A 72,089-nucleotide genomic window follows, 5' to 3' on the forward strand; every position below is an offset into this window, starting at 1 on the left:
CTGTCGTTTCTATAGAAACGTTACTCGATTTAGATGGAGAAACCATAGAGCCAATAGTATCTCGTAGCAACGATATTACTGTGTTAATTCGACAATGTGAGGGAGCGAGGGATGCAGTAAAGAAGGAATAGTGCATCTGAAAGGATATACCTGTATCCCAAAAGAAAATCCTGTCGATTCCATAGAAACGTTACTCGATTTAGAAGGAGAAGTCATAGAACCCGTAGTATTTCATATCGACGCCATTTCTGTTTTTATTCGTCAATATGTGGGAGCGAGAGATGCAGTTCAGAAGGAAAAGTGCATCTGAAAGAAATACCCGTATCCCAAAAGAAAAAACTGTCGTTTCCATAGCAACGTTACTCGATTTAGAGGGAGAAGTCATAGAACCCATAGTATTTCATAGCGACACAGTTTCTGTGTTAATTCGTCATTGTGAGGAACAAGGGATGCAGTAAAGAAGGAATAGTGCATCGGAAAAGAGATACTCGTATCCCAAAAGAAAATCCTGTCGTTTCCATAGAAACGTTACTCGATTTAGATGGAGAAGCCATAGAGCCCATAGTATTTCGTAGCGACGCAATTTCTGTGTTAATACGACAATGTGAAGGAGCGAGGGATGCAGTAAAGAAGGAATAGTGCATCTGAAAGGATATACCCGTATCCCAAAAGAAAATCCTGTCGTTTCCATGGAAACGTTACTCGATTTAGAAGGAGAAGTCATAGAACCCATAGTATTTCATAGCGACGCCATTTCTGTGTTTATTCGTCATTATGAGGGAGCGAGAGATGCAGTTAAGAAGGAAAAGTGCATCTGAAAGAATATACCCGTATCCCAAAAGAAAAACCTGTCGTTTCCATAGCAACGTTACTCGATTTAGAGGGAGAAGTCATAGAACCCATAGTATTTCATAGCGACACAGTTTCTGTGTTAATTCGTCAATGTGAGGAACGAGGGATGCAGTAAAGAAGGAATAGTGCATCTGAAAGGATATACCCGTATCCCAAAAGAAAAACCTGTCGTTTCCATAGCAACGTTACTCGATTTAGAGGGAGAGGTCATAGAACCCATAGTATTTCATAGCGACACAGTTTCTGTGTCAATTCGTCAATGTGAGGAACGAGGGATGCAGTAAAGAAGGAATAGTGCATCGGAAAAGGGATACTCGTATCAAAAAAGAAAATCCTGTCGTTTCCATAGAAACGTTACTCGATTTAGATGGAGAAGCCATAGAGCCCATAGTATTTCGTTCGACGGAATTTCTGTGTTAATACGACAATGTGAGGGAGCGAGGGATGCAGTAAAGAAGGAATAGTGCATCTGATAGGATATACCCGTATCCCAAAAGAAAATCCTGTCGTTTCCATAGAAACGTTACTCGATTTAGAAGGAGAAGTCATAGAACACATAGTATTTCATAGCGACGCCATTTCTATGTTTATTCGTCATTATGAGGCAGCGAGAGATGCAGTTAAGAAGGAATAGTGCATCTGAAAGGATATACCCGTATCCCAAAAGAAAAACCTGTCGATTCCTTAGCAACGTTACTCTGTTTAGAGGGAGAAGTCATAGAACCCATAGTATTTCATGGCGTTACAGTTTCTGTGTTAATTCGTCAATGTGAGGAACGAGGGATGCAGTAAAGAAGGAATAGTGCAACGGAAAAGAGATACTCGTATCCCAAAAGAAAATCCTATCGTTTCCATAGAAACGTTACTCGATTTAGATGGAGAAGCCATAGAGCCCATAGTATTTCGTAGCGACGCAATTTCTGTGTTAATACGACAATGTGAGGGAGCGAGGGATGCGGTAAAGAAGGAATAGTGCATCTGAAAGGATATACCCGTATCCCAAAATAAAATCCTGTCGTTTCCATAGGAACGTTACTCGATTTCGAAGGAGAAGTCATAGAAGCCATAGTATTTCATAGCGACGCCATTTCTGTGTTTATTCGTCATTATGAGGGAGCGAAAGATGCAGTTAAGAAGGAATAGTGCATCTGAAAGGATATACCCGTATCCCAAAAAAAAAAAACCTGTCGTTTCCATAGCAACGTTACTCGATTTAGAGGGAGAAGTCATAGAACCCATAGTATTTCATAGCGACACAGTTTCTGTGTTAATTCGTCAATGTGAGGAACGAGGGATGCAGTAAAGAAGGAATAGTGCATCGGAAAAGAGATACTCGTATCCCAAAAGAAAATACTGTCGTTTCCATAGAAACGTTACTCGATTTAGATGGAGAAGCCATAGAGCCCATAGTATTTCGCAGCGACGCAATTTCTGTGTTAATACGACAATGTGAGGGAGCGAGGGATGCAGTAAAGAAGGAATAGTGCATCTGAAAGGATATACCCGTATCCCAAAAGAAAATCCTCTCGTTTCCATTGAAACGTTACTCGATTTAGAAGGAGAAGTCATAGAACCCATAGTATTTCATAGCGACGCCATTTCTGTGTTTATTCGTCATTATGAGGGAGCGATAGATGCAGTTAAGAAGCAATAGTGCATCTGAAAGGATATACCGGTATCTGAAAAGAAAAACCTGTCGTATCCATAGCAACGTTACTCGATTTAGAGGGAGAAGTCATAGAACCCATAGTATTTCATAGCAACACAGTTTCTGTGTTAATTCGTCAATGTGAGGAACGAAGGATGCAGTAAAGAAGGAATAGTGCATCGGAAAAGAGATACTCGTATCCCTAAAGAAAATCCTATCGTTTCTATAGAAACGTTACTTGATTTAGATGGAGAAACCATAGAGCCAATAGTATACTGTAGCGACGCAATTACTGTGTTAATACGACAATGTGAGGGAGCGAGGGATGCAGTAAAGAAGGAATAGTGCATCTGAAAGGATATACCCGTATCCCAAAAGAAAATCCTGTCGTTTCCATGGAAACGTTACTCGATTTAGAAGGAGAAGTCATAGAACCCATAGTATTTCATAGCGACGCCATTTCTGTGTTTATTCGTCATTATGAGGGAGCGAGAGATGCAGTTAAGAAGGAATAGTGCATCTGAAAGGATATACCCGTATCCCAAAAGAAAAACCTGTCGTTTCCATAGCAACGTTACTCGATTTAGAGGGAGAAGTCATAGAACCCATAGTATTTCATAGCGACACAGTTTCTGTGTTAATTCGTCAATGTGAGGAACAAGGGATGCAGTAAAGAAGGAATAGTGCATCTGAAAGGATATACCCGTATCCCAAAAGAAAAACCAGTCGTTTCCGAAGCAACGTTACTCGATTTAGAGGGAGAGGTCAAAGAACCCATAGTATTTCATAGCGAGACAGTTTCTGTGTTAATTCGTCAATGTGAGGAACGAGGGATGCAGTAAAGAAGGAATAGTGCATCGGAAAAGAGATACTCGTATCCCAAAAGAAAATCCTGTCGTTTCCATAGAAACGTTACTCGATTTAGATGGAGAATCCATAGAGCCCATAGTATTTCGTAGCGACGCAATTTCTGTGTTAAAACGACAATGTGAGGGAGCGAGGGATGCAGTAAAGAAGGAATAGTGCATCTGAAAGTATATACCCGTATCCCAAAAGAAAATCCTGTCGTTTCTATAGAAACGTTACTCGATTTAGAAGGAGAAGTCATAGAACCCATAGTATTTCATAGCGACGGCATTTCTGTGTTTATTCGTCATTATGAGAGAGCGAGAGATGCAGTAAAGAAGGAATAGTCCATCTGAAAGGATATACCCGTATCCCAAAAGAAAATCGTATCGTTTCCATAGAAACGTTACTCGATTTAGAGGGAGAAGTCATAGACCCCATAGTATTTCATAGCGACGCAATTTCTGTGTTAATACGACAATGTGAGGGAGCGAGGGATGCAGTAAAGAAGGAATAGTGCATCTGAAACGATATACCCGTATCCCAAAAGAAAAACCTCTCGTTTCCATAGCAACGTTACTCGATTTAGAGGGAGAAGTCATAGAACCCATGGTATTACATAGCGACACAGTTTCTGTGTCAATTCGTCATTATGAGGGAGCGATAGATGCAGTTAAGAAGGAATAGTGCATCTGAATGGATATACCCGTATCCCAAAAGAAGAACCTGTCGTTTCCATAGCAAAGCTACTCGATTTAGAGGGAGAAGTCATAGAACCCATAGTACTTCATAGTGACACAGTTTATGTGTTAATTCGTCAATGTGAGGAACGAGGGATGCAGTAAAGAAGGAATAGTGCATCGGAAAAGAGATACTCGTATCCCAAAAGAAAATCCTGTCGTTTCCAGAGAAACGTTACTCGATTTCGATGGAGAAGCCATAGAGCCCATTGTATTTCGTAGCGACGCAATTTCTGAGTTAATACGACAATGTGAGGGAGCGAGGGATGCAGTAAAGAAGGAATAGTGCATCTGAAAGGATATACCCGTATCCCAAAAGAAAATCCTGTCGTTTCCATAGAAACGTTATACGATTTTGAAGGAGAAGTCATAGAACCCATAGTATTTCATAGCGACGCCATTTCTGTGTTTATTCTTCATTATGAGGGAGCGAGAGATGCAGTTAAGAAGGAATAGTGCACCTGAAAGGATATACCCGTATCCCAAAAGAAAATCCTGTCGTTTCTATAGCAACGTTACTCGATTTAGAGGGAGAAGTCATAGAACCCATAGTATTTCATAGCGACACAGTTTCTGTGTTAATTCGTCAATGTGAGGAACGAGGGATGCAGTAAGGAAGGAATAGTGCATCGGAAAAGAGATACTCGTATCCCAAAAGAAAATCCTGTCGTTTCCATAGAAACGTTACTCGATTTCGATGGAGAAGCCATAGTGCCCATAGTATATCGTAGCGACGCAATTTCTGTGTTAATACGACAATGTGAGGGAGCGAGGGATGCAGTAAAGAAGGTATAGTGCATCTGAAAGGATATACCCGTATCCCAAAAGAAAATCCTGTCGTTTCCATAGAAACGTTACTCGATTTAGAAGGAGAAGTCATAGAACCCATAGTATTTCATAGCGACGCCATTTCTGTGTTTATTCGTCATTATGAGGGAGCGATAGATGCAGTTAAGAAGGAATAGTGCATCTGAATGGATATACCCGTATCCCAAAAGAAGAACCTGTCGTTTCCATAGCAAAGCTACTCGATTTAGAGGGAGAAGTCATAGAACCCATAGTACTTCATAGTGACACAGTTTATGTGTTAATTCGTCAATGTGAGGAACGAGGGATGCAGTAAAGAAGGAATAGTGCATCGGAAAAGAGATACTCGTATCCCAAAAGAAAATCCTGTCGTTTCCATAGAAACGTTACTCGATTTAGATGGAGAAGCCATAGAGCCCATTGTATTTCGTAGCGACGCAATTTCTGAGTTAATACGACAATGTGAGGGAGCGAGGGATGCAGTAAAGAAGGAATAGTGCATCTGAAAGGATATACCCGTATCCCAAAAGAAAATCCTGTCGTTTCCATAGAAACGTTATACGATTTTGAAGGAGAAGTCATAGAACCCATAGTATTTCATAGCGACGCCATTTCTGTGTTTATTCTTCATTATGAGGGAGCGAGAGATGCAGTTAAGAAGGAATAGTGCATCTGAAAGGATATACCCGTATCCCAAAAGAAAATCCTGTCGTTTCTATAGCAACGTTACTCGATTTAGAGGGAGAAGTCATAGAACCCATAGTATTTCATTGCGACACAGTTTCTGTGTTAATTCGTCAATGTGAGGAACGAGGGATGCAGTAAAGAAGGAATAGTGCATCGGAAAAGAGATACTCGTATCCCAAAAGAAAATCCGGTCGTTTCCATAGAAACGTTACTCGATTTCGATGGAGAAGCCATAGTGCCCATAGTATATCGTAGCGACGCAATTTCTGTGTTAATACGACAATGTGAGGGAGCGAGGGATGCAGTAAAGAAGGTATAGTGCATCTGAAAGGATATACCCGTATCCCAAAAGAAAATCCTGTCGTTTCCATAGAAACGTTACTCGATTTAGAAGGAGAAGTCATAGAACCCATAGTATTTCATAGCGACGCCATTTCTGTGTTTATTCTTCATTATGAGGGAGCGAGAGATGCAGTTAAGGAGGAATAGTGCATCTGAAAGGATATACCCGTATCCCAAAAGAAAAACCTGTCGTTTCCATAGCAACGTTACTCGATTTAGAGGGAGAACTCATAGAATCCATAGTATTTCATAGCGACACAGTTTCTGTGTTAATTCGTCAGTGTGAGGAACGAACGATGCAGTAAAGAAGGAATAGTGCATCTGAAAGGATATACACGTATCCCAAAAGAAAATCCTGTAGTTTCCATAGAAACGTTACTCGATTTAGAAAGAGAAGTCATAGAACCCATAGTAGTTCATAGCGACGCCATTTCTGTGTCTACTCGACATTATGAGGGAGCGAGAGATGCAGTTAAGAACGAATAGTGCATCTGAAATGATATACCCGTATCCCAAAAGAAAAACCTGTCGTTTCCATAGCAACGTTACTCGATTTAGAGGGAGAAGTCATAGAACCCGTAGTATTTCATAGCGACACAGTTTCTGTGTTAACTCATCAATGTGAGGAACGAGGAATGCAGTAAAGAAGGAATAGTGCATCGGAAAAGAGATATTCGTATCCCAAAAGAAAATCCTGTCGTTTCCATACAAACGTTACTCGATTTAGATGGAGAAGCCATAGAGCCCATAGTATTTCGTAGCGACGCTATTTCTGTGTTAATACGACAATGTGAGGGAGCGAGGGATGCAGTAAAGAAGGAATAGTGCATCTGAAACGATATACCCGTATCCCAAAAGAAAAACCAGTCGTTTCCGAAGCAACGTTACTCGATTTAGAGGGAGAGGTCAAAGAACCCATAGTATTTCATAGCGAGAGAGTTTCTGTGTTAATTCGTCAATGTGAGGAACGAGGGATGCAGTAAAGAAGGAATAGTGCATCGGAAAAGAGATACTCGTATCCCAAAAGAAAATCCTGTCGTTTCCATAGAAACGTTACTCGATTTAGATGGAGAATCCATAGAGCCCATAGTATTTCGTAGCGACGCAATTTCTGTGTTAAAACGACAATGTGAGGGAGCGAGGGATGCAGTAAGGAAGGAATAGTGCATCTGAAAGGATATACCAGTATCCCAAAAGAAAAACCTGTCGCTTCCATATCAACGTTACCCGATTTAGAGGCAGAAGTCATAGAACCCATAGTATTTCATAGCGACACAGTTTCTGTGTTAATTCGTCAATGTGAGGAACGAGGGATGCAGTAAAGAAGGAATAGTGCATCTGAAAGGATATACCCGTATCCCAAAAGAAAATCCTGTCGTTTCCATAGAAACGTTACTCGATTTAGAAGGAGAAGTCATAGAACACATAGTTCTTCATAGCGACGCCATTTCTGTGTTTATTCGTCAACATGAGGGAGCGAGAGATGCAGTTGAGAAGGAATAGTGCATCTGAAAGGAATACCCGTATCCCAAAAGAAAAACGTGTCATTTCCATAGCAACGTTACTCGATTTAGAGGGAGAAGTCATAGAACGCATAGTATTTCGTAGCGACGCAATTTCTGTGTTAATACGACAATGTGAGGGAGCGAGGGATGCAGTAAAGAAGGAATAGTGCATCTGAAACGATATACCCGTATCCCAAAAGAAAAACCAGTCGTTTCCGAAGCAACGTTACTCGATTTAGAGGGAGAGGTCATAGAACCCATAGTATTTCATAGCGAGACAGTTTCTGTGTTAATTCGTCAATGTGAGGAACGAGGGATGCAGTAAAGAAGGAATAGTGCATCGGAAAAGAGATACTCGTATCCCAAAAGAAAATCCTGTCGTTTCCATAGAAACGTTACTCGATTTAGAGGGAGAAGTCATAGAACCCATAGTATTTCGTAGCGACGCAATTTCTGTGTTAATACGACAATGTGAGGGAGCGAGGGATGCAGTAAAGAAGGAATAGTGCATCTGAAACGATATACCCGTATCCCAAAGGAAAAACCTCTAGTTTCCATAGCAACGTTACTCGATTTAGAGGGAGAAGTCATAGAACCCATAGTATTACATAGCGACACAGTTTCTGTGTCTATTCGTCAATGTGAGGAACGAGGGATGCAGTTAAGAAGGAATAGTGCATCGGAAAAGAGATACTCGAATCCCAAAAGAAAATCCTGTCGTTTCCATAGAAACGTTACTCGATTTAGATGGAGAAGCCATAGAACCCATAGTATTTCATAGTGACACAGTTTCTGTGTCAATTCGTCATTATGAGGGAGCGAGAGATGCAGTTAAGAAGGAATAGTGCATCTGAAAGGATATACCCGTATCCCAAAAGAAGAACCTGTCGTTTCCATAGCAAAGTTACTCGATTTAGAGGGAGAAGTCATAGAACCCATAGTATTTCATAGCGACACAGTTTCTGTGTTAATTCGTCAATGTGAGGAACGAGGGATGCAGTAAAGAAGGAATAGTGCATCGGAAAAGAGATACTCGTATCCCAAAAGAAAATCCTGTCGTTTCCATAGAAACGTTACTCGATTTAGATGGAGAAGCCATAGAGCCCATAGTATATCGTAGCGACGCAATTTCTGTGTTAATACGACAATGTGAGGGAGCGAGGGATGCAGTAAAGAAGGTATAGTGCATCTGAAAGGATATACCCGTATCCCAAAAGAAAATCCTGTCGTTTCCATAGAAACGTTACTCGATTTAGAAGGAGAAGTCATAGAACCCATAGTATTTCATAGCGACGCCATTTCTGTGTTTATTCGTCATTATGAGGGAGCGAGAGATGCAGTTAAGGAGGAATAGTGCATCTGAAAGGAAATACCTTTATCCCAAAAGAAAAAACTGTCGTTTCCATAGCAACGTTACTCGATTTAGAGGGAGAAGTCATAGAACCCGTAGTATTTCATAGCGACACAGTTTCTGTGTTAATTCATCAATGTGAGGAACGAGGAATGCAGTAAAGAAGGAATAGTGCATCGGAAAAGAGATATTCGTATCCCAAAAGAAAATCCTGTCGTTTCCATACCAACGTTACTCGATTTAGATGGAGAAGCCATAGAGCCCATAGTATTTCGTAGCGACGCTATTTCTGTGTTAATACGACAATGTGAGGGAGCGAGGGATGCAGTAAAGAAGGAATAGTGCATCTGAAAGGATATACCCGTATCCCAAAAGAAAATCCTTTCGGGTCCATAGAAACGTTACTCGATTTAGAAGGAGAAGTCATAGAACCCATAGTATTTCATAGCGACGCCATTTTTGTGTTTATTCGTCATTATGAGGGAGCGAGAGATGCAATTAAGAAGGAATAGTGCATCAGAAAGGATATACCCGTATCCCAAAAGAAAAACCTGTCGATTCCATAGCAACGTTACTCGATTTAGAGGGAGAAGTCATAGAACCCATAGTATTTCATAGCGACAAAGTTTCTGAGTTAATTCGTCAATGTGAGGAACGACGAATGCAGTAAAGAAGGAATAGTGCATCGGAAAAGAGATACTCGTATCCTAAAAGAAAATCCTGTCGTTTCCATAGAAACGTTACTCGATTTAGAGGGAGAAGTCATAGAACCCATAGTATTTCGTAGCGACGCAATTTCTGTGTTAATACGACAATGTGAGGGAGCGAGGGATGCAGTAAAGAAGGAATAGTGCATCTGAAACGATATACCCGTATCCCAAAGGAAAAACCTCTAGTTTCCATAGCAACGTTACTCGATTTAGAGGGAGAAGTCATAGAACCCATAGTATTACATAGCGACACAGTTTCTGTGTCTATTCGTCAATGTGAGGAACGAGGGATGCAGTTAAGAAGGAATAGTGCATCGGAAAAGAGATACTCGAATCCCAAAAGAAAATCCTGTCGTTTCCATAGAAACGTTACTCGATTTAGATGGAGAAGCCATAGAACCCATAGTATTTCATAGTGACACAGTTTCTGTGTCAATTCGTCATTATGAGGGAGCGAGAGATGCAGTTAAGAAGGAATAGTGCATCTGAAAGGATATACCCGTATCCCAAAAGAAGAACCTGTCGTTTCCATAGCAAAGTTACTCGATTTAGAGGGAGAAGTCATAGAACCCATAGTACTTCATAGTGACACAGTTTCTGTGTTAATTCGTCAATGTGAGGAACGAGGGATGCAGTAAAGAAGGAATAGTGCATCGGAAAAGAGATACTCGTATCCCAAAAGAAAATCCTGTCGTTTCCATAGAAACGTTACTCGATTTCGATGGAGAAGCCATAGAGCCCATTGTATTTCGTAGCGACGCAATTTCTGTGTTAATACGACAATGTGAGGGAGCGAGGGATGCAGTAAAGAAGGAATAGTGCATCTGAAAGGATATACCCGTATCCCAAAAGAAAATCCTGTCGTTTCCATTGAAACGTTACACGATTTTGAAGGAGAAGTCATAGAACCCATAGTATTTCATAGCGACGCCATTTCTGTGTTTATTCGTCATTATGAGGGAGCGAGAGATGCAGTTAAGAAGGAATAGTGCATCTGAAAGGATATACCCGTATCCCAAAAGAAAATCCTGTCGTTTCTATAGCAACGTTACTCGATTTAGAGGGAGAAGTCATAGAACCCATAGTATTTCATAGCGACACAGTTTCTGTGTTAATTCGTCAATGTGAGGAACGAGGGATGCAGTAAAGAAGGAATAGTGCATCGGAAAAGAGATACTCGTATCCCAAAAGAAAATCCTGTCGTTTCCATAGAAACGTTACCCGATTTAGATGGAGAAGCCATAGAGCCCATAGTATATCGTAGCGACGCAATTTCTGTGTTAATACGACAATGTGAGGGAGCGAGGGATGCAGTAAAGAAGGTATAGTGCATCTGAAAGGATATACCCGTATCCCAAAAGAAAATCCTGTCGTTTCCATAGAAACGTTACTCGATTTAGAAGGAGAAGTCATAGAACCCATAGTATTTCATAGCGACGCCATTTCTGTGTTTATTCGTCATTATGAGGGAGCGAGAGATGCAGTTAAGGAGGAATAGTGCATCTGAAAGGAAATACCTTTATCCCAAAAGAAAAAACTGTCGTTTCCATAGCAACGTTACTCGATTTAGAGGGAGAAGTCATAGAACCCGTAGTATTTCATAGCGACACAGTTTCTGTGTTAATTCATCAATGTGAGGAACGAGGAATGCAGTAAAGAAGGAATAGTGCATCGGAAAAGAGATATTCGTATCCCAAAAGAAAATCCTGTCGTTTCCATACCAACGTTACTCGATTTAGATGGAGAAGCCATAGAGCCCATAGTATTTCGTAGCGACGCTATTTCTGTGTTAATACGACAATGTGAGGGAGCGAGGGATGCAGTAAAGAAGGAATAGTGCATCTGAAAGGATATACCCGTATCCCAAAAGAAAATCCTTTCGGGTCCATAGAAACGTTACTCGATTTAGAAGGAGAAGTCATAGAACCCATAGTATTTCATAGCGACGCCATTTTTGTGTTTATTCGTCATTATGAGGGAGCGAGAGATGCAATTAAGAAGGAATAGTGCATCAGAAAGGATATACCCGTATCCCAAAAGAAAAACCTGTCGATTCCATAGCAACGTTACTCGATTTAGAGGGAGAAGTCATAGAACCCATAGTATTTCATAGCGACAAAGTTTCTGAGTTAATTCGTCAATGTGAGGAACGACGAATGCAGTAAAGAAGGAATAGTGCATCGGAAAAGAGATACTCGTATCCTAAAAGAAAATCCTGTCGTTTCCATAGAAACGTTACTCGATTTAGATGGAGAAGCCATAGAGCCCATAATATTTCGTAGCGACGCAATTTCTAAGTTAATACGACAATGTGAGGGAGCGAGGGATGCAGTAAAGAAGGAATAGTGCATCTGAAAGGATATACCCGTATCCCAAAAGAAAATCCTGTCGTTTCCATAGAAACGTTACTCGATTTAGAAGGAGAAGTCATAGAACCCATAGTATTTCATAGCGACGCCATTTCGGTGTTTATTCGTCATTATGAGGGAGCGAGAGATGCAGTTAAGAAGGAATAGTGCATCTGAAAGGATATACCCGTATCCCAAAAGAAAATCCTGTCGTTTCCATAGCAACGTTACCCGATTTAGAGGGAGAAGTCATAGAACCCATAGTATTTCATAGCGTCACAGTTTCTGTGTTAATTCGTCAATGTGAGGAACGAGGGATGCAGTAAAGAAGGAATAGTGCATCTGAAAGGATATACCCGTATCCCAAAAGAAAAACCAGTCGTTTCCGAAGCAACGTTACTCGATTTAGAGGGAGAGGTCAAAGAACCCATAGTATTTCATAGCGAGAGAGTTTCTGTGTTAATTCGTCAATGTGAGGAACGAGGGATGCAGTAAAGAAGGAATAGTGCATCGGAAAAGAGATACTCGTATCCCAAAAGAAAATCCTGTCGTTTCCATAGAAACGTTACTCGATTTAGATGAAGAATCCATAGAGCCCATAGTATTTCGTAGCGACGCAATTTCTGTGTTAAAACGACAATGTGAGGGAGCGAGGGATGCAGTAAGGAAGGAATAGTGCATCTGAAAGGATATACCCGTATCCCAAAAGAAAAACCTGTCGCTTCCATATCAACGTTACCCGATTTAGAGGGAGAAGTCATAGAACCCATAGTATTACATAGCGACACAGTTTCTGTGTCTATTCGTCAATGGGAGGAACGAGGGATGCAGTTAAGAAGGAATAGTGCATCGGAAAAGAGATACTCGAATCCCAAAAGAAAATCCTGTCGTTTCCATAGAAACGTTACTCGATTTAGATGGAGAAGCCATAGAACCCATAGTATTTCATAGTGACAAAGTTTCTGTGTCAATTCGTCATTATGAGGGAGCGAGAGATGCAGTTAAGAAGGAATAGTGCATCTGAAAGGATATACCCGTATCCCAAAAGAAGAACCTGTCGTTTCCATAGCAAAGTTACTCGATTTAGAGGGAGAAGTCATAGAACCCATAGTACTTCATAGTGACACAGTTTCTGTGTTAATTCGTCAATGTGAGGAACGAGGGATGCAGTAAAGAAGGAATAGTGCATCGGAAAAGAGATACTCGTATCCCAAAAGAAAATCCTGTCGTTTCCATAGAAACGTTACTCGATTTAGATGGAGAAGCCATAGAGCCCATTGTATTTCGTAGCGACGCAATTTCTGTGTTAATACGACAATGTGAGGGAGCGAGGGATGCAGTAAAGAAGGAATAGTGCATCTGAAAGGATATACCCGTATCCCAAAAGAAAATCCTGTCGTTTCCATAGAAACGTTACACGATTTTGAAGGAGAAGTCATAGAACCCATAGTATTTCATAGCGACGCCATTTCTGTGTTTATTCGTCATTATGAGGGAGCGAGAGATGCAGTTAAGAAGGAATAGTGCATCTGAAAGGATATACCCGTATCCCAAAAGAAAATCCTGTCGTTTCTATAGCAACGTTACTCGATTTAGAGGGAGAAGTCATAGAACCCATAGTATTTCATAGCGACACAGTTTCTGTGTTAATTCGTCAATGTGAGGAACGAGGGATGCAGTAAAGAAGGAATAGTGCATCGGAAAAGAGATACTCGTATCCCAAAAGAAAATCCTGTCGTTTCCATAGAAACGTTACTCGATTTAGAAGGAGAAGTCATAGAACACATAGTATTTCATAGCGACGCCATTTCTGTGTTTATTCGTCATTATGAGGGAGCGAGAGATGCAGTTAAGGAGGAATAGTGCATCTGAAAGGAAATACCTTTATCCCAAAAGAAAAAACTGTCGTTTCCATAGCAACGTTACTCGATTTAGAGGGAGAAGTCATAGAACCCATAGCATTTCATAGCGACACAGTTTCTGTCTTAATTCGTCAATGTGAGGAACGAGGGATGCAGTAAAGCAGGAATAGTGCATCGGAAAAGAGATACTCGTATCCCAGAAGAAAATCCTGTCGTTTCCATAGAAACGTTACTCGATTTAGATGGAGAAGCCATAGAGCCCATAGTATTTCGTAGCGACGCAATTTCTGTGTTAATACGACAAAGTGAGGGAGCGAGGGATGCAGTAAAGAAGGAAAAGTGCATCTGAAAGAATATACCCGTATCCCAAAAGAAAATCCTGTCGTTTCCATAGAAACGTTACTCTATTTAGAAGGAGAAGTCATAGAACCCATAGTATTTCATAGCGACACCATTTCTGTGGTTATTCGACATTATGAGGGAGCGAGAGATGCAGTTAAGAAGGAATAGTGCATCTGAAAGGATATACCCGTATCCCAAAAGAAAAACCTGTCGTTTCCATAGCAACGTTACTCGATTTAGAGGGAGAACTCATAGAATCCATAGTATTTCATAGCGACACAGTTTCTGTGTTAATTCGTCAGTGTGAGGAACGAACGATGCAGTAAAGAAGGAATAGTGCATCTGAAAGGATATACCCGTATCCCAAAAGAAAATCCTGTAGTTTCCATAGAAACGTTACTCGATTTAGAAGGAGAAGTCATAGAAACCATAGTATTTCATAGCGACGCCATTTCTGTGTCTACTCGACATTATGAGGGAGGGAGAGATGCAGTTAAGAAGGAATAGTGCATCTGAAATGATATACCCGTATCCCAAAAGAAAAACCTGTCGTTTCCATAGCAACGTTACTCGATTTAGAGGGAGAAGTCATAGAACCCATAGTATTTCATAGCGACACAGTTTCTGTGTTAATTCATCAATGTGAGGAACGAGGAATGCAGTAAAGAAGGAATAGTGCATCGGAAAAGAGACATTCGTATCCCAAAAGAAAATCATGTCGTTTCCAAACAAACGTTACTCGATTTAGATGGAGAAGCCATAGAGCCCATAGTATTTTGTAGCGACGCTATTTCTGTGTTAATACGACAATATGAGGGAGCGAGGGATGCAGTAAAGAAGGAATAGTGCATCTGAAAGGATATACCCGTATCCCAAAAGAAAATCCTTTCGGCTCCATTGAAACGTTACTCGATTTAGAAGGAGAAGTCATAGAACCCATAGTATTTCATAGCGACGCCATTTCTGTGTTTATTCGTCATTATGAGGGAGCGAGAGATGCAATTAAGAAGGAATAGTGCATCAGAAAGGATATACCCGTATCCCAAAAGAAAAACCTGTCGATTCCATAGCAACGTTACTCGATTTAGAGGGAGAAGTCATAGAACCCATAGTATTTCATAGCGACACAGTTTCTGTGTTAATTCGTCAATGTGAGGAACGAGGAACGCAGTAAAGAAGGAATAGTGCATCGGAAAAGAGATACTCGTATCCTAAAAGAAAATCCTGTCGTTTCCATAGAAACGTTACTCGATTTAGATGGAGAAACCATAGAGCCCATAATATTTCGTAGCGACGCAATTTCTGTGTTAATACGACAATGTGAGGGAGCGAGGGATGCAGTAAAGAAGGAATAGTGCATCTGAAAGGATATACCCGTATCCCAAAAGAAAATCCTGTCGTTTCCATAGAAACGTTACTCGATTTAGAAGGAGAAGTCATAGAACCCATAGTATTTCATAGCGACGCCATTTCGGTGTTTATTCGTCATTATGAGGGAGCGAGAGATGCAGTTAAGAAGGAATAGTGCATCTGAAAGGATATACCCGTATCCCAAAAGAAAATCCTGTCGTTTCCATAGCAACGTTCCTCGAATTAGAGGAAAAAGTCATAGAACCCATAGAATTTCATAGCGACACAGTTTCTGTGTTAATTCGTCAATGTGAGGAACGAGGGATGCAGTAAAGAAGGAATAGTGCATCGGAAAAGAGATACTCGTATCCCAAAAGAAAATCCTGTCGGTTCCATAGAAACGTTACTCGATTTAGATGGAGAAGCCATAGAGCCCATAGTATATCGTAGCGACGCAATTTCTGTGTTAATACGACAATGTGAGGGAGCGAGGGATGCAGTAAAGAAGGTATAGTGCATCTGAAAGGATATACCCGTATCCCAAAAGAAAATCCTGTCGTTTCCATAGAAACGTTACTCGATTTAGAAGGAGAAGTCATAGAACCCATAGTATTTCATAGCGACGCCATTTCGGTGTTTATTCGTCATTATGAGGGAGCGAGAGATGCAGTTAAGGAGGAATAGTGCATCTGAAAGGATATACCCGTATCCCAAAAGAAAATCCTGTCGTTTCCATAGAAACGTTACTCTATTTAGAAGGAGAAGTCATAGAACCCATAGTATTTCATAGCGACGCCATTTCTGTGGTTATTCGACATTATGAGGGAGCGAGAGATGCAGTTAAGAAAGAATAGTGCATCATAAAGGATATACCCGTATCCCAAAAGAAAAACCTGTCGTTTCCATAGCAACGTTACTCGATTTAGAGGGAGAACTCATAGAATCCATAGTATTTCATAGCGACACAGTTTCTGTGTTATTTCGTCAGTGTGAGGAACGAACGATGCAGTAAAGAAGGAATAGTGCATCTGAAAGGATATACCCGTATCCCAAAAGAAAATTCTGTAGTTTCCATAGAAACGTTACTCGATTTAGAAGGAGAAGTCATAGAACCCATAGTATTTCATAGCGACGCCATTTCTGTGTCTACTCGACATTATGAGGGAGCGAGAGATGCAGTTAAGAAGGAATAGTGCATCTGAAATGATATACCCGTATCCCAAAAGAAAAACCTGTCGTTTCCATAGCAACGTTACTCGATTTAGAGGGAGAAGTCATAGAACCCATAGTATTTCATAGCGACACAGTTTCTGTGTTAATTCATCAATGTGAGGAACGAGGAATGCAGTAAAGAAGGATTAGTGCATCGGAAAAGAGATATTCGTATCACAAAAGAAAATCATGTCGTTTCCATACAAACGTTACTCGATTTAGATGGAGAAGCCATAGAGCCCATAGTATTTCGTAGCGACGCAATTTCTGTGTTAATACGACAATGTGAGGGAGCGAGGGATGCAGTAAAGAAGGAATAGTGCATCTGAAAGGATATACCCGTATCCCAAAAGAAAATCCTGTCGTTTCCATAGAAACGTTACTCGATTTAGAAGGAGAAGTCATAGAACTCATAGTATTTCATAGCGACGTCATTTCGGTGTTTATTCGTCATTATGAGGGAGCGAGAGATGCAGTTGAGAAGGAATAGTGCATCTGAAAGGATATACCCGTATCCCAAAAGAAAATCCTGTCGTTTCCATAGCAACGTTCCTCGAATTAGAGGAAAAAGTCATAGAACCCATAGAATTTCATAGCGACACAGTTTCTGTGTTAATTCGTCAATGTGAGGAACGAGGGATGCAGTAAAGAATGAATAGTGCATCTGAAAGGATATACCCGTATCCCAAAAGAAAAACCTGTCGTTTCCATAGCAACGTTTCTCGATTTAGAGGGAGAAGACATAGAATCCATAGTATTTCATAGCGACACAGTTTCTGTGTTAATTCGTCAATGTGAGGAACGAACGATACAGTAAAGTAGGAATAGTGCATCTGAAAGGATATACCCGTATCCCAAAAGAAAATCCTGTCGTTTCCATAGAAACGTTACTCGATTTAGAAGGAGAAGTCACAGAACCCATAGTATATCATAGCGACGACTTTTCTGTGTTTATTCGTCATTATGAGGGAGCGAGAGATGCAGTTAAGAAGGAATAGTGCATCTGAAAGGATATACCCGTATCTCAAAAGAAAATCCTGTCGTTTCCTTTGAAACGTTACTCGATATAGATGGAGAAGCCATAGAGCCCATAGTATTTCGTAGTGACGCAATTTCTGTGTTAATACGACAATGTGAGGGAGCGAGGGATGCAGTAAAGAGGGAATAGTGCATCTGAAAGGATATACCCGTATCCCAGAAGAAAATGCTGTCGTTTCCATAGAAACGTTACTCGATTTAGATGGAGAAGCCATAGAGCCGATAGTATTTCGTAGCGACGCAATTGCTGTGTTAATACGACAATGTGAGGGAGCGAGGGATGCAGTAAAGAAGGAATAGTGCATCTGAAAGCATATACCCGAATCCCAAAAGGTAATCCTGTCGTTTCCATAGAAACGTTACTCGATTTAGAAGGAGAAGTCATAGAACCCATAGTATTTCATAGCGACGCCATTTCTGTGTTTATTCGTCATTATGAGGGAGCGAGAGTTGCAGTTAAGAAGGAATTGTGCATCTGAAAGGATATACCCGTATCCCAAAAGAAAAACCTGTCGTTTCCATAGCAACGATACTCGATTTAGAGGGAGAAGTCATAGAACCCATAGTACTGCATAGCTACACAGTTTCTGTGTTAATTCGTCAATGTGAGGAACGAGTGATGCAGTAAAGAAGGAATAGTGCATCGGAAAAGGGATACTCGTATCCCAAAAGAAAATCCTGTCGTTTCCATAGAAACGTTACTCGGCTTAGATGGAGAAGCCATAGAGCCCATAGTATTTCGTAGCGACGCAATTTCTGTGTTAATACGACAATGTGATGGAGCGAGGGATGCAGTAAAGAAGGAATAGTGCATCTGAAAGGATATACCCGTATCCCAAAAGAAAATCCAGTCGTTTGAATAGAAACGTTACTCGATTTAGAAGGAGAAGTCATAGAACCCATAGTATTTCATAGCGTCGCCATTTCTGTGTTTATTCGTCATTATGAGGGAGCGAGAGATGCAGTTAAGAAGGAATAGTGCATCTGAAAGGATATATCCGTATCCCAAAAGAAAAACCTGTCGTTTCCAAAGCAACGTTGCTCGATTTTGAGGGAGAAGACATAGAACCCATAGTATTTTATAGCGACACAGTTTCTGTGTTAATTCGTCAATGTGAGGAACGAGGGATGCAGTAAAGAAGGAAAAGTGCATCGGAAAAGAGATACACGTATCCCAAAAGAAAATCCTGTCGTTTCCACAGAAATATTACTCGATATTGATGGAGAAGCCATAGAGCCCATAGTATTTCGTAGCGACGCAATTTCTGTGTTAATACGACAATGTGAGGGAGCGAGGGATGCAGTAAAGAAGGAATAGTGCATCTGAAAGGATATACCCGTACCCTAAAAGAAAATCCAGTCGTTTCCATAGAAACGATCCTCGATTTAGAAGGAGAAGTCATAGAACCCATAGTATTTCATAGCTACGCCATTTCTGTGTTTATTCGTCATTATGAGGGAGCGAGAGATGCAGTTAAGAAGGAATAGTGCATCTGAAAGCATATACCCGTATCCTAAAGAAAAACCTGTCGTTTCCATAGCAACGTTACTTGATTTAGAGGGAGAAGTCATAGAACCCATAGTATTTCATAGCGACACAGTTTCTGTGTTAATACGTCAATGTGAGGATCGAGGGATGCAGTAAAGAAGGAATAGTGCATCGGAAAAGAGATACTCGTATCCCAAAAGAAAATCCTGTCTTTTCCATTGAAATGTTACTCGATTTAGATGGAGAAGCCATAGAGCCCATAGTATTTCGTAGCGACGCAATTTCTATGTTAATACGACAATGTGAGGGAGCGAGGGATGCAGTAAAGAAGGAATAGTGCATCTGAAAGGATATACCCGTATCCCAAAAGAAAAATCTGTCGTTTCCATAGAGACGTTACTCGATTTAGATGGAGAAGCCATAGAGCCCATAGTATTTCATAGCGACGCAATTTCTGTGTTAATACGACCATGTGAGGGAGCGAGGGATACAGTAAAGAAGGAATAGTGCATCTGAAAGGATATACCCGTATCCCAAAAGAAAATCCTGTCATTTCCATAGAAACGTTACTCGATTTAGATGGAGAAGCCATAGAGCCCATAGTATTTCGTAGCGACGCAATTTCGGTGCTAATACGACAATGTGAGGGAGCGAGGGATGCAGTAAAGAAGGAATAGTGCACCTGAAAGGATACACCCGTGTCCCAAAAGAAAATCCTGTCGTTTCCATAGAAATGTTACTCGATTTAGAAGGAGAAGTCATAAAACCCTCAGTATTTCATAGCGACGCCATTTCTGTGTTTATTCGCCATTATGAGGGAGCGAGAGATGCAGTTGAGAAGGAATACTGCATCTGAAAGGATATACCCGCATCCCAAAAGAAAAACCTGTCGTTTCCATAGCAACGTTACTCGATTTAGAGGGAAAAGTCATAGAACCCATTGTATTTCATAGCGACACAGTTTATGTGTTAATTCGTCAATGTGAGGAACGAGGGATGCAGTAAAGAAGGAATAGTGCATCGGAAAAGAGATGCTCGTATCCCAAAAGAAAATTCTGTGGTTTCCATAGAAATGTTACTCGATTTAGATGGAGAAGCCATAGAGCCCATAGTATTTCGTATCGTCGCAATTTCTGTGTTGATACGACAATGTGAGGGAGCGAGGGATACAGTAAAGAAGGAATAGTGCATCTGAAAGGATATACCCGTATCCCAAAAGAAAATCCTGTCGTTTCCATAGAAACGTTACTCGATTTTGAAGGAGAAGTCATAGAAAGCATAGTATTTCATAGCGACGCCGTTTCTGGGTTTATTCGTCATTATGAGGGAGCGAGAGATGCAGTTAAGAAGGAATAGTGCATCTGAAAGGGTATACCCGTATCCCAAAAGAAAATCCTGTCGTTTCCATAGAAACGTTACTCGATTTATATGGAGATGCCATAGAGCCCATAGTATTTCATAGCGACGAAATTTGTGTGTTAATACGACAATGTGAGGGAGCGAGGGATGCAGTTACGAAGGAATAGTGCATCTGAAAGGATATACGCGTATCCAAAAAGAAAATCCTGTCGTTTCCATAGAACCGTTAAACGATTTAGATGGAGAAGCCATAGAGCCCATAGTATTTCGTAGCGACGCAATTTCTGTGTTAATACGACAATGTGAGGGTGCGAGGGATGCAGTAAAGAAGGAATAGTGCATCTGAAAGGATATACCCGTATCCCAAAAGAAAATCCTGTCGTTTCCATAGAAACGTTACTCGATTTAGAAGGAGAAGTCATAGAACCCATCGTATTTCATAGCGACGCCATTTCTGTGTTTATTCGTCATTATGAGGGAGCGAGAGATGAAGTTAAGAAGGAATAGTGCATCTGAAAGGATATACCCGTATCCCAAAAGAAAAACCTGTCGTTTCCATAGCAACGTTACTCGATTTAGAGGGAGAAGTCATAGAATCCATACTATTTCATAGCGACACAGTTTCTGTGTTAATTCGTCAATGTGAGGATTGAGGGATGCAGTAAAGAAGGAATAGTGCATCGGAAAAGAGATACTCGTATCCCAAAAGAAAATCCTGTGGTTTTCATAGAAATGTTACTCGATTTAGATGGAGAAGCCATAGAGCCCATAGTATTTCGTAGCGACGCAATTTCTGTGTTTATACGACAATGTGAGGGAGCGAGGGATGCTGTAAAGAAGGAATAGTGCATCTAAAAGGATATACCCGTATCCCAAAAGAAAATCCTGTCGTTTCCATAGAAACGTTACTCGATTTAGATGGAGAAGCCATAGAGCCCATAGTATTTCATAGCGACGCAATTTCTGTGTTAATACGACAATATGAGGGAGCGAGGGATGCAGTAACGAAGGAATAGTGCATCTGAAAGGATATACCCGTATCCCAAAAGAAAATCCTGTCGTTTCCATAGAAACGTTACTCGATTTAGATGGAGAAGCCATAGAGCCCATAGTATTTCGTAGCGACGCAATTTCTGTGTTAATACGACAATGTGAGGGAGCGAGGGATGCAGTAAAGAAGGAATAGTGCATCTGAAAGGATATACCCGTGTCCCAAAAGAAAATCCTGTCGTTTCCATAGAAACGTTACTCGATTTAGAAGGAGAAGTCATAGAACCCACAGTATTTCATAGCGACGCCATTTCTGTGTTTATTCGTCATTATGAGGGAGCGAGAGATGCAGTTAAGAAGGAATACTGCATCTGAAAGGATATACCCGTATCCCAAAAGAAAAACCTGTCGTTCCCATTGCAACGCTACTCGATTTAGATGGAGAAGTCATAGAACCCATTGTATTTCATAGCGACACAGTTTCTGTGTCAATTCGTCAATGTGAGGATTGAGGGATGCAGTAAAGAAGGAATAGTGCATCGGAAAAGAGATACTCGTATCCCAAAAGAAAATCCTGTTGTTTCCATAGAAATGTTACTCGATTTAGATGGAGAAGCCATAGACCCCGTAGTATTTCGTAGCGACGCAATTTCTGTGTTAATACGACAATGTGAGGGAGCGAGGGATGCAGAAAAGAAGGAATAGTGCATCTGAAAGGATATACGCGTATCCCAAAAGAAAATCCTGTCGTTTCCATAGAAACGTTACTCGATTTAGATGGAGAAGCCATAGAGCCCATAGTATTTCATGGCGACGCAATTTCTGTGTTAATACGACAATGTGAGGGAGCGAGGGATGCAGTAAAGAAGGAATAGTGCATCTGAAAGGATATACCCGTATCCCAAAAGAATATCCTGTCGTTTCCATAGAAACGTTACTCGATTTAGAAGGAGAAGTCATAGAACCCATAGTATTTCATAGCGACGCCATTTCTGTGTTTATTCGTCATTATGAGGGAGCGAGAGATGCAGTTAAGAAGGAATAGTGCATCTGAAAGGATATACCCGTATGCCAAAAGAAAAACCGGTCGTTTCCATAGCAACGTTACTCGATTTAGAGGGAGAAGTCATAGAACCCATAGTACTTCATAGCGAAACAGTTTCTGTGTTAATTCGTCAATGTGAATAACGAGGGATGCAGTAAAGAAGGAATAGTGCAACGGAAAGAGCTACTCGTATCCCAAAAGAAAATCCTGTCGTTTCCATAGAAACGTTACTCGATTTAGATGGAAAAGCCATAGAGCCCATAGTATATCATGGCGACGCAATTTCTGTGTTAATACGACAATGTGAGGGAGCGAGGGATCCAGTAAAGACGGAATAGTGCAACTGAAAGGATATACCCGTATCCCAAAAGAAAATCCTGTCGTGTCCATAGAAACGTTACTCGATTTAGATGGAGAAGCCATAGAGCCCATAGTATTTCATGGCGATGCAATTTCTGTGTTAATACGACAATGTGAGGGAGCGAGGGATGCAGTAAAGAAGGAATAGTGCATCTGAAAGGATATACCCGTATCCCAAACGAAAATCCTGTCGTGTCCATAGAAACGTTACTCGATATAGATGGAGAAGCCATAGAGCCCATAGTATTTCGTAGCTACGCAATTTCTGTGTTAATACGACAATGTGAGGGAGCGAGGGATGCAGTAAATAAGGAATAGTGCATCTGAAAGGATATACCCGTATCCCAAAAGAAAATCCTGTCGTTTCCATAAAAACGATACTCGATTTAGAAGGAGAAGTCATAGAACACATAGTATTTCATAGCGACGCCATTTCTGTGTTTATTCGTCATTATGAGGGAGCGAGAGATGCAGTTAAGAAGGAATAGTGCATCTGAAAGGATATACCCGTTTCCCAAAAGAAAAACCTTTCGTTTCCATAGCAACGTTACTCGATTTAGAGGGAGAAGTCATAGAACCCATTGTATTTCATAGCGACACAGTTTCTGTGTTAATTCGTCAATGTTTGGAGCGAGGGATGCAGTAAAGAAGGAATAGTGCATCGGAAAAGAGATAGTCGTATCCCAAAAGAAAATTCTGTGGTTTCCATAGAAATGTTACTCGATTCAGATGGAGAAGCCATAGAGCCCATAGTATTTCGTAGCGACGCAATTTCTGTGTTGATACGACAATGTGAGGGAGCGAGGGATGCAGTGAAGAAGGAATAGTGCATCTGAAAGGATATACCCGTATCCCAAAAGATAAACCTGTCGTTTCCATAGAAACGTTACTCGATATAGATGGAGGGGCCATAGAGCCCATAGTAATTCGTAGCGACGCAATTTCTGTGTTAATACGACAATGTGGTGGAGCGAGCGAGGGATGCAGTAAAGAAGGAATAGTGCATCTGAAAGGATATACCCGTATCCCAAAAGAAAATCCTGTCGTTTCCATAGAAACGTTACTCGATTTAGAAGGAGAAATCATAGAACGGATAGTATTTCATAGCGACGGCGTTTCTGTGTTTATTCGTCATTATGAGGGAGCGAGAGATGCAGTTAAGAAGGAATACTGCATCTGAAAGTGTGGTGTCACCGCCAGACACCACACTTGCTAGGTGGTAGCTTAAATCGGCCGCGGTCCATTTAGTACATGTCGGACCCGCGTGTCGCGACTGTGTAATCGCAGACCTAGCGCCACCACCAAGGCAGGTCTCGTGATACGAGAGAGCACTCGCCCCAGTTGGACGAGAACCTAGCTACCGCCCAGTTGTACGAGAACCTAGCTACCGACCAGATGTACGAAGCCTTTCTCTCTCATTAGCCGAGAGACAGAATAGCCTTCAGCTAAGTTAATGGCTACGAACTAGCAAGGCGCCATTAGCCATACAGTGATTGTACTTAAAGTCTCCTGTGTATCGTCAAGATCGATGTACCTCAATGATATTAAAGATAAGTATTAATCAAGCTACGTACTTTTATTCTTAACATTAAATACGTAGCCTGTTCCAGTACTTCACGCCCGTCTGCTTTAGTCTTGCGTGCATTTTCAGCCATCTCAACTTCACGGTGTCGGCCCAGATACCGACACAACAGAAAGGATATACCCGCATCCCAAAAGAAAAACCTGTCGTTTCCATAGCAACATTACTGGACTTAGAGGGAGAAGTCATAGAACCCATAGTATTCCATAGCTACACAGTTTCTGTGTTAATTCGTCAATGTGAGGAACGAGGGATGCAGTAAAGAAGGAATAGTGCATCGGAAAAGAGATACTCGTATCCCAAAAGAAAATCCTGTCGTTTCCATAGAAACGTTACTCGATTTAGATGGAGAAGCCATAGAGCCCATAGTATTTCGTAGCGACGCAATTTCTGTGTTAATACGACGATGTGAGGGAGCGAGGGATGCAGTAAAGAAGGAATAGTACATCTGAAAGGATATACCCGTATCCCAAAAGAAAATCCTGTCGTTGCCATAGAAACGTTACGCGATTTAGAAGGAGAAGTCATAGAACCAATAGTATTTCGTAGCGACGCCATTTCTGTGTTTATTCGTCATTATGAGGGAGCGAGAGATGCAGTTAAGAAGGAATAGTGCATCTGAAAGGATTAACCCGTATCCCAAAAGAAAAACCTGTCGTTTCCATAGCAACGTTACTCGATTTAGATGGACAAGCCATAGAGCCCATAGTATTTCGTAGCGACGCAATTTCTGTGTTAATACGACAATGTAAGGGAGTGAGGGATGCAGTAAAGAAGAAATAGTGCATCTGAAGGGATATACCCGTATCCCAAAAGAAAATCCTGTCGTTTCCATAGAAACGTTACTCGATTTAGATGGAGAAGCCATAGAGCCCATAGTATTTCATAGCGACGCAATTTCTGTGTTAATACGACAATGTGAGGGAGCGAGGGATGCAGTAACGAAGGAATAGTGCATCTGAAAGTATATACCCGTATCCCAAAAGAAAATCCTGTCGTTTCAACAGAAACGTTACTCGATTTAGATGGAGAGGCCATAGAGCCCATAGTATTTCGTAGCGACGCTATTTCTGTGTTAATACGACAATGTGAGGGAGCGAGGGATGCAGTAAAGAAGGAATAGTGCATCTGAAAGGATATACCCGTATCCCAAAAGAAAATCCTGTCGTTTCCATAGAAACGTTACTCGATTTAGAAGGAGAAGTCATAGAACCCATAGTATTTCATAGCGACGCGATTTCTGTGTTTATTCGTCATTATGAGGGAGCGAGAGATGAAGATACGAAGGAATAGTGCATCTGAAAGGATATACCCGTATCACAAAAGAATATCCTGTCGTTTCCATAGAAACGTTACTCGATTTAGACGGAGAAGCCATAGAGCCCATAGTATTTCGTAGCGACGCAATTTCTGTGTTAATACGACAATGTAGGGAGCGAGGGATGCAGTAAAGAAGGAATAGTGCATCAGAAAGGATATACCCGTATCCCAAGAGAAAATCCTGTCGTTTCCATAGAAACGTTACTCGATTTAGATGGAGAAGTCATAGAACCCATAGTATTTCGTAGCGGCGCCATTTCTGTGTTTATTCGCCATTATGAGGGAGCGAGAGATGCAGTTAAGAAGGAATAGTGCATCGGAAAGGAGATACTCGTACTCCAAAAGAAAATCCTGTCGTTTCAATAGAAACGTTACTCGATTTAGATGGAGGAGCCAAAGAGCCCATAGTATTTCGTAGCGACGCAATTTCTGTGTTAATACGACAATGTGAGGGAGCGAGGGATGCAGTAATTAAAGGAATAGTGTATCTGAAAGGATATACCCGCATCCCAAAAGAAAATCCTGTCGTTTCCATAGAAACGTTACTCGATTTAGAAGGAGAAGTCATAGAACCCATAGTATTTCATAGCGTCGCCAATTCTGTGTTTATTCGTCATTATGAGGGAGCGAGAGATGCAGTTAAGAAGGAATAGTGAATCGGAAAGGAGATACTCGTACTCCAAAAGAAAGCCCTGTCGTTTCAATAGAAACGTTACTCGATTTAGATGGAGAAGCCATAGAGCGCATAGTATTTCGTAGCGACGCAATTTCTGTGTTAATACGAACATATGAGGGAGCGAGGGATGCAGTAAAGAAAGAATAGTGCATCAGAAAGGATATACCCGTAACCCAAAAGAAAATCATGTCGTTTCCATAGAAACGTTACTCGATTTAGATGGAGAAGACATAGAAACCATGGTATTTCGTAGCGACGCCATTTCTGTATTTATTCGCCATTATGAGGGAGCGAGAGATACAGTTAAGAAGGAATAGTGCATCGGAAAGGAGATACCCGTACTCCAAAGAAAATACTGTCGTTTCAATAGAAACGTTACTCGATTTAGATAGGGAAGCCATAGAGCCCATAGTATTTCGTAGCGACGCAATTTCTGTGTTAATACGACAATGTGAGGGAGGGAGGAATGCAATAAAGGAGGAATAGTGCATCTGAAAGGATATACCCGTATCCCAAAAGAAAATCCTGTCGTTTCCATAGAAACGTTACTCGATTTAGAAGGAGAAGTCATAGAACCCATAGTATTTCATAGCGACGCCATTTCTGTGTTTATTCGTCATTATGAGGGAGCGAAGGATGCAGTTAAGAAGGAATAGTGCATCGGAAAGGAGATACTCGTACTATGAAAGAAAATCCTGTCGTTTCAATAGAAACGTTACTCGATTTAGATGGAGGAGCCATAGAGTCCATAGTATTTCGTAGCGACGCAATTTCTGTGTTAATACGACAATGTGAGGGAGCGAGGGATGCAGTAAAGACGGAATAGTGCATCTGAAAGGATATACCCGTATCCCAAAAGAAAATCCTGTCGTTTCCATAGAAACGTTACTCGATTTAGATGGAGAAGTCATAGAACCCATAGTATTTCGTAGCGACGCCATTTCTGTATTTATTCGCCATTATGAGGGAGCGAGAGATGCAGTTAAGAAGGAATAGTGCATCGGAAAGGAGATACTCGTACTCCAAAAAAAATACTGTCGTTTCAATAGAAACGTTACTCGATTTAGATAGAGAAGCCATAGAGCCCATAGTATTTCGTAGCGACGCAATTTCTGTGTTAATACGACAATGTGACGGAGCGAGGGATGCAGTAAATAAGGAATAGTGCATCTGAAAGGATATACCCGTATCCCAAAAGAAAATCCTGTCGTTTCCATAGAAACGATACTCGATTTAGAAGGAGAAGTCATAGAACCCATAGTATTTCATAGCGACGCCATTTCTGTGTTTATTTGTCATTATGAGGGAGCGAGAGATGCAGTTAAGAAGGAATAGTGCATCTGAAAGGATATACGCGTTTCCCAAAAGAAAAACCTGTCGTTTCCATAGCAACGTTACTCGATTTAGAGGGAGAATTCATAGAACCCATAGAATTTCATAGCGACGCCAATTCTGTGTTTATTCGTCATTATGAGGGAGCGAGAGATGCAGTTAAGAAGGAATATTGAATCGGAAAGGAGATACTCGTACTCCAAAAGAAAGCCCTGTCGTTTCAATAGAAACGTTACTCGATTTCGATGGAGAAGCCATAGAGCGCATAGTATTTCGTAGCGACGCAATTTCTGTGTTAATACGACCATATGAGGGAGCGAGGGATGCAGTAAAGAAAGAATAGTGCATCAGAAAGGATATACCCGTATCCCAAAAGAAAATCCTGTCGTTTCCATAGAAACGTTACTCGATTTAGATGGAGAAGTCATAGAACCCATAGTATTTCGTAGCGACGCCATTTCTGTATTTATTCGCCATTATGAGAGAGCGAGAGATGCAGTTAAGAAGGAATAGTGCATCGGAAAGGAGATACTCGTACTCCAAAAAAAATCCTGTCGTTTCAATAGAAACGTTACTCGATTTAGATAGGGAAGCCATAGAGCCCATAGTATTTCGTAGCGACGCAATTTCTGTGTTAATACGACAATGTGAGGGAGCGAGGAATGCAATGAAGGAGGAATAGTGCATCTGAAAGGATATACCCGTATCCCAAAAGAAAATCCTGTCGTTTCCATAGAAACGTTACTCGATTTAGATGGAGGAGTGATAGAGTCCATAATATTTCGTAGCGACGCAATTTCTTTGTTCATACGACAATGTGAGGGAGCGAGGGATGCAGTAAAGAAGGAATAGTGCATCTGAAAGGATATACCCGTATTCCAAAAGAAAATCCTGTCTTTTCCATAGAAACGTTACTCGATTTAGAAGGAGAAGTCATAGAACACATAGTATTTCATAGCAACGCCATTTCTGTGATTATTCGCCATTATGAGGGAGCGAGAGATGCAGTTAAGAAGGAATAGTGCATCGGAAAGTAGATACTCGTACTCCAAAAAAAATCCTGTCGTTTCAATAGAAATGTTACTCGATTTAGATGGAGAAGCCATAGAGCCCATAGTATTTCGTAGCGACGTAATTTCTGTGTTAATACGACAATGTGAGGGAGCGAGGGATGCAGTAAAGAAGGAATAGTGCATCTGAAAGGATATACTCGTATCCCAAAAGAAAATCATGTCGTTTCCGTAGAAACGTTACTCGATTTAGAAGGAGAAGTCATAGAACCCATAGTATTTCATAGCGACGCCATTTCTGTTTTTATTCGTCATTATGAGGGAGCGAGAGATGCAGTTAAGAAGGAATAGTGCATCGTAAAGGAGCTACTCGTACTCCAAAAGAAAATCCTGTCGTTTCAACAGAAACGTTACTCGATTTAGTTGGAGAAGCTATAGAGCCCATAGTATTTTGTAGCGACGCAATTTCTGTGTTAATACGACAATGTGAGGGAGCAGGGGTTGCAGTATAGAAGGAATAGTGCATCTGAAAGTATATACCCGTATCCCAAAAGAAAAACCTGTCGTTTCCATAGAAACGTTACTCGATTTAGATGGAGAAGTAATAGAACCCATAGTATTTCGTAGCGACGCCATTTCTGTGTTTATTCGCCATTATCAGGGAGCGAGAGATGCAGTTAAGAAGGAATAGTGCATCGGAAAGGAGATACTCGTACTCCAAAAGAAAATCCTGTCGTTTCAATAGAAACGTTACTCGATTTAGATGGAGGAGACATAGAGCCCATAGTATTTCGTAGCGACGCAATTTCTGTGTTAATACGACAATGTGAGGGAGCGAGGGATGTAGTAAAGAAGGAATAGTGTATCTGAAAGGATATACCCGTATCCCAAAAGAAAATCCAGTCGTTTCCATAGAAACGTTACTCGATTTAGAAGGAGAAGTCATAGAACCCATAGTATTTCATAGCGACGCCAATTCTGTGTTTATTCGTCATTATGTGGGAGCGAGAGATGCAGTTAAGAAGGAATAGTGAATCGGAAAGGAGATACTCGTACTCCAAAAGAAAGCCCTGTCGTTTCAATAGAAACGTTACTCGATTTAGATGGAGAAGCCATAGAGCGCATAGTATTTCGTAGCGACGCAATTTCTGTGTTAATACGACCATATGAGGGAGCGAGGGATGCAGTAAAGAAAGAATAGTGCATCAGAAAGGATATACCCGTATCCCAAAAGAAAATCCTGTCGTTTCCATAGAAACGTTACTCGATTTAGATGGAGAAGTCATAGAACCCATAGTATTTCGTAGCGACGCCATTTCTGTATTTATTCGCCATTATGAGGGAGCGAGAGATGCAGTTAAGAAGGAATAGTGCATCGGAAAGGAGATACTCGTATTCCAAAAAAAATAATGTCGTTTCAATAGAAACGTTACTCGATTTAGAAGGAGAAGTCATAGAACCCATAGTATTTCATAGCGACGCCATTTCTGTGTTTATTCGTCATTATGAGGGAGCGAAGGATGCAGTTAAGAAGGAATAGTGCATCGGAAAGGAGATACTCGTACTCCAAAAGAAAACCCTGTCGTTTCAATAGAAACGTTACTCGATTTAGATGGAGAAGCCATAGAGCCCATAGTATTTCGTAGCGACGCAATTTCTGTGTTAATACGACAATGTGAGGGAGCGAGGGATGCAGTAAAGAAAGAATAGTGCATCAGAAAGGATATACCCGTATCCCAAAAAAAAATCCTGTCGTTTCCATTGAAACGTTTCTCGATTTAGATGGAGAAGTCATAGAACCCATTGTATTTTGTAGCGACGCCATGTCTGTGTTTATTCGCCATTATGAGGGAGCGAGAGATGCAGTTAAGGAGGAATAGTGCAACGGAAAGGAGATACTCGTACTCCAAAAGAAAATCCTGTCGTTTCAATAGAAACGTTATTCGATTTAGATGGAGGAGCCATAGAGCCCATAGTATTTCGTAGCGACGCGATTTCTGTGTTAATACGACAATGTGAGGGAGCGAGGGATGCAGTAAAGAAGTAATAGTGTATCTGAAAGGATATACCCGTATCCCAAAAGAAAATCCTGTCGTTTCCATAGAAACGGTACTCGATTTAGAAGGAGAAGTCATAGAACCCATAGTATTTCATAGCGACGCCAATTCTGTGTTTATTCGTCATTATGAGGGAGCGAGAGATGCAGTTAAGAAGGAATAGTGAATCGGAAAGGAGATACTCGTACTCCAAAAGAAAGCCCTGTCGTTTCAATAGAAACGTTACTCGATTTAGATGGAGAAGCCATAGAGAGCATAGTATTTCGTAGCGGCGCAATTTCTGTGTTAATACGACCATATGAGGGAGCGAGGGATGCAGTAAAGAAAGAATAGTGCATCAGAAAGGATATACCCGTATCCCAAAAGAAAATCCTGTCGTTTCCATAGAAACGTTACTCGATTTAGATGGAGAAGTCATAGAACCCATAGTATTTCGTAGCGACGCCATTTCTGTATTTATTCGCCATTATGAGGGAGCGAGAGATGCAGTTAAGAAGGAATAGTGCATCGGAAAGGAGATACTCGTACTCCAAAAAAAATACTGTCGTTTCAATAGAAACGTTACTCGATTTAGATAGAGAAGCCATAGAGCCCATAGTATTTCGTAGCGACGCAATTTCTGTGTTAATACGACAATGTGAGGGAGCGAGGAATGCAATAAAGGAGGAATAGTGCATCTGAAAGGATATACCCGTATCCCAAAAGAAAATCCTGTCGTTTCCATAGAAACGTTACCCGATTTAGAAGGAGAAGTCATAGAACCCATAGTATTTCATAGCAACGCCATTTCTGTGTTTATTCGCCATTATGAGGGAGCGAGAGATGCAGTTAAGAAGGAATAGTGCATCGGAAAGGAGATACTCCTACTCCAAAAAAAATCATGTCGTTTCAATAGAAACGTTACTCGATTTAGATGCAGAAGCCTTAGAGCCCATAGTATTTCGTAGCGACGTAATTTCTGTGTTCATACGACAATGTGAGGGAGCGAGGGATGCAGTAAAGAAGGAATAGTGCATCTGAAAGGATATACTCGTATCCCAAAATAAAATCCTGTCGTTTCCATAGAAACGTTACTCAATTTAGAAGGAGAACTCATAGAACCCATAGTATTTCATAGCGACGCCATTTCTGTGTTTATTCGTCATTATGAGGGAGCGAGAGATGCAGTTAAGAAGGAATAGTGCATCGTAAAGGAGCTACTCGTACTCCAAAGGAAAATCCTGTCGTTTCAACAGAAACGTTACTCGATTAAGATGGAGAAGCTATAGAGCCCATAGTATTTTTTAGCGACGCAATTTCTGTGTTAATACGACAATGTGAGGGAGCAGGCGTTGCAGTAAAGAAGGAATAGTGCATCTGAAAGCATATACCCGTATCCCAAAAGAAAATCCTGTCGTTTCCATAGAAACGTTACTCGATTTAGAAGGAGAAGTCATAGAACCCATAGTATTTCATAGCAACGCCATTTCTGTGTTTCTTCGCCATTATGAGGGAGCGAGAGATGCAGTTAAGAAGGAATAGTGCATCGGAAAGGAGATACTCGTACTCCAAAAAAAATCCTGTCGTTTCAATAGAAACGTTACTCGATTTAGATGGAGAAGCCATAGAGCCCATAGTATTTCGTAGCGACGCAATTTCTGTGTTAATACGACAATGTGAGGGAGCGAGGGATACAGTAAAGAACGAATAGTGCATCTGAAAGGATATGCCCGTATCCCAAAAGAAAATCCTGTCGTTTCCATAGAAACGTTACTCGATTTAGAAGGAGAAGTCATTGAACCCATAGCATTTCATAGCGACGCCATTTCTGTGTTTATTCGTCATTATGAGGGAGCGAGAGATGCAGTTAAGAAGGAATAGTGCATAGGAAAGGAGATACTCGTACTCCAAAAGAAAATCCTGTCGTTTCAATAGAAACGTTACTCGATTTAGGTGGATGAGCCATAGAGCCCATAGTATTTCGTAGCGACGCAATTTCTGTATTAATACGACAATGTGAGGGAGCGAGGGATGCAGTAAAGAAGGAATAGTGCATCTGAAAGGATATACCCGTATCCCAAAAGAAAATCCTGTCGTTTCCATAGAAACGTTACTCGATTTAGATGGAGAAGTCATAGAACCCATAGTATTTCGTAGCGACGCCATTTCTGTATTTATTCGTCATTATGAGGGAGCGAGAGATGCTGTTAAGAAGGAATAGTGCATCGGAAAGGAGATACTCGTACTCCAAAAAAAATACTGTCGTTTCAATAGAAACGTTACTCGATTTAGAAGGAGAAGTCATAGAACCCATAGTATTTCATAGCGACGCCATTTCTGTGTTTATTCGTCATTATGAGGGAGCGAAGGATGCAGTTAAGAAGGAATAGTGCATCGGAAAGGAGATACTCGTACTCCAAAAGAAAATCCTGTCGTTTCAATAGAAACGTTACTCGATTTAGATGGAGGAGCCATAGAGTCCATAGTATTTCGTAGCGACGAAATTTCTGTGTTAATACGACAATGTGAGGGAGCGAGGGATGCAGTAAAGAAGGAATAGTGCATCTGAAAGGATATACCCGTATCCCAAAGAAAATCCTGTCGTTTCCATAGAAACGTTACTCGATTTAGATGGAGAAGTCATAGAACCCATAGTATTTCGTAGCGACGCCATTTCTGTATTTATTCGCCATTATGAGGGAGCGAGAGATGCAGTTAAGAAGGAATAGTGCATCGGAAAGGAGATACTCGTACTCCAAAAAAAATACTGTCGTTTCAATAGAAACGTTACTCGATTTAGATAGAGAAGCCATAGAGCCCATAGTATTTCGTAGCGACGCAATTTCTGTGTTAATACGACAATGTGACGGAGCGACGGATGCAGTAAATAAGGAATAGTGCATCTGAAAGGATATACCCGTATCCCAAAAGAAAATCCTGTCGTTTCCATAGAAACGATACTCGATTTAGAAGGAGAAGTCATAGAACCCATAGTATTTCATAGCGACGCCATTTCTGTGTTTATTTGTCATTATGAGGGAGCGAGAGATGCAGTTAAGAAGGAATAGTGCATCTGAAAGGATATACCCGTTTCCCAAAAGAAAAACCTGTCGTTTCCATAGCAACGTTACTCGATTTAGAGGGAGAAGTCATAGAACCCATTGTATTTCATAGCGACACAGTTTCTGTGTTAATTCGTCAATGTGAGGAGCGAGGGATGCAGTAAAGAAGGAATAGTGCATCGGAAAGGAGATACTCGTACTCCAAAAGAAAACCCTGTCGTTTCAATAGAAACGTTACTCGATTTAGATGGAGAAGCCATAGAGCCCATAGTATTTCGTAGCGACGCAATTTCTGTGTTAATACGACAATGTGAGGGAGCGAGGGATGCAGTAAAGAAAGAATAGTGCATCAGAAAGGATATACCCGTATCCCAAAAAAAATCCTGTCGTTTCCATAGCAACGTTTCTCGATTTAGATGGAGAAGTCATAGAACCCATTGTATTTCGTAGCGACGCCATGTCTGTGTTTATTCGCCATTATGAGGGAGCGAGAGATGCAGTTAAGAAGGAATAGTGCATCGGAAAGGAGATACTCATACTCCAAAAGAAAATCCTGTCGTTTCAATAGAAACGTTATTCGATTTAGATGGAGGAGCCATAGAGCCCATAGTATTTCGTAGCGACGCGAATTCTGTGTTAATACGACAATGTGAGGGAGCGAGGGATGCAGTAAAGAAGGAATAGTGTATCTGAAAGGATATACCCGTATCCCAAAAGAAAATCCTGTCGTTTCCATAGAAACGTTACTCGATTTAGAAGGAGAAGTCATAGAACCCATAGTATTTCATAGCGACACCAATTCTGTGTTTATTCGTCATTATGAGGGAGCGAGAGATGCAGTTAAGAAGGAATAGTGAATCGGAAAGGAGATACTCGTACTCCAAAAGAAAGCCCTGTCGTTTCAATAGTAACGTTACTCGATTTAGATGGAGAAGCCATAGAGCGCATAGTATTTCGTAGCGACGCAATTTCTGTGTTAATACGACCATATGAGGGAACGAGGGATGCAGTAAAGAAAGAATAGTGCATCAGAAAGTATATACCCGTATCCCAAAAGAAAATCCTGTCGTTTCCATAGATACGTTACTCGATTTAGATGGAGAAGTCATAGAACCCATAGTATTTCGTAGCGACGCCATTTCTGTATTTATTCGCCATTATGAGGGAGCGAGAGATGCAGTTAAGAAGGAATAGTGCATCGGAAAGGAGATACTCGTAATCCAAAAAAAAAAATACTGTCGTTTCAATAGAAACGTTACTCGATTTAGATAGAGAAGCCATAGAGCCCATAGTATTTCGTAGCTACGCAATTTCTGTGTTAATACGACAATGTGAGGGAGCGAGGAATGCAATAAAGGAGGAATAGTGCATCTGAAATAATATACCCGTATCCCAAAAGAAAATCCTGTCGTTTCCATGGAAACGTTACTCGATTTAGAAGGAGAAGTCATAGAACCCATTGTATTTCATAGCGACGCCATTTCTGTGTTTATTCGTCATTATGAGGGAGCGAAGGATGCAGTTAAGAAGGAATACTGCATCGGAAAGGAGATACTCGTACTCCAAAAGAAAATCCTGTCGTTTCAATAGAAACGTTACTCGATTTAGATGGAGGAGCCATAGAGTCCATAGTATTTCGTAGCGACGCAATTTCTGTGTTAATACGACAATGTGAGGGGGCGAGGGATGCAGTAAAGAAGGAATAGTGCATCTGAAAGGATATACTCGTATCCCAAAAGAAAATCCTGTCGTTTCCATAGAAACGTTACTTGATTTAGAAGGAGAACTCATAGAACGCATAGTATTTCATAGCGACGCCATTTCTGTGTTTATTCGTCATTATGAGGGAGCGAGAGATGCAGTTAAGAAGGAATAGTGCATCGTAAAGGAGCTACTCGTACTCCAAAAGAAAATCCTGTCGTTTCAACAGAAACGTTACTCGATTAAAATGGAGAAGCTATAGAGCCCATAGTATTTTGTAGCGACACAATTTCTGTGTTAATACGACAATGTGAGGGAGCAGGGGTTGCAGTAAAGAAGGAATAGTGCATCTGAAAGGATATACCCGTATCCCAAAAGAAAATCCTGTCGTTTCCATAGAAACGTTACTCGATTTAGAAGGAGAAGTCATAGAACCCATAGTATTTCATAGCAACGCCATTTCTGTGTTTATTCGCCATTATGAGGGAGCGAGAGATGCAGTTAAGAAGGAATAGTGCATCGGAAAGGAGATGCTCGTACTCCAAAAAAAATCCTGTCGTTTCAATGGAAACGTTACTTGATTTAGATGGAGAAGCCATAGAGCCCATAGTATTTCGTAGCGACGCAATTTCTGTGTTAATACGACAATGTGAGGGAGCGAGGGATACAGTAAAGAACGAATAGTGCATCTGAAAGGATATACCCGTATCCCAAAAGAAAATCCTGTCGTTTCCATAGAAACGTTACTCGATTTAGAAGGAGAAGTGATTGAACCCATAGCATTTCATAGCGACGCCATTTCTTTGTTTATTCGTCATTATGAGGGAGCGAGAGATGCCGTTAAGAAGGAATAGTGCATAGGAAAGGAGATACTCGTACTCCAAAAGAAAATCCTGTCGTTTCAATAGAATCGTTACTCGATTTAGATGGAGGAGCCATAGAGCCCATAGTATTTCGTAGCGACGCAATTACTGTGTTAATACGACAATGTGAGGGAGCGAGGGATGCAGTAAAGAAGGAATAGTGCATCTGAAAGGATATACCCGTATCCCAAAATAAAATCCTGTCGTTTCCATAGAAACGTTACTCGATTTAGAAGGAGAAGTCATAGAACCCATAGTATTTCATAGCGACGCTATTTCTGTGTTTATTCGTCATTATGAGGGAGCGAAAGATGCAGTTAAGAAGGAATAGTGCATCGGAAAGGAGCTACTCGTACTCCAAAAGAAAATCCTGTCGTTTGAATAGAAACGTTACTCGATTTAGATGGAGAAGCCATAGAGCACATTGTATTTGTTGGCGACGCAATTTCTATGTTAATACGACAATGTGAGGGAGCGAGGGATGCAGTAAAGAAGGAATAGTGCATCTGAAAGGATATACCCGTATCCCGAAAGAAAATCCTGTCGTTTCCATAGAAACGTTACCCGATTTAGGAGGAGAAGTAATACAACTCATAGTATTTCATAGCGACGCCATTTCTGTGTTTATTCGTCATTATGAGGGAGCGAGAGATGCTGTTAAGAAGGAATAGTGCATCGGAAAGGAGATACTCGTACTCCAAAAGAAAATCCCGTCGTTTCAATAGAAACGTTACTCGATTTAGATGGAGAAGCCATAGAGCCCATAGTATTTCGTAGCGACGCAATTTCTGTGTTAATACGACAATGTGAGGGAGCGAGGGATGCAGTAAATAAGGAATAGTGCATCTGAAAGGTTATACCCGTATCCCAAAAGAAAATCCTGTCGTTTCCATAGAAACGTTACTCGATTTAGAAGGAGAAGTCATAGAACCCATAGTGTTTCATAGCGACGCCATTTCTGTGTTTATTCGTCATTATGAGGGAGCGAGAGATGCAGTTAAGAAGGAATAGTGCATCGGAATGGAGATACTGGTACTCCAAAAGAAAATCCTGTCGTTTCAATAGAAACGTTACTCGATTTTGATGGAGAAGCCATAGAGCCCATAGTATTTCGTAACGACGCAATTTCTGTGTTAATACGATAATGTGAGGGAGCGAGGGATGCAGTAAAGAAGGAATAGTGGATCTGAAAGAATATACCCGTATCCCAAAAGAAAATCCAGTCGTTTCCATAGAAACGTTACTCGATTTAGAAGGAGAAGTCATAGAACCCATAGTATTTCATAGCGCCGCCAATTCTGTGTTTATTCGTCATTATGAGGGAGCCAGAGATGCAGTTAATAAGGAATAGTGCATCGGAAAGGAGATACTTGTACTCCAAAAGAAAACCCTGTCGTTTCAATAGAAACGTTACTCGATTTAGATGGAGCAGCCATAGAGCCCATAGTATTTCGTAGCGACGCAATTTCTGTGTTAATACGACAATGTGAGGGAGCGAGGGATGCAGTAAAGAAAGAATAGTGCATCAGAAAGGATATACCCGTATTCCAAGAGAAAAACCTGTCGTTTCCATAGAAACGTTACTCGATTTAGATGGAGAAGTCATAGAACACACAGTATTTCGTAGCGACGCCATTTCTGTGTTTATTCGCCATTACGAGGGAGCGAGAGATGCAGTTAAAAAGGAATGGTGCATCGGAAAGGAACTACTCGTACTCCAAAAGAAAATCCTGTCGTTTCAATAGAAACGTTACTCGATTTTGATGGAGGAGTAAGAGACCATGGTATTTCGTCTCGACGCAATTTCTGTGTTAATACGACAATGTGCGGGAGTGAGGGATGCTGTAAAGAAGGAATAGTTTATCTGAAAGGATATACCCGTATCCCAAAAGAAAATCCTGTCGTTTCCATAGAAACGTTACTCGATTTAGAAGGAGAAGTCATAGAACCCATAGTATTTCATAGCGACGCCATTTCTGTGTTTATTCGACATTATGAGGGAGCGAGAGATGCGGTTAAGAAGGAATAGTGCATCGGAAATGAGATACTCGTCTCCAAAAGAAAATCCTGTCGTTTCAACAGAAACGTTACTCGATTTAGATGGAGAAGTCATAGAGCCCATAGTATTTTGTAGCGACGCAATTCCTGTGTTAATACGACAATGTGAGGGAGCGAGGGATGCAGTAAAGAAGGAATAGTGCATCTGAAAGGATATACCCGTATCCCAAAAGAAAATCTGGTCGTTTCCAAAGAAACGTTACTCGATTTAGAAGGAGAAGTCATAGAACCCATAGTATTTCATAGCAACGCCATTTCTGTGTTTATTCGCCATTATGAGAGAGCGAGAGATGCAATTAAGAAGGAATAGTGCATCGGAAATTAGATAATCGTACTCCAAAAAAAATCCTGTCGTTTCAATAGAAACGTTACTCGATTTAGATGGAGAAGCCATAGAGCCTATAGTATTTCGTAGCGACGCAATTTCTGTGTTAATACGACAATGTGAGGGAGCGAGGGATGCAGTAAAGAAGGAATAGTGCATCTGAAAAGATATACCCGTATCCCAAAAGAAAATCCTGTCGTTTCCATAGAAACGTTACTCGATTTAGAAGGAGAAGTCATAGAACCCATAGTATTTCATAGCGACGCCATTTCTGTGTTTATTCGTCAATATGAGGGAGCGAGAGATGCAGTTAAGAAGGAATAGTGCATCGGAAAGGAGATACTCGTACTCCAAAAGAAAATCCTGTCGTTTCAACAGAAACGTTACTCGATTTAGATGGAGAAGCCATAGAGCCCATAGTATTTTGTAGCGACGCAATTTCTGTGTTAATACGACAATGTGAGGCAGCAAGGGATGCAGTAAAGAAGGAATAGTGCATCTGAAAGGATATACCCGTATACCAAAAGAAAATCCTGTCGTTTCCATAGAAACGTTACTCCATTTAGAGGGAGAAGTCATAGAACCCATAGTATTTCATAGCAACGCCATTTCTGTGTTTATTCGCCATTATGAGGGAGCGAGAGATGCAGTTAAGAAGGAATAGTGCATCGGAAAGGAGATACTCGTACTCCAAAAAAAATCCTGTCGTTTCAATAGAAACGTTACTCGATTTTGATGGAGAAGTCTTAGAGCCCATAATTTTTCGTAGCGATGCAATTTCTGTGTTAATACGACAATGTGAGGGAGCGAGGGATACAGTAAAGAACGAATAGTGCATCTGAAAGGATATACCCGTATCCCAAAAGAAAATCCTGTCGTTTCCATAGAAACGTTACTCGATTTAGAAGGAGAAGTCATAGAACCCGTAGTATTTCATAGCAACGCTATTTCTGTGTTTATTCGCCATTATGAGGGAGCGAGAGATGCAGTTAAGACGGAATAGTGCATCGGAAAGAAATACTCGAACTCCAAAAAAAATCCTGTCGTTTCAATAGAAACGTTACTCGATTTAGATGGAGAATCCATAGAGCCCATAGTATTTCGTAGCGACGCAATTTCTGTGTTAATACGACAATGTGAGGGAGCGAGGGATGCAGTAAAGAAGGAATAGTGTATCTGAAAGGATATACCCGTTCCCAAAAGAAAATCCTGTCGTTTCCATACAAACGTTACTCGATTTAGAAGGAGAAGTCATAGAACCCATAGAATTTCATAGCAACGCCATTTCTGTGTTTATTCGCCATTATGAGGGAGCGAGAGATGGAGTTAAGAAGGAATAGTGCATTGGAAATTAGATACTCGTACTCCAAAAAAAATCCTGTCGTTTCAATAGAAACGTTTCTCGATTTAGATGGAGAAGCCATAGAGCCCATAGTATTTCGTAGCGACGCAATTTCTGTGTTAATACGGCAATGTGAGGGAGCGAGGGATGCAGTAAAGAAGGAATAGTGCATCTGAAAGGATATACCCGTATCCCAAAAGAAAATCCTGTCGTTTCCATAGAAACGTTACTCGATTTAGAAGGAGAAGTCATAGAATCCATAGTATTTCATAGCGACGCCATTTCTGTGTTTATTCGTCAATATGAGGGAGCGAGAGATGCAGTTAAGAAGGAATAGTGCATCGGAAAGGAGATACTCGTACTCCAAAAGAAAATCCTGTCGTTTCAACAGAAACGTTACTCGATTTAGATGGAGAAGCCATAGAGCCCATAGTATTTCGTAGCGACGCAATTTCTGTGTTAATACGACAATGTGAGGCAGCAAGGGATGCAGTAAAGAAGGAATAGTGCATCTGAAAGGATATACCCGTATCCCAAAAGAAAATCCTTTCGTTTCCATAGAAACGTTACTCGATTTAGAGGGAGAAGTCATAGGACCCATAGTATTTCATAGCAACGCCATTTCTGTGTTTATTCGCCATTATGAGGGAGCGAGAGATGCAGTTAAGAAGGAATAGTGCATCGGAAAGGAGATACTCGTACTCCAAAAAAAATCCTGTCGTTTCAATAGAAACGTTACTCGATTTAGATGGAGAAGTCATAGTGCCCATAGTATTTCGTAGCGACGCAATTTCTGTGTTAATACGACAATGTGAGGGAGCGAGGGATACAGAAAAGAACGAATAGTGCATCTGAGAGGATATACCCGTATCCCAAAAGAAAATCCTGTCGTTTCCATAGAAACGTTACTCGATTTAGAAGGAGAAGTCATAGAACCCATAGTATTTCATAGCGACGCTATTTCTGTGTTTATTCGTCATTATGAGGGAGCGAAAGATGCAGTTAAGAAGGAATAGTGCATCGGAAAGGAGATACTCGTACTCCAAAAGAAAATCCTGTCGTTTGAATAGAAACGTTACTCGATTTAGATGGAGAAGCCATAGAGCACATTGTATTTGTTGGCGACGCAATTTCTATGTTAATACGACAATGTGAGGGAGCGAGGGATGCAGTAAAGAAGGAATAGTGCATCTGAAAGGATATACCCGTATCCCAAAAGAAAATCCTGTCGTTTCCATAGAAACGTTACCCGATTTAGGAGGAGAAGTAATACAACTCATAGTATTTCATAGCGACGCCATTTCTGTGTTTATTCGTCATTATGAGGGAGCGAGAGATGCTGTTAAGAAGGAATAGTGCATCGGAAAGGAGATACTCGTACTCCAAAAGAAAATCCCGTCGTTTCAATAGAAACGTTACTCGATTTAGATGGAGAAGCCATAGAGCCCATAGTATTTCGTAGCGACGCAATTTCTGTGTTAATACGACAATGTGAGGGAGCGAGGGATGCAGTAAATAAGGAATAGTGCATCTGAAAGGTTATACCCGTATCCCAAAAGAAAATCCTGTCGTTTCCATAGAAACGTTACTCGATTTAGAAGGAGAAGTCATAGAACCCATAGTGTTTCATAGCGACGCCATTTCTGTGTTTATTCGTCATTATGAGGGAGCGAGAGATGCAGTTAAGAAGGAATAGTGCATCGGAATGGAGATACTGGTACTCCAAAAGAAAATCCTGTCGTTTCAATAGAAACGTTACTCGATTTTGATGGAGAAGCCATAGAGCCCATAGTATTTCGTAACGACGCAATTTCTGTGTTAATACGATAATGTGAGGGAGCGAGGGATGCAGTAAAGAAGGAATAGTGGATCTGAAAGAATATACCCGTATCCCAAAAGAAAATCCTGTCGTTTCCATAGAAACGTTACTCGATTTAGAAGGAGAAGTCATAGAACCCATAGTATTTCATAGCGACGCCAATTCTGTGTTTATTCGTCATTATGAGGGAGCCAGAGATGCAGTTAATAAGGAATAGTGCATCGGAAAGGAGATACTCGTACTCCAAAAGAAAACCCTGTCGTTTCAATAGAAACGTTACTCGATTTAGATGGAGCAGCCATAGAGCCCATAGTATTTCGTAGCGACGCAATTTCTGTGTTAATACGACAATGTGAGGGAGCGAGGGATGCAGTAAAGAAAGAATAGTGCATCAGAAAGGATATACCCGTATTCCAAGAGAAAAACCTGTCGTTTCCATAGAAACGTTACTCGATTTAGATGGAGAAGTCATAGAACACACAGTATTTCGTAGCGACGCCATTTCTGTGTTTTTTCGCCATTACGAGGGAGCGAGAGATGCAGTTAAAAAGGAATGGTGCATCGGAAAGGAACTACTCGTACTCCAAAAGAAAATCCTGTCGTTTCAATAGAAACGTTACTCGATTTTGATGGAGGAGTAAGAGACCATGGTATTTCGTCTCGACGCAATTTCTGTGTTAATACGACAATGTGCGGGAGTGAGGGATGCAGTAAAGAAGGAATAGTGTATCTGAAAGGATATACCCGTATCCCAAAAGAAAATCCTGTCGTTTCCATAGAAACGTTACTCGATTTAGAAGGAGAAGTCATAGAACCCATAGTATTTCATAGCGACGCCATTTCTGTGCTTATTCGACATTATGAGGGAGCGAGAGATGCGGTTAAGAAGGAATAGTGCATCGGAAATGAGATACTCGTCTCCAAAAGAAAATCCTGTCGTTTCAACAGAAACGTTACTCGATTTAGATGGAGAAGTCATAGAGCCCATAGTATTTTGTAGCGACGCAATTCCTGTGTTAATACGACAATGTGAGGGAGCGAGGGATGCAGTAACGAAGGAATAGTGCATCTGAAAGGATATACCCGTATCCCAAAAGAAAATCTGGTCGTTTCCAAAGAAACGTTACTCGATTTAGAAGGAGAAGTCATAGAACCCATAGTATTTCATAGCAACGCCATTTCTGTGTTTATTCGCCATTATGAGGGAGCGAGAGATGCAATTAAGAAGGAATAGTGCATCGGAAATTAGATAATCGTACTCCAAAAAAAATCCTGTCGTTTCAATAGAAACGTTACTCGATTTAGATGGAGAAGCCATAGAGCCCATAGTATTTCGTAGCGCGCAATTTCTGTGTTAATACGACAATGTGAGGGAGCGAGGGATGCAGTAAAGAAGGAATAGTGCATCTGAAAAGATATACCCGTATCCCAAAAGAAAATCCTGTCGTTTCCATAGAAACGTTACTCGATTTAGAAGGAGAAGTCATAGAACCCATAGTATTTCATAGCGACGCCATTTCTGTGTTTATTCGTCAATATGAGGGAGCGAGAGATGCAGTTAAGAAGGAATAGTGCATCGGAAAGGAGATACTCGTACTCCAAAAGAAAATCCTGTCGTTTCAACAGAAACGTTACTCGATTTAGATGGAGAAGCCATAGAGCCCATAGTATTTCGTAGCGACGCAATTTCTGTGTTAATACGACAATGTGAGGCAGCAAGGGATGCAGTAAAGAAGGAATAGTGCATCTGAAAGGATATACCCGTACCCCAAAAGAAAATCCTTTCGTTTCCATAGAAACGTTACTCGATTTAGAGGGAGAAGTCATAGGACCCATAGTATTTCATAGCAACGCCATTTCTGTGTTTATTCGCCATTATGAGGGAGCGAGAGATGCAGTTAAGAAGGAATAGTGCATCGGAAAGGAGATACTCGTACTCCAAAAAAAATCCTGTCGTTTCAATAGAAACGTTACTCGATTTAGATGGAGAAGCCATAGTGCCCATAGTATTTCGTAGCGACGCAATTTCTGTGTTAATACGACAATGTGAGGGAGCGAGGGATACAGTAAAGAACGAATAGTGCATCTGAAAGGATATACCCGTATCCCAAAAGAAAATCCTGTCGTTTCCATAGAAACGTTACTCGATTTAGAAGGAGAAGTCATAGAACCCATAGTATTTCATAGCGACGCTATTTCTGTGTTTATTCGTCATTATGAGGGAGCGAAAGATGTAGTTAAGAAGGAATAGTGCATCGGAAAGGAGATACTCGTACTCCAAAAGAAAGTCCTGTCGTTTGAATAGAAACGTTACTCGATTTAGATGGAGAAGCCATAGAGCACATTGTATTTGTTGGCGACGCAATTTCTATGTTAATACGACAATGTGAGGGAGCGAGGGATTCAGTAAAGAAGGAATAGTGCATCTGAAAGGATATACCCGTATCCCAAAAGAAAATCCTGTCGTTTCCATAGAAACGTTATCCGATTTAGGAGGAGAAGCAATACAACTCATAGTATTTCATAGCGACGCCATTTCTGTGTTTATTCGTCATTATGAGGGAGCGAGAGATGCTGTTAAGAAGGAATAGTGCATCGGAAAGGAGATACTCGTACTCCAAAAGAAAATCCCGTCGTTTCAATAGACACGTTACTCGATTTAGATGGAGAAGCCATAGAGCCCATAGTATTTCGTAGCGACGTAATTTCTGTGTTCATACGACAATGTGAGGGAGCGAGGGATGCAGTAAATAAGGAATAGTGCATCTGAAAGGTTATACCCGTATCCCAAAAGAAAATCCTGTCGTTTCCATAGAAACGTTACTCGATTTAGAAGGAGAAGTCATAGAACCCATAGTGTTTCATAGCGACGCCATTTCTGTGTTTATTCGTCATTATGAGGGAGCGAGAGATGCAGTTAAGAAGGAATAGTGCATCGGAATGGAGATACTGGTACTCCAAAAGAAAATCCTGTCGTTTCAATAGAAACGTTACTCGATTTTGATGGAGAAGCCATAGAGCCCATAGTATTTCGTAACGACGCAATTTCTGTGTTAATACGATAATGTGAGGGAGCGAGGGACGCAGTAAAGAAGGAATAGTGTATCTGAAAGGATATACCCGTATCCCAAAAGAAAATCTGGTCGTTTCCAAAGAAACGTTACTCGATTTAGAAGGAGAAGTCATAGAACCCATAGTATTTCATAGCGACGCCAATTCTGTGTTTATTCGTCATTATGAGGGAGCCAGAGATGCAGTTAATAAGGAATAGTGCATCGGAAAGGAGATACTCGTACTCCAAAAGAAAACCCTGTCGTTTCAATAGAAACGTTACTCGATTTAGATGGAGCAGCCATAGAGCCCATAGTATTTCGTAGCGACGCAATTTCTGTGTTAATACGACAATGTGAGGGAGCGAGGGATGCAGTAAAGAAAGAATAGTGCATCAGAAAGGATATACCCGTATTCCAAGAGAAAAACCTGTCGTTTCCATAGAAACGTTACTCGATTTAGATGGAGAAGTCATAGAACACACAGTATTTCGTAGCGACGCCATTTCTGTGTTTATTCGCCATTACGAGGGAGCGAGAGATGCAGTTAAAAAGGAATGGTGCATCGGAAAGGAACTACTCGTACTCCAAAAGAAAATCCTGTCGTTTCAATAGAAACGTTACTCGATTTTGATGGAGGAGTAAGAGACCATGGTATTTCGTCTCGACGCAATTTCTGTGTTAATACGACAATGTGCGGGAGTGAGGGATGCAGTAAAGAAGGAATAGTGTATCTGAAAGGATATACCCGTATCCCAAAAGAAAATCCTGTCGCTTCCATAGAAACGTTACTCGATTTAGAAGGAGAAGTCATAGAACCCATAGTATTTCATAGCGACGCCATTTCTGTGTTTATTCGACATTATGAGGGAGCGAGAGATGCGGTTAAGAAGGAATAGTGCATCGGAAATGAGATACTCGTCTCCAAAAGAAAATCCTGTCGTTTCAACAGAAACGTTACTCGATTTAGATGGAGAAGTCATAGAGCCCATAGTATTTTGTAGCGACGCAATTCCTGTGTTAATACGACAATGTGAGGGAGCGAGGGATGCAGTAAAGAAGGAATAGTGCATCTGAAAGGATATACCCGTATCCCAAAAGAAAATCTGGTCGTTTCCAAAGAAACGTTACTCGATTTAGAAGGAGAAGTCATAGAACCCATAGTATTTCATGGCAACGCCATTTCTGTGTTTATTCGCCATTATGAGGGAGCGAGAGATGCAATTAAGAAGGAATAGTGCATCGGAAATTAGATAATCGTACTCCAAAAAAAATCCTGTCGTTTCAATAGAAACGTTACTCGATTTAGATGGAGAAGCCATAGAGCCCATAGTATTTCGTAGCGACGCAATTTCTGTGTTAATACGACAATGTGAGGGAGCGAGGGATGCAGTAAAGAAGGAATAGTGCATCTGAAAAGATATACCCGTATCCCAAAAGAAAATCCTGTCGTTTCCATAGAAACGTTACTCGATTTAGAAGGAGAAGTCATAGAACACATAGTATTTCATAGCGACGCCATTTCTGTGTTTATTCGTCAATATGAGGGAGCGAGAGATGCAGTTAAGAAGGAATAGTGCATCGGAAAGGAGCTACTCGTACTCCAAAAGAAAATCCTGTCGTTTCAACAGAAACGTTACTCGATTTAGATGGAGAAGCCATAGAGCCCATAGTATTTTGTAGCGACGCAATTTCTGTGTTAATACGACAATGTGAGGCAGCAAGGGATGCAGTAAAGAAGGAATAGTGCATCTGAAAGGATATACCCGTATACCAAAAGAAAATCCTGTCGTTTCCATAGAAACGTTACTCCATTTAGAGGGAGAAGTCATAGAACCCATAGTATTTCATAGCAACGCCATTTCTGTGTTTATTCGCCATTATGAGGGAGCGAGAGATGCAGTTAAGAAGGAATAGTGCATCGGAAAGGAGATACTCGTACTCCAAAAAAAATCCTGTCGTTTCAATAGAAACGTTACTCGATTTTGATGGAGAAGTCTTAGAGCCCATAATTTTTCGTAGCGATGCAATTTCTGTGTTAATACGACAATGTGAGGGAGCGAGGGATACAGTAAAGAACGAATAGTGCATCTGAAAGGATATACCCGTATCCCAAAAGAAAATCCTGTCGTTTCCATAGAAACGTTACTCGATTTAGAAGGAGAAGTCATAGAACCCATAGTATTTCATAGCAACGCCATTTCTGTGTTTATTCGCCATTATGAGGGAGCGAGAGATGCAGTTAAGACGGAATAGTGCATCGGAAAGAGATACTCGAACTCCAAAAAAAATCCTGTCGTTTCAATAGAAACGTTACTCGATTTAGATGGAGAATCCATAGAGCCCATAGTATTTCGTAGCGACGCAATTTCTGTGTTAATACGACAATGTGAGGGAGCGAGGGATGCAGTAAAGAAGGAATAGTGTATCTGAAAGGATATACCCGTTCCCAAAAGAAAATCCTGTCGTTTCCATACAAACGTTACTCGATTTAGAAGGAGAAGTCATAGAACCCATAGAATTTCATAGCAACGCCATTTCTGTGTTTATTCGCCATTATGAGGGAGCGAGAGATGCAGTTAAGAAGGAATAGTGCATTGGAAATTAGATACTCGTACTCCAAAAAAAATCCTGTCGTTTCAATAGAAACGTTTCTCGATTTAGATGGAGAAGCCATAGAGCCCATAGTATTTCGTAGCGACGCAATTTCTGTGTTAATACGGCAATGTGAGGGAGCGAGGGATGCAGTAAAGAAGGAATAGTGCATCTGAAAGGATATACCCGTATCCCAAAAGAAAATCCTGTCGTTTCCATAGAAACGTTACTCGATTTAGAAGGAGAAGTCATAGAACCCATAGTATTTCATAGCGACGCCATTTCTGTGTTTATTCGTCAATATGAGGGAGCGAGAGATGCAGTTAAGAAGGAATAGTGCATCGGAAAGGAGATACTCGTACTCCAAAAGAAAATCCTGTCGTTTCAACAGAAACGTTACTCGATTTAGATGGAGAAGCCATAGAGCCCAAAGTATTTTGTAGCGACGCAATTTCTGTGTTAATACGACAATGTGAGGCAGCAAGGGATGCAGTAAAGAAGGAATAGTGCATCTGAAAGGATATACCCGTATCCCAAAAGAAAATCCTGTCGTTTCCATAGAAACGTTACTCGATTTAGAAGGAGAAGTCATAGAACCCATAGTATTTCATAGCGACGCCAATTCTGTGTTTATTCGTCATTATGAGGGAGCCAGAGATGCAGTTAATAAGGAATAGTGCATCGGAAAGGAGATACTCGTACTCCAAAAGAAAACCCTGTCGTTTCAATAGAAACGTTACGCGATTTAGATGGAGCAGCCATAGAGCCCATAGTATTTCGTAGCGACGCAATTTCTGTGTTAATACGACAATGTGAGGGAGCGAGGGATGCAGTAAAGAAAGAATAGTGCATCAGAAAGGATATACCCGTATTCCAAGAGAAAAACCTGTCGTTTCCATAGAAACGTTACTCGATTTAGATGGAGAAGTCATAGAACACACAGTATTTCGTAGCGACGCCATTTCTGTGTTTATTCGCCATTACGAGGGAGCGAGAGATGCAGTTAAAAAGGAATGGTGCATCGGAAAGGAACTACTCGTACTCCAAAAGAAAATCCTGTCGTTTCAATAGAAACGTTACTCGATTTTGATGGAGGAGTAAGAGACCATGGTATTTCGTCTCGACGCAATTTTTTGTGTTAATACGACAATGTGCGGGAGTGAGGGATGCAGTAAAGAAGGAATAGTTTATCTGAAAGGATATACCCGTATCCCAAAAGAAAATCCTGTCGTTTCCATAGAAACGTTACTCGATTTAGAAGGAGAAGTCATAGAACCCATAGTATTTCATAGCGACGCCATTTCTGTGTTTATTCGACATTATGAGGGAGCGAGAGATGCGGTTAAGAAGGAATAGTGCATCGGAAATGAGATACTCGTCTCCAAAAGAAAATCCTGTCGTTTCAACAGAAACGTTACTCGATTTAGATGGAGAAGTCATAGAGCCCATAGTATTTTATAGCGACGCAATTCCTGTGTTAATACGACAATGTGAGGGAGCGAGGGATGCAGTAAAGAAGGAATAGTGCATCTGAAAGGATATACCCGTATCCCAAAAGAAAATCTGGTCGTTTCCAAAGAAACGTTACTCGATTTAGAAGGAGAAGTCATAGAACCCATAGTATTTCATAGCAACGCCATTTCTGTGTTTATTCGCCATTATGAGGAAGCGAGAGATGCAATTAAGAAGGAATAGTGCATCGGAAATTAGATAATCGTACTCCAAAAAAAATCCTGTCGTTTCAATAGAAACGTTACTCGATTTAGATGGAGAAGCCATAGAGCCCATAGTATTTCCTAGCGACGCAATTTCTGTGTTAATACGACAATGTGAGGGAGCGAGGGATGCAGTAAAGAAGGAATAGTGCATCTCAAAGGATATACCCGTATACCAAAAGAAAATCCTGTCGTTTCCATAGAAACGTTACTCCATTTAGAGGGAGAAGTCATAGAACCCATAGTATTTCATAGCAACGCCATTTCTGTGTTTATTCGCCATTATGAGGGCGCGAGAGATGCAGTTAAGAAGGAATAGTGCATCGGAAAGGAGATACTCGTACTCCAAAAAAAATCCTGTCGTTTCAATAGAAACGTTACTCGATTTTGATGGAGAAGTCTTAGAGCCCATAATTTTTCGTAGCGATGCAATTTCTGTGTTAATACGACAATGTGAGGGAGCGAGGGATACAGTAAAGAACGAATAGTGCATCTGAAAGGATATACCCGTATCCCAAAAGAAAATCCTGTCGTTTCCATAGAAACGTTACTCGATTTAGAAGGAGAAGTCATAGAACCCATAGTATTTCATAGCAACGCCATTTCTGTGTTTATTCGCCATTATGAGGGAGCGAGAGATGCAGTTAAGAAGGAATAGTGCATCGGAAAGGAGATACTCGTACTCCAAAAAAAATCCTGTCGTTTCAATAGAAACGTTACTCGATTTAGATGGAGAAGTCATAGAGCCCATAGTATTTCGTAGCGACGCAATTTCTGTGTTAATACGACAATGTGAGGGAGCGAGGGATACAGTAAAGAACGAATAGTGCATCTGAAAGGATATACCCGTATCCCAAAAGAAAATCCTGTCGTTCCCATACAAACGTTACTCGATTTAGAAGGAGAAGTCATAGAACCCATAGAATTTCATAGCAACGCCATTTCTGTGTTTATTCGCCATTACGAGGGAGCGAGAGATGCAGTTAAGAAGGAATAGTGCATCGGAAATTAGATACTCGTACTCCAAAAAAAATCCTGTCGTTTCAATAGAAACGTTACTCGATTTAGATGGAGAAGCCATAGAGCCCATAGTATTTCGAAGCGACGCAATTTCTGTGTTAATACGACAATGTGAGGGAGCGAGGGATGCAGTAAAGAAGGAATAGTGCATCTGAAAGGATATACCCGTATCCCAAAAGAAAATCCTGTCGTTTCCATAGAAACGTTACTCGATTTAGAAGGAGAAGTCATAGAACCCATAGTATTTCATAGCAACGCCATTTCTGTGTTTATTCGCCATTATGAGGGAGCGAGAGATGCAGTTAAGACGGAATAGTGCATCGGAAAGGAGATACTCGTACTCCAAAAAAAATCCTGTCGTTTCAATAGAAACGTTACTCGATTTAGATGGAGAATCCATAGAGCCCATAGTATTTCGTAGCGACGCAATTTCTGCTTTAATACGACAATGTGAGGGAGCGAGGGATGCAGTAAAGAAGGAATAGTGTATCTGAAAGGATATACCCGTATCCCAAAAGAAAATCCTGTCGTTCCCATACAAACGTTACTCGATTTAGAAGGAGAAGTCATAGAACCCATAGAATTTCATAGCAACGCCATTTCTGTGTTTATTCGCCATTACGAGGGAGCGAGAGATGCAGTTAAGAAGGAATAGTGCATCGGAAATTAGATACTCGTACTCCAAAAAAAATCCTGTCGTTTCAATAGAAACGTTACTCGATTTAGATGGAGAAGCCATAGAGCCCATAGTATTTCGAAGCGACGCAATTTCTGTGTTAATACGACAATGTGAGGGAGCGAGGGATGCAGTAAAGAAGGAATAGTGCATCTGAAAGGATATACCCGTATCCCAAAAAGAAAATCCTGTCGTTCACATAGAAACGTTACTCGATTTAGAAGGAGAAGCCATAGAACTCATAGTATTTCATAGCGACGCCATTTCTGTGTTTATTCGTCAATATGAGGGAGCGAGAGATGCAGTTAAGAAGGAATAGTGCATCGGAAAGGAGATACTCGTACTCCAAAAGAAAATCCTGTCGTTTCAACAGAAACGTTACTCGATTTAGATGGAGAAGCCATAGAGCCCAAAGTATTTTGTAGCGACGCAATTTCTGTGTTAATACGACAATGTGAGGCAGCAAGGGATGCAGTAAAGAAGGAATAGTGCATCTGAAAGGATATACCCGTATCCCAAAAGAAAATCCTGTCGTTTCCATAGAAACGTTACTCGATTTAGAAGGAGAAGTCATAGAACCCATAGTATTTCATAGCGACGCCAATTCTGTGTTTATTCGTCATTATGAGGGAGCCAGAGATGCAGTTAATAAGGAATAGTGCATCGGAAAGGAGATACTCGTACTCCAAAAGAAAACCCTGTCGTTTCAATAGAAACGTTACGCGATTTAGATGGAGCAGCCATAGAGCCCATAGTATTTCGTAGCGACGCAATTTCTGTGTTAATACGACAATGTGAGGGAGCGAGGGATGCAGTAAAGAAAGAATAGTGCATCAGAAAGGATATACCCGTATTCCAAGAGAAAAACCTGTCGTTTCCATAGAAACGTTACTCGATTTAGATGGAGAAGTCATAGAACACACAGTATTTCGTAGCGACGCCATTTCTGTGTTTATTCGCCATTACGAGGGAGCGAGAGATGCAGTTAAAAAGGAATGGTGCATCGGAAAGGAACTACTCGTACTCCAAAAGAAAATCCTGTCGTTTCAATAGAAACGTTACTCGATTTTGATGGAGGAGTAAGAGACCATGGTATTTCGTCTCGACGCAATTTTTTGTGTTAATACGACAATGTGCGGGAGTGAGGGATGCAGTAAAGAAGGAATAGTTTATCTGAAAGGATATACCCGTATCCCAAAAGAAAATCCTGTCGTTTCCATAGAAACGTTACTCGATTTAGAAGGAGAAGTCATAGAACCCATAGTATTTCATAGCGACGCCATTTCTGTGTTTATTCGACATTATGAGGGAGCGAGAGATGCGGTTAAGAAGGAATAGTGCATCGGAAATGAGATACTCGTCTCCAAAAGAAAATCCTGTCGTTTCAACAGAAACGTTACTCGATTTAGATGGAGAAGTCATAGAGCCCATAGTATTTTATAGCGACGCAATTCCTGTGTTAATACGACAATGTGAGGGAGCGAGGGATGCAGTAAAGAAGGAATAGTGCATCTGAAAGGATATACCCGTATCCCAAAAGAAAATCTGGTCGTTTCCAAAGAAACGTTACTCGATTTAGAAGGAGAAGTCATAGAACCCATAGTATTTCATAGCAACGTCATTTCTGTGTTTATTCGCCATTATGAGGAAGCGAGAGATGCAATTAAGAAGGAATAGTGCATCGGAAATTAGATAATCGTACTCCAAAAAAAATCCTGTCGTTTCAATAGAAACGTTACTCGATTTAGATGGAGAAGCCATAGAGCCCATAGTATTTCCTAGCGACGCAATTTCTGTGTTAATACGACAATGTGAGGGAGCGAGGGATGCAGTAAAGAAGGAATAGTGCATCTCAAAGGATATACCCGTATACCAAAAGAAAATCCTGTCGTTTCCATAGAAACGTTACTCCATTTAGAGGGAGAAGTCATAGAACCCATAGTATTTCATAGCAACGCCATTTCTGTGTTTATTCGCCATTATGAGGGCGCGAGAGATGCAGTTAAGAAGGAATAGTGCATCGGAAAGGAGATACTCGTACTCCAAAAAAAATCCTGTCGTTTCAATAGAAACGTTACTCGATTTTGATGGAGAAGTCTTAGAGCCCATAATTTTTCGTAGCGATGCAATTTCTGTGTTAATACGACAATGTGAGGGAGCGAGGGATACAGTAAAGAACGAATAGTGCATCTGAAAGGATATACCCGTATCCCAAAAGAAAATCCTGTCGTTTCCATAGAAACGTTACTCGATTTAGAAGGAGAAGTCATAGAACCCATAGTATTTCATAGCAACGCCATTTCTGTGTTTATTCGCCATTATGAGGGAGCGAGAGATGCAGTTAAGACGGAATAGTGCATCGGAAAGAGATACTCGAACTCCAAAAAAAATCCTGTCGTTTCAATAGAAACGTTTCTCGATTTAGATGGAGAAGCCATAGAGCCCATAGTATTTCGTAGCGACGCAATTTCTGTGTTAATACGGCAATGTGAGGGAGCGAGGGATGCAGTAAAGAAGGAATAGTGCATCTGAAAGGATATACCCGTATCCCAAAAGAAAATCCTGTCGTTTCCATAGAAACGTTACTCGATTTAGAAGGAGAAGTCATAGAACCCATAGTATTTCATAGCGACGCCATTTCTGTGTTTATTCGTCAATATGAGGGAGCGAGAGATGCAGTTAAGAAGGAATAGTGCATCGGAAAGGAGATACTCGTACTCCAAAAGAAAATCCTGTCGTTTCAACAGAAACGTTACTCGATTTAAATGGAGAAGCCATAGAGCCCATAGTATTTCGTAGCGACGCAATTTCTGTGTTAATACGACAATGTGAGGCAGCAAGGGATGCAGTAAAGAAGGAATAGTGCATCTCAAAGGATATACCCGTATCCCAAAAGAAAATCCTTTCGTTTCCATAGAAACGTTACTCGATTTAGAGGGAGAAGTCATAGGACCCATAGTATTTCATAGCAACGCCATTTCTGTGTTTATTCGCCATTATGAGGGAGCGAGAGATGCAGTTAAGAAGGAATAGTGCATCGGAAAGGAGATACTCGTACTCCAAAAAAAATCCTGTCGTTTCAATAGAAACGTTACTCGATTTAGATGGAGAAGTCATAGAGCCCATAGTATTTCGTAGCGACGCAATTTCTGTGTTAATACGACAATGTGAGGGAGCGAGGGATACAGTAAAGAACGAATAGTGCATCTGAAAGGATATACCCGTATCCCAAAAGAAAATCCTGTCGTTTCCATAGAAACGTTACTCGATTTAGAAGGAGAAGTCATAGAACCCATAGTATTTCATAGCAACGCCATTTCTGTGTTTATTCGCCATTATGAGGGAGCGAGAGATGCAGTTAAGACGGAATAGTGCATCGGAAAGGAGATACTCGTACTCCAAAAAAAATCCTGTCGTTTCAATAGAAACGTTACTCGATTTAGATGGAGAATCCATAGAGCCCATAGTATTTCGTAGCGACGCAATTTCTGCTTTAATACGACAATGTGAGGGAGCGAGGGATGCAGTAAAGAAGGAATAGTGTATCTGAAAGGATATACCCGTATCCCAAAAGAAAATCCTGTCGTTCCCATACAAACGTTACTCGATTTAGAAGGAGAAGTCATAGAACCCATAGAATTTCATAGCAACGCCATTTCTGTGTTTATTCGCCATTATGAGGGAGCGAGAGATGCAGTTAAGAAGGAATAGTGCATCGGAAATTAGATACTCGTACTCCAAAAAAAATCCTGTCGTTTCAATAGAAACGTTACTCGATTTAGATGGAGAAGCCATAGAGCCCATAGTATTTCGAAGCGACGCAATTTCTGTGTTAATACGACAATGTGAGGGAGCGAGGGATGCAGTAAAGAAGGAATAGTGCATCTGAAAGGATATACCCGTATCCCAAAAGAAAATCCTGTCGTTCACATAGAAACGTTACTCGATTTAGAAGGAGAAGCCATAGAACTCATAGTATTTCATAGCGACGCCATTTCTGTGTTTATTCGTCAATATGAGGGAGCGAGAGATGCAGTTAAGAAGGAATAGTGCATCGGAAAGGAGATACTCGTACTCCAAAAGAAAATCCTGTCGTTTCAACAGAAACGTTACTCGATTTAGATGGAGAAGCCATAGAGCCCAAAGTATTTTGTAGCGACGCAATTTCTGTGTTAATACGACAATGTGAGGCAGCAAGGGATGCAGTAAAGAAGGAATAGTGCATCTGAAAGGATATACCCGTATCCCAAAAGAAAATCCTGTCGTTTCCATAGAAACGTTACTCGATTTAGAAGGAGAAGTCATAGAACCCATAGTATTTCATAGCGACGCCAATTCTGTGTTTATTCGTCATTATGAGGGAGCCAGAGATGCAGTTAATAAGGAATAGTGCATCGGAAAGGAGATACTCGTACTCCAAAAGAAAACCCTGTCGTTTCAATAGAAACGTTACGCGATTTAGATGGAGCAGCCATAGAGCCCATAGTATTTCGTAGCGACGCAATTTCTGTGTTAATACGACAATGTGAGGGAGCGAGGGATGCAGTAAAGAAAGAATAGTGCATCAGAAAGGATATACCCGTATTCCAAGAGAAAAACCTGTCGTTTCCATAGAAACGTTACTCGATTTAGATGGAGAAGTCATAGAACACACAGTATTTCGTAGCGACGCCATTTCTGTGTTTATTCGCCATTACGAGGGAGCGAGAGATGCAGTTAAAAAGGAATGGTGCATCGGAAAGGAACTACTCGTACTCCAAAGGAAAATCCTGTCGTTTCAATAGAAACGTTACTCGATTTTGATGGAGGAGTAAGAGACCATGGTATTTCGTCTCGACGCAATTTTTTGTGTTAATACGACAATGTGCGGGAGTGAGGGATGCAGTAAAGAAGGAATAGTTTATCTGAAAGGATATACCCGTATCCCAAAAGAAAATCCTGTCGTTTCCATAGAAACGTTACTCGATTTAGAAGGAGAAGTCATAGAACCCATAGTATTTCATAGCGACGCCATTTCTGTGTTTATTCGACATTATGAGGGAGCGAGAGATGCGGTTAAGAAGGAATAGTGCATCGGAAATGAGATACTCGTCTCCAAAAGAAAATCCTGTCGTTTCAACAGAAACGTTACTCGATTTAGATGGAGAAGTCATAGAGCCCATAGTATTTTATAGCGACGCAATTCCTGTGTTAATACGACAATGTGAGGGAGCGAGGGATGCAGTAAAGAAGGAATAGTGCATCTGAAAGGATATACCCGTATCCCAAAAGAAAATCTGGTCGTTTCCAAAGAAACGTTACTCGATTTAGAAGGAGAAGTCATAGAACCCATAGTATTTCATAGCAACGCCATTTCTGTGTTTATTCGCCATTATGAGGAAGCGAGAGATGCAATTAAGAAGGAATAGTGCATCGGAAATTAGATAATCGTACTCCAAAAAAAATCCTGTCGTTTCAATAGAAACGTTACTCGATTTAGATGGAGAAGCCATAGAGCCCATAGTATTTCCTAGCGACGCAATTTCTGTGTTAATACGACAATGTGAGGGAGCGAGGGATGCAGTAAAGAAGGAATAGTGCATCTCAAAGGATATACCCGTATACCAAAAGAAAATCCTGTCGTTTCCATAGAAACGTTACTCCATTTAGAGGGAGAAGTCATAGAACCCATAGTATTTCATAGCAACGCCATTTCTGTGTTTATTCGCCATTATGAGGGCGCGAGAGATGCAGTTAAGAAGGAATAGTGCATCGGAAAGGAGATACTCGTACTCCAAAAAAAATCCTGTCGTTTCAATAGAAACGTTACTCGATTTTGATGGAGAAGTCTTAGAGCCCATAATTTTTCGTAGCGATGCAATTTCTGTGTTAATACGACAATGTGAGGGAGCGAGGGATACAGTAAAGAACGAATAGTGCATCTGAAAGGATATACCCGTATCCCAAAAGAAAATCCTGTCGTTTCCATAGAAACGTTACTCGATTTAGAAGGAGAAGTCATAGAACCCATAGTATTTCATAGCAACGCCATTTCTGTGTTTATTCGCCATTATGAGGGAGCGAGAGATGCGGTTAAGAAGGAATAGTGCATCGGAAAGAGATACTCGAACTCCAAAAAAAATCCTGTCGTTTCAATAGAAACGTTTCTCGATTTAGATGGAGAAGCCATAGAGCCCATAGTATTTCGTAGCGACGCAATTTCTGTGTTAATACGGCAATGTGAGGGAGCGAGGGATGCAGTAAAGAAGGAATAGTGCATCTGAAAGGATATACCCGTATCCCAAAAGAAAATCCTGTCGTTTCCATAGAAACGTTACTCGATTTAGAAGGAGAAGTCATAGAACCCATAGTATTTCATAGCGACGCCATTTCTGTGTTTATTCGTCAATATGAGGGAGCGAGAGATGCAGTTAAGAAGGAATAGTGCATCGGAAAGGAGATACTCGTACTCCAAAAGAAAATCCTGTCGTTTCAACAGAAACGTTACTCGATTTAAATGGAGAAGCCATAGAGCCCATAGTATTTCGTAGCGACGCAATTTCTGTGTTAATACGACAATGTGAGGCAGCAAGGGATGCAGTAAAGAAGGAATAGTGCATCTCAAAGGATATACCCGTATCCCAAAAGAAAATCCTTTCGTTTCCATAGAAACGTTACTCGATTTAGAGGGAGAAGTCATAGGACCCATAGTATTTCATAGCAACGCCATTTCTGTGTTTATTCGCCATTATGAGGGAGCGAGAGATGCAGTTAAGAAGGAATAGTGCATCGGAAAGGAGATACTCGTACTCCAAAAAAAATCCTGTCGTTTCAATAGAAACGTTACTCGATTTAGATGGAGAAGTCATAGAGCCCATAGTATTTCGTAGCGACGCAATTTCTGTGTTAATACGACAATGTGAGGGAGCGAGGGATACAGTAAAGAACGAATAGTGCATCTGAAAGGATATACCCGTATCCCAAAAGAAAATCCTGTCGTTTCCATAGAAACGTTACTCGATTTAGAAGGAGAAGTCATAGAACCCATAGTATTTCATAGCAACGCCATTTCTGTGTTTATTCGCCATTATGAGGGAGCGAGAGATGCAGTTAAGACGGAATAGTGCATCGGAAAGGAGATACTCGTACTCCAAAAAAAATCCTGTCGTTTCAATAGAAACGTTACTCGATTTAGATGGAGAATCCATAGAGCCCATAGTATTTCGTAGCGACGCAATTTCTGCTTTAATACGACAATGTGAGGGAGCGAGGGATGCAGTAAAGAAGGAATAGTGTATCTGAAAGGATATACCCGTATCCCAAAAGAAAATCCTGTCGTTCCCATACAAACGTTACTCGATTTAGAAGGAGAAGTCATAGAACCCATAGAATTTCATAGCAACGCCATTTCTGTGTTTATTCGCCATTATGAGGGAGCGAGAGATGCAGTTAAGAAGGAATAGTGCATCGGAAATTAGATACTCGTACTCCAAAAAAAATCCTGTCGTTTCAATAGAAACGTTACTCGATTTAGATGGAGAAGCCATAGAGCCCATAGTATTTCGAAGCGACGCAATTTCTGTGTTAATACGACAATGTGAGGGAGCGAGGGATGCAGTAAAGAAGGAATAGTGCATCTGAAAGGATATACCCGTATCCCAAAAGAAAATCCTGTCGTTCACATAGAAACGTTACTCGATTTAGAAGGAGAAGCCATAGAACTCATAGTATTTCATAGCGACGCCATTTCTGTGTTTATTCGTCAATATGAGGGAGCGAGAGATGCAGTTAAGAAGGAATAGTGCATCGGAAAGGAGATACTCGTACTCCAAAAGAAAATCCTGTCGTTTCAACAGAAACGTTACTCGATTTAGATGGAGAAGCCATAGAGCCCAAAGTATTTTGTAGCGACGCAATTTCTGTGTTAATACGACAATGTGAGGCAGCAAGGGATGCAGTAAAGAAGGAATAGTGCATCTGAAAGGATATACCCGTATCCCAAAAGAAAATCCTGTCGTTTCCATAGAAACGTTACTCGATTTAGAAGGAGAAGTCATAGAACCCATAGTATTTCATAGCGACGCCAATTCTGTGTTTATTCGTCATTATGAGGGAGCCAGAGATGCAGTTAATAAGGAATAGTGCATCGGAAAGGAGATACTCGTACTCCAAAAGAAAACCCTGTCGTTTCAATAGAAACGTTACGCGATTTAGATGGAGCAGCCATAGAGCCCATAGTATTTCGTAGCGACGCAATTTCTGTGTTAATACGACAATGTGAGGGAGCGAGGGATGCAGTAAAGAAAGAATAGTGCATCAGAAAGGATATACCCGTATTCCAAGAGAAAAACCTGTCGTTTCCATAGAAACGTTACTCGATTTAGATGGAGAAGTCATAGAACACACAGTATTTCGTAGCGACGCCATTTCTGTGTTTATTCGCCATTACGAGGGAGCGAGAGATGCAGTTAAAAAGGAATGGTGCATCGGAAAGGAACTACTCGTACTCCAAAAGAAAATCCTGTCGTTTCAATAGAAACGTTACTCGATTTTGATGGAGGAGTAAGAGACCATGGTATTTCGTCTCGACGCAATTTTTTGTGTTAATACGACAATGTGCGGGAGTGAGGGATGCAGTAAAGAAGGAATAGTTTATCTGAAAGGATATACCCGTATCCCAAAAGAAAATCCTGTCGTTTCCATAGAAACGTTACTCGATTTAGAAGGAGAAGTCATAGAACCCATAGTATTTCATAGCGACGCCATTTCTGTGTTTATTCGACATTATGAGGGAGCGAGAGATGCGGTTAAGAAGGAATAGTGCATCGGAAATGAGATACTCGTCTCCAAAAGAAAATCCTGTCGTTTCAACAGAAACGTTACTCGATTTAGATGGAGAAGTCATAGAGCCCATAGTATTTTATAGCGACGCAATTCCTGTGTTAATACGACAATGTGAGGGAGCGAGGGATGCAGTAAAGAAGGAATAGTGCATCTGAAAGGATATACCCGTATCCCAAAAGAAAATCTGGTCGTTTCCAAAGAAACGTTACTCGATTTAGAAGGAGAAGTCATAGAACCCATAGTATTTCATAGCAACGCCATTTCTGTGTTTATTCGCCATTATGAGGGAGCGAGAGATGCAATTAAGAAGGAATAGTGCATCGGAAATTAGATAATCGTACTCCAAAAAAAATCCTGTCGTTTCAATAGAAACGTTACTCGATTTAGATGGAGAAGCCATAGAGCCCATAGTATTTCCTAGCGACGCAATTTCTGTGTTAATACGACAATGTGAGGGAGCGAGGGATGCAGTAAAGAAGGAATAGTGCATCTGAAAGGATATACCCGTATACCAAAAGAAAATCCTGTCGTTTCCATAGAAACGTTACTCCATTTAGAGGGAGAAGTCATAGAACCCATAGTATTTCATAGCAACGCCATTTCTGTGTTTATTCGCCATTATGAGGGAGCGAGAGATGCAGTTAAGAAGGAATAGTGCATCGGAAAGGAGATACTCGTACTCCAAAAAAAATCCTGTCGTTTCAATAGAAACGTTACTCGATTTTGATGGAGAAGTCTTAGAGCCCATAATTTTTCGTAGCGATGCAATTTCTGTGTTAATACGACAATGTGAGGGAGCGAGGGATACAGTAAAGAACGAATAGTGCATCTGAAAGGATATACCCGTATCCCAAAAGAAAATCCTGTCGTTTCCATAGAAACGTTACTCGATTTAGAAGGAGAAGTCATAGAACCCATAGTATTTCATAGCAACGCCATTTCTGTGTTTATTCGCCATTATGAGGGAGCGAGAGATGCAGTTAAGACGGAATAGTGCATCGGAAAGAGATACTCGAACTCCAAAAAAAATCCTGTCGTTTCAATAGAAACGTTACTCGATTTAGATGGAGAATCCATAGAGCCCATAGTATTTCGTAGCGACGCAATTTCTGTGTTAATACGACAATGTGAGGGAGCGAGGTATGCAGTAAAGAAGGAATAGTGTATCTGAAAGGATATACCCGTTCCCAAAAGAAAATCCTGTCGTTTCCATACAAACGTTACTCGATTTAGAAGGAGAAGTCATAGAACCCATAGAATTTCATAGCAACGCCATTTCTGTGTTTATTCGCCATTATGAGGGAGCGAGAGATGCAGTTAAGAAGGAATAGTGCATTGGAAATTAGATACTCGTACTCCAAAAAAAATCCTGTCGTTTCAATAGAAACGTTTCTCGATTTAGATGGAGAAGCCATAGAGCTCATAGTATTTCGTAGCGACGCAATTTCTGTGTTAATACGACAATGTGAGGGAGCGAGGGATGCAGTAAAGAAGGAATAGTGCATCTGAAAGGATATACCCGTATCCCAAAAGAAAATCCTGTCGTTTCCATAGAAACGTTACTCGATTTAGAAGGAGAAGTCATAGAACCCATAGTATTTCATAGCGACGCCATTTCTGTGTTTATTCGTCAATATGAGGGAGCGAGAGATGCAGTTAAGAAGGAATAGTGCATCGGAAAGGAGATACTCGTACTCCAAAAGAAAATCCTGTCGTTTCAACAGAAACGTTACTCGATTTAGATGGAGAAGCCATAGAGCCCATAGTATTTCGTAGCGACGCAATTTCTGTGTTAATACGACAATGTGAGGCAGCAAGGGATGCAGTAAAGAAGGAATAGTGCATCTGAAAGGATATACCCGTATCCCAAAAGAAAATCCTTTCGTTTCCATAGAAACGTTACTCGATTTAGAGGGAGAAGTCATAGGACCCATAGTATTTCATAGCAACGCCATTTCTGTGTTTATTCGCCATTATGAGGGAGCGAGAGATGCAGTTAAGAAGGAATAGTGCATCGGAAAGGAGATACTCGTACTCAAAAAAAAATCCTGTCGTTTCAATAGAAACGTTACTCGATTTAGATGGAGAAGTCATAGTGCCCATAGTATTTCGTAGCGACGCAATTTCTGTGTTAATACGACAATGTGAGGGAGCGAGGGATACAGTAAAGAACGAATAGTGCATCTGAAAGGATATACCCGTATCCCAAAAGAAAATCCTGTCGTTTCAATAGAAACGTTACTCGTTTTAGAAGGAGAAGTCATAGAACCCATAGTATTTCATAGCGACGCTATTTCTGTGTTTATTCGTCATTATGAGGGAGCGAAAGATGCAGTTAAGAAGGAATAGTGCATCGGAAAGGAGATACTCGTACTCCAAAAGAAAATCCTGTCGTTTGAATAGAAACGTTACTCGATTATGATGGAGAAGCCATAGAGCACATTGTATTTGTTGGCGACGCAATTTCTATGTTAATACGACAATGTGAGGGAGCGAGGGATGCAGTAAAGAAGGAATAGTGCATCTGAAAGGATATACCCGTATCCCAAAAGAAAATCCTGTCGTTTCCATAGAAACGTTACCCGATTTAGGAGGAGAAGTAATACAACTCATAGTATTTCATAGCGACGCCATTTCTGTGTTTATTCGTCATTATGAGGGAGCGAGAGATGCTGTTAAGAAGGAATAGTGCATCGGAAAGGAGATACTCGTACTCCAAAAGAAAATCCCGTCGTTTCAATAGAAACGTTACTCGATTTAGATGGAGAAGCCATAGAGCCCATAGTATTTCGTAGCGATGCAATTTCTGTGTTAATACGACAATGTGAGGGAGCGAGGGATGCAGTAAATAAGGAATAGTGCATCTGAAAGGTTATACCCGTATCCCAAAAGAAAATCCTGTCGTTTCCATAGAAACGTTACTCGATTTAGAAGGAGAAGTCATAGAACCCATAGTGTTTCATAGCGACGCCATTTCTGTGTTTATTCGTCATTATGAGGGAGCGAGAGATGCAGTTAAGAAGGAATAGTGCATCGGAATGGAGATACTGGTACTCCAAAAGAAAATCCTGTCGTTTCAATAGAAACGTTACTCGATTTTGATGGAGAAGCCATAGAGCCCATAGTATTTCGTAACGACGCAATTTCTGTGTTAATACGATAATGTGAGGGAGCGAGGGATGCAGTAAAGAAGGAATAGTGGATCTGAAAGAATATACCCGTATCCCAAAAGAAAATCCTGTCGTTTCCATAGAAACGTTACTCGATTTAGAAGGAGAAGTCATAGAACCCATAGTATTTCATAGCGACGCCAATTCTGTGTTTATTCGTCATTATGAGGGAGCCAGAGATGCAGTTAATAAGGAATAGTGCATCGGAAAGGAGATACTCGTACTCCAAAAGAAAACCCTGTCGTTTCAATAGAAACGTTACTCGATTTAGATGGAGCAGCCATAGAGCCCATAGTATTTCGTAGCGACGCAATTTCTGTGTAAATACGACAATGTGAGTGAGCGAGGGATGCAGTAAAGAAAGAATAGTGCATCAGAAAGGATATACCCGTATTCCAAGAGAAAAACCTGTCGTTTCCATAGAAACGTTACTCGATTTAGATGGAGAAGTCATAGAACACACAGTATTTCGTAGCGACGCCATTTCTGTCTTTATTCGCCATTACGAGGGAGCGAGAGATGCAGTTAAAAAGGAATGGTGCATCGGAAAGGAACTACTCGTACTCCAAAAGAAAATCCTGTCGTTTCAATAGAAACGTTACTCGATTTTGATGGAGGAGTAAGAGACCATGGTATTTCGTCTCGACGCAATTTCTGTGTTAATACGACAATGTGCGGGAATGAGGGATGCAGTAAAGAAGGAATAGTGTATCTGAAAGGATATACCCGTATCCCAAAAGAAAATCCTGTCGTTTCCATAGAAACGTTACTCGATTTAGAAGGAGAAGTCATAGAACCCATAGTATTTCATAGCGACGCCATTTCTGTGTTAATACGACAATGTGCGGGAGTGAGGGATGCAGTAAAGAAGGAATAGTGTATCTGAAAGGATATACCCGTATCCCAAAAGAAAATCCTGTCGTTTCCATACAAACGTTACTCGATTTAGAAGGATAAGTCATAGAACCCATAGTATTTCATAGCGACGCCATTTCTGTGTTTATTCGTCAATATGAGGGAGCGAGAGATGCAGTTAAGAAGGAATAGTGCATCGGAAAGGAGATACTCGTACTCCAAAAGAAAATCCTGTCGTTTCAACAGAAACGTTACTCGATTTAAATGGAGAAGCCATAGAGCCCATAGTATTTCGTAGCGACGCAATTTCTGTGTTAATACGACAATGTGAGGCAGCAAGGGATGCAGTAAAGAAGGAATAGTGCATCTCAAAGGATATACCCGTATCCCAAAAGAAAATCCTTTCGTTTCCATAGAAACGTTACTCGATTTAGAGGGAGAAGTCATAGGACCCATAGTATTTCATAGCAACGCCATTTCTGTGTTTATTCGCCATTATGAGGGAGCGAGAGATGCAGTTAAGAAGGAATAGTGCATCGGAAAGGAGATACTCGTACTCCAAAAAAAATCCTGTCGTTTCAATAGAAACGTTACTCGATTTAGATGGAGAAGTCATAGAGCCCATAGTATTTCGTAGCGACGCAATTTCTGTGTTAATACGACAATGTGAGGGAGCGAGGGATACAGTAAAGAACGAATAGTGCATCTGAAAGGATATACCCGTATCCCAAAAGAAAATCCTGTCGTTTCCATAGAAACGTTACTCGATTTAGAAGGAGAAGTCATAGAACCCATAGTATTTCATAGCAACGCCATTTCTGTGTTTATTCGCCATTATGAGGGAGCGAGAGATGCAGTTAAGACGGAATAGTGCATCGGAAAGGAGATACTCGTACTCCAAAAAAAATCCTGTCGTTTCAATAGAAACGTTACTCGATTTAGATGGAGAATCCATAGAGCCCATAGTATTTCGTAGCGACGCAATTTCTGCTTTAATACGACAATGTGAGGGAGCGAGGGATGCAGTAAAGAAGGAATAGTGTATCTGAAAGGATATACCCGTATCCCAAAAGAAAATCCTGTCGTTCCCATACAAACGTTACTCGATTTAGAAGGAGAAGTCATAGAACCCATAGAATTTCATAGCAACGCCATTTCTGTGTTTATTCGCCATTATGAGGGAGCGAGAGATGCAGTTAAGAAGGAATAGTGCATCGGAAATTAGATACTCGTACTCCAAAAAAAATCCTGTCGTTTCAATAGAAACGTTACTCGATTTAGATGGAGAAGCCATAGAGCCCATAGTATTTCGAAGCGACGCAATTTCTGTGTTAATACGACAATGTGAGGGAGCGAGGGATGCAGTAAAGAAGGAATAGTGCATCTGAAAGGATATACCCGTATCCCAAAAGAAAATCCTGTCGTTCACATACAAACGTTACTCGATTTAGAAGGAGAAGCCATAGAACTCATAGTATTTCATAGCGACGCCATTTCTGTGTTTATTCGTCAATATGAGGGAGCGAGAGATGCAGTTAAGAAGGAATAGTGCATCGGAAAGGAGATACTCGTACTCCAAAAGAAAATCCTGTCGTTTCAACAGAAACGTTACTCGATTTAGATGGAGAAGCCATAGAGCCCAAAGTATTTTGTAGCGACGCAATTTCTGTGTTAATACGACAATGTGAGGCAGCAAGGGATGCAGTAAAGAAGGAATAGTGCATCTGAAAGGATATACCCGTATCCCAAAAGAAAATCCTGTCGTTTCCATAGAAACGTTACTCGATTTAGAAGGAGAAGTCATAGAACCCATAGTATTTCATAGCGACGCCAATTCTGTGTTTATTCGTCATTATGAGGGAGCCAGAGATGCAGTTAATAAGGAATAGTGCATCGGAAAGGAGATACTCGTACTCCAAAAGAAAACCCTGTCGTTTCAATAGAAACGTTACGCGATTTAGATGGAGCAGCCATAGAGCCCATAGTATTTCGTAGCGACGCAATTTCTGTGTTAATACGACAATGTGAGGGAGCGAGGGATGCAGTAAAGAAAGAATAGTGCATCAGAAAGGATATACCCGTATTCCAAGAGAAAAACCTGTCGTTTCCATAGAAACGTTACTCGATTTAGATGGAGAAGTCATAGAACACACAGTATTTCGTAGCGACGCCATTTCTGTGTTTATTCGCCATTACGAGGGAGCGAGAGATGCAGTTAAAAAGGAATGGTGCATCGGAAAGGAACTACTCGTACTCCAAAAGAAAATCCTGTCGTTTCAATAGAAACGTTACTCGATTTTGATGGAGGAGTAAGAGACCATGGTATTTCGTCTCGACGCAATTTTTTGTGTTAATACGACAATGTGCGGGAGTGAGGGATGCAGTAAAGAAGGAATAGTTTATCTGAAAGGATATACCCGTATCCCAAAAGAAAATCCTGTCGTTTCCATAGAAACGTTACTCGATTTAGAAGGAGAAGTCATAGAACCCATAGTATTTCATAGCGACGCCATTTCTGTGTTTATTCGACATTATGAGGGAGCGAGAGATGCGGTTAAGAAGGAATAGTGCATCGGAAATGAGATACTCGTCTCCAAAAGAAAATCCTGTCGTTTCAACAGAAACGTTACTCGATTTAGATGGAGAAGTCATAGAGCCCATAGTATTTTATAGCGACGCAATTCCTGTGTTAATACGACAATGTGAGGGAGCGAGGGATGCAGTAAAGAAGGAATAGTGCATCTGAAAGGATATACCCGTATCCCAAAAGAAAATCTGGTCGTTTCCAAAGAAACGTTACTCGATTTAGAAGGAGAAGTCATAGAACCCATAGTATTTCATAGCAACGCCATTTCTGTGTTTATTCGCCATTATGAGGGAGCGAGAGATGCAATTAAGAAGGAATAGTGCATCGGAAATTAGATAATCGTACTCCAAAAAAAATCCTGTCGTTTCAATAGAAACGTTACTCGATTTAGATGGAGAAGCCATAGAGCCCATAGTATTTCCTAGCGACGCAATTTCTGTGTTAATACGACAATGTGAGGGAGCGAGGGATGCAGTAAAGAAGGAATAGTGCATCTGAAAGGATATACCCGTATACCAAAAGAAAATCCTGTCGTTTCCATAGAAACGTTACTCCATTTAGAGGGAGAAGTCATAGAACCCATAGTATTTCATAGCAACGCCATTTCTGTGTTTATTCGCCATTATGAGGGAGCGAGAGATGCAGTTAAGAAGGAATAGTGCATCGGAAAGGAGATACTCGTACTCCAAAAAAAATCCTGTCGTTTCAATAGAAACGTTACTCGATTTTGATGGAGAAGTCTTAGAGCCCATAATTTTTCGTAGCGATGCAATTTCTGTGTTAATACGACAATGTGAGGGAGCGAGGGATACAGTAAAGAACGAATAGTGCATCTGAAAGGATATACCCGTATCCCAAAAGAAAATCCTGTCGTTTCCATAGAAACGTTACTCGATTTAGAAGGAGAAGTCATAGAACCCATAGTATTTCATAGCAACGCCATTTCTGTGTTTATTCGCCATTATGAGGGAGCGAGAGATGCAGTTAAGACGGAATAGTGCATCGGAAAGAGATACTCGAACTCCAAAAAAAATCCTGTCGTTTCAATAGAAACGTTACTCGATTTAGATGGAGAATCCATAGAGCCCATAGTATTTCGTAGCGACGCAATTTCTGTGTTAATACGACAATGTGAGGGAGCGAGGTATGCAGTAAAGAAGGAATAGTGTATCTGAAAGGATATACCCGTTCCCAAAAGAAAATCCTGTCGTTTCCATACAAACGTTACTCGATTTAGAAGGAGAAGTCATAGAACCCATAGAATTTCATAGCAACGCCATTTCTGTGTTTATTCGCCATTATGAGGGAGCGAGAGATGCAGTTAAGAAGGAATAGTGCATTGGAAATTAGATACTCGTACTCCAAAAAAAATCCTGTCGTTTCAATAGAAACGTTTCTCGATTTAGATGGAGAAGCCATAGAGCCCATAGTATTTCGTAGCGACGCAATTTCTGTGTTAATACGACAATGTGAGGGAGCGAGGGATGCAGTAAAGAAGGAATAGTGCATCTGAAAGGATATACCCGTATCCCAAAAGAAAATCCTGTCGTTTCCATAGAAACGTTACTCGATTTAGAAGGAGAAGTCATAGAACCCATAGTATTTCATAGCGACGCCATTTCTGTGTTTATTCGTCAATATGAGGGAGCGAGAGATGCAGTTAAGAAGGAATAGTGCATCGGAAAGGAGATACTCGTACTCCAAAAGAAAATCCTGTCGTTTCAACAGAAACGTTACTCGATTTAGATGGAGAAGCCATAGAGCCCATAGTATTTCGTAGCGACGCAATTTCTGTGTTAATACGACAATGTGAGGCAGCAAGGGATGCAGTAAAGAAGGAATAGTGCATCTGAAAGGATATACCCGTATCCCAAAAGAAAATCCTTTCGTTTCCATAGAAACGTTACTCGATTTAGAGGGAGAAGTCATAGGACCCATAGTATTTCATAGCAACGCCATTTCTGTGTTTATTCGCCATTATGAGGGAGCGAGAGATGCAGTTAAGAAGGAATAGTGCATCGGAAAGGAGATACTCGTACTCAAAAAAAAATCCTGTCGTTTCAATAGAAACGTTACTCGATTTAGATGGAGAAGTCATAGTGCCCATAGTATTTCGTAGCGACGCAATTTCTGTGTTAATACGACAATGTGAGGGAGCGAGGGATACAGTAAAGAACGAATAGTGCATCTGAAAGGATATACCCGTATCCCAAAAGAAAATCCTGTCGTTTCAATAGAAACGTTACTCGTTTTAGAAGGAGAAGTCATAGAACCCATAGTATTTCATAGCGACGCTATTTCTGTGTTTATTCGTCATTATGAGGGAGCGAAAGATGCAGTTAAGAAGGAATAGTGCATCGGAAAGGAGATACTCGTACTCCAAAAGAAAATCCTGTCGTTTGAATAGAAACGTTACTCGATTATGATGGAGAAGCCATAGAGCACATTGTATTTGTTGGCGACGCAATTTCTATGTTAATACGACAATGTGAGGGAGCGAGGGATGCAGTAAAGAAGGAATAGTGCATCTGAAAGGATATACCCGTATCCCAAAAGAAAATCCTGTCGTTTCCATAGAAACGTTACTCCATTTAGAGGGAGAAGTCATAGAACACATAGTATTTCATAGCAACGCCATTTCTGTGTTTATTCGCCATTATGAGGGAGCGAGAGATGCAGTTAAGAAGGAATAGTGCATCGGAAAGGAGATACTCGTACTCCAAAAAAAATCCTGTCGTTTCAATAGAAACGTTACTCGATTTTGATGGAGAAGTCTTAGAGCCCATAATTTTTCGTAGCGATGCAATTTCTGTGTTAATACGACAATGTGAGGGAGCGAGGGATACAGTAAAGAACGAATAGTGCATCTGAAAGGATATACCCGTATCCCAAAAGAAAATCCTGTCGTTTCCATAGAAACGTTACTCGATTTAGAAGGAGAAGTCATAGAACCCATAGTATTTCATAGCAACGCCATTTCTGTGTTTATTCGCCATTATGAGGGAGCGAGAGATGCAGTTAAGACGGAATAGTGCATCGGAAAGAGATACTCGAACTCCAAAAAAAATCCTGTCGTTTCAATAGAAACGTTACTCGATTTAAATGGAGAATCCATAGAGCCCATAGTATTTCGTAGCGACGCAATTTCTGTGTTAATACGACAATGTGAGGGAGCGAGGTATGCAGTAAAGAAGGAATAGTGTATCTGAAAGGATATACCCGTTCCCAAAAGAAAATCCTGTCGTTTCCATACAAACGTTACTCGATTTAGAAGGAGAAGTCATAGAACCCATAGAATTTCATAGCAACGCCATTTCTGTGTTTATTCGCCATTATGAGGGAGCGAGAGATGCAGTTAAGAAGGAATAGTGCATTGGAAATTAGATACTCGTACTCCAAAAAAAATCCTGTCGTTTCAATAGAAACGTTTCTCGATTTAGATGGAGAAGCCATAGAGCCCATAGTATTTCGTAGCGACGCAATTTCTGTGTTAATACGACAATGTGAGGGAGCGAGGGATGCAGTAAAGAAGGAATAGTGCATCTGAAAGGATATACCCGTATCCCAAAAGAAAATCCTGTCGTTTCCATAGAAACGTTACTCGATTTAGAAGGAGAAGTCATAGAACCCATAGTATTTCATAGCGACGCCATTTCTGTGTTTATTCGTCAATATGAGGGAGCGAGAGATGCAGTTAAGAAGGAATAGTGCATCGGAAAGGAGATACTCGTACTCCAAAAGAAAATCCTGTCGTTTCAACAGAAACGTTACTCGATTTAGATGGAGAAGCCATAGAGCCCATAGTATTTCGTAGCGACGCAATTTCTGTGTTAATACGACAATGTGAGGCAGCAAGGGATGCAGTAAAGAAGGAATAGTGCATCTGAAAGGATATACCCGTATCCCAAAAGAAAATCCTTTCGTTTCCATAGAAACGTTACTCGATTTAGAGGGAGAAGTCATAGGACCCATAGTATTTCATAGCAACGCCATTTCTGTGTTTATTCGCCATTATGAGGGAGCGAGAGATGCAGTTAAGAAGGAATAGTGCATCGGAAAGGAGATACTCGTACTCAAAAAAAAATCCTGTCGTTTCAATAGAAACGTTACTCGATTTAGATGGAGAAGTCATAGTGCCCATAGTATTTCGTAGCGACGCAATTTCTGTGTTAATACGACAATGTGAGGGAGCGAGGGATACAGTAAAGAACGAATAGTGCATCTGAAAGGATATACCCGTATCCCAAAAGAAAATCCTGTCGTTTCAATAGAAACGTTACTCGTTTTAGAAGGAGAAGTCATAGAACCCATAGTATTTCATAGCGACGCTATTTCTGTGTTTATTCGTCATTATGAGGGAGCGAAAGATGCAGTTAAGAAGGAATAGTGCATCGGAAAGGAGATACTCGTACTCCAAAAGAAAATCCTGTCGTTTGAATAGAAACGTTACTCGATTATGATGGAGAAGCCATAGAGCACATTGTATTTGTTGGCGACGCAATTTCTATGTTAATACGACAATGTGAGGGAGCGAGGGATGCAGTAAAGAAGGAATAGTGCATCTGAAAGGATATACCCGTATCCCAAAAGAAAATCCTGTCGTTTCCATAGAAACGTTACCCGATTTAGGAGGAGAAGTAATACAACTCATAGTATTTCATAGCGACGCCATTTCTGTGTTTATTCGTCATTATGAGGGAGCGAGAGATGCTGTTAAGAAGGAATAGTGCATCGGAAAGGAGATACTCGTACTCCAAAAGAAAATCCCGTCGTTTCAATAGAAACGTTACTCGATTTAGATGGAGAAGCCATAGAGCCCATAGTATTTCGTAGCGATGCAATTTCTGTGTTAATACGACAATGTGAGGGAGCGAGGGATGCAGTAAATAAGGAATAGTGCATCTGAAAGGTTATACCCGTATCCCAAAAGAAAATCCTGTCGTTTCCATAGAAACGTTACTCGATTTAGAAGGAGAAGTCATAGAACCCATAGTGTTTCATAGCGACGCCATTTCTGTGTTTATTCGTCATTATGAGGGAGCGAGAGATGCAGTTAAGAAGGAATAGTGCATCGGAATGGAGATACTGGTACTCCAAAAGAAAATCCTGTCGTTTCAATAGAAACGTTACTCGATTTTGATGGAGAAGCCATAGAGCCCATAGTATTTCGTAACGACGCAATTTCTGTGTTAATACGATAATGTGAGGGAGCGAGGGATGCAGTAAAGAAGGAATAGTGGATCTGAAAGAATATACCCGTATCCCAAAAGAAAATCCTGTCGTTTCCATAGAAACGTTACTCGATTTAGAAGGAGAAGTCATAGAACCCATAGTATTTCATAGCGACGCCAATTCTGTGTTTATTCGTCATTATGAGGGAGCCAGAGATGCAGTTAATAAGGAATAGTGCATCGGAAAGGAGATACTCGTACTCCAAAAGAAAACCCTGTCGTTTCAATAGAAACGTTACTCGATTTAGATGGAGCAGCCATAGAGCCCATAGTATTTCGTAGCGACGCAATTTCTGTGTAAATACGACAATGTGAGTGAGCGAGGGATGCAGTAAAGAAAGAATAGTGCATCAGAAAG

Source organism: Schistocerca serialis, chromosome 1 (genome assembly GCF_023864345.2).
Source record: "Schistocerca serialis cubense isolate TAMUIC-IGC-003099 chromosome 1, iqSchSeri2.2, whole genome shotgun sequence".
Lineage (NCBI taxonomy): Eukaryota > Metazoa > Arthropoda > Insecta > Orthoptera > Acrididae > Schistocerca > Schistocerca serialis.